General features: G+C 37.4%; 9 protein-coding genes across 18 annotated transcripts in view; 4 read left to right on the top strand and 5 right to left on the bottom strand.

Moving 5' to 3' along the window:
- The window catches only part of LOC141906825 (roundabout homolog 2-like), a 64,901-nt gene extending 54,072 nt beyond the window's left edge, over positions 1 to 10,829 (top strand). For 3 of the 7 annotated variants that reach the window (XM_074796233.1, XM_074796229.1, XM_074796230.1), the window contains 12 exons: positions 464 to 634; positions 795 to 857; positions 1,421 to 1,638; positions 1,917 to 2,082; positions 3,040 to 3,096; positions 3,180 to 3,840; positions 4,168 to 4,328; positions 4,701 to 4,907; positions 5,467 to 5,601; positions 6,059 to 6,247; positions 7,023 to 7,261; positions 7,572 to 10,829. In XM_074796233.1, coding sequence (XP_074652334.1) covers positions 464 to 634; positions 795 to 857; positions 1,421 to 1,638; positions 1,917 to 2,082; positions 3,040 to 3,096; positions 3,180 to 3,840; positions 4,168 to 4,328; positions 4,701 to 4,907; positions 5,467 to 5,601; positions 6,059 to 6,247; positions 7,023 to 7,261; positions 7,572 to 7,586 — 2,282 coding nt within the window. In that variant the 3' untranslated portion in view covers positions 7,587 to 10,829. The remainder of the gene's footprint in view (positions 1 to 463; positions 635 to 794; positions 858 to 1,420; positions 1,639 to 1,916; positions 2,083 to 3,039; positions 3,097 to 3,179; positions 3,841 to 4,167; positions 4,329 to 4,700; positions 4,908 to 5,466; positions 5,602 to 6,058; positions 6,248 to 7,022; positions 7,262 to 7,571) is intronic. The other 4 variants (XM_074796232.1, XM_074796231.1, XM_074796234.1 and 1 more) reach the window with 4 other exon arrangements.
- A 4,149-nt stretch (positions 10,830 to 14,978) lies between these two features.
- On the bottom strand, positions 14,979 to 15,704 carry LOC141907243 (release factor glutamine methyltransferase-like). The gene has a single exon (XM_074796828.1). It carries the CDS (start codon positions 15,702 to 15,704, stop codon positions 14,979 to 14,981), a length of 726 nt encoding a protein of 241 aa, XP_074652929.1.
- A 17,398-nt stretch (positions 15,705 to 33,102) lies between these two features.
- Positions 33,103 to 35,783, top strand: LOC141907241 (carbohydrate sulfotransferase 10-like). Its single transcript, XM_074796826.1, has 3 exons — positions 33,103 to 33,201; positions 33,604 to 33,718; positions 35,050 to 35,783. Exons 1-3 carry the CDS (start codon positions 33,103 to 33,105, stop codon positions 35,781 to 35,783), a joined length of 948 nt encoding a protein of 315 aa, XP_074652927.1.
- A 201-nt stretch (positions 35,784 to 35,984) lies between these two features.
- LOC141907876 (uncharacterized) lies at positions 35,985 to 37,474 on the top strand. The gene is made up of 2 exons (XM_074797631.1): positions 35,985 to 36,357; positions 36,453 to 37,474. Exons 1-2 carry the CDS (start codon positions 36,058 to 36,060, stop codon positions 37,002 to 37,004), a joined length of 852 nt encoding a protein of 283 aa, XP_074653732.1. The 5' UTR covers positions 35,985 to 36,057; the 3' UTR covers positions 37,005 to 37,474.
- Positions 37,475 to 40,994: 3,520 nt separating this feature from the next.
- Positions 40,995 to 45,976, bottom strand: LOC141907877 (tetraspanin-13-like). 2 transcript variants are annotated; one of them, XM_074797632.1, is made up of 6 exons: positions 45,841 to 45,976; positions 45,014 to 45,181; positions 44,438 to 44,659; positions 43,937 to 44,104; positions 42,723 to 42,842; positions 40,995 to 41,128 (listed from the first exon to the last, which is right to left on the bottom strand). In XM_074797632.1, the coding sequence occupies exons 1-5, from the start codon at positions 45,901 to 45,903 to the stop codon at positions 42,768 to 42,770; spliced, it is 696 nt and encodes a 231-aa protein (XP_074653733.1). In that variant the 5' UTR covers positions 45,904 to 45,976; the 3' UTR covers positions 40,995 to 41,128; positions 42,723 to 42,767. The 2 variants fall into 2 exon arrangements, with proteins under 2 accessions (XP_074653733.1, XP_074653734.1); XM_074797633.1 differs by lacking the exon at positions 42,723 to 42,842 and having other exon boundaries at positions 40,997 to 41,128.
- A 269-nt stretch (positions 45,977 to 46,245) lies between these two features.
- LOC141907435 (S-acyl fatty acid synthase thioesterase, medium chain-like) lies at positions 46,246 to 47,954 on the top strand. Of its 2 annotated transcripts, none has more exons than XM_074797076.1 (7): positions 46,246 to 46,389; positions 46,563 to 46,701; positions 46,797 to 46,896; positions 46,984 to 47,062; positions 47,149 to 47,242; positions 47,318 to 47,403; positions 47,732 to 47,954. In XM_074797076.1, exons 1-7 carry the CDS (start codon positions 46,263 to 46,265, stop codon positions 47,854 to 47,856), a joined length of 750 nt encoding a protein of 249 aa, XP_074653177.1. In that variant the 5' UTR covers positions 46,246 to 46,262; the 3' UTR covers positions 47,857 to 47,954. The 2 variants fall into 2 exon arrangements, with proteins under 2 accessions (XP_074653177.1, XP_074653178.1); XM_074797077.1 differs by having other exon boundaries at positions 47,599 to 47,735.
- Positions 47,955 to 48,302: 348 nt separating this feature from the next.
- Positions 48,303 to 56,544, bottom strand: LOC141907535 (uncharacterized). 2 transcript variants are annotated; one of them, XM_074797210.1, is made up of 18 exons: positions 56,442 to 56,544; positions 55,449 to 55,619; positions 54,816 to 54,913; positions 54,630 to 54,725; positions 54,015 to 54,263; positions 53,706 to 53,821; positions 53,402 to 53,563; positions 53,202 to 53,313; positions 52,870 to 52,914; positions 50,878 to 52,649; positions 50,701 to 50,777; positions 50,528 to 50,607; positions 50,244 to 50,382; positions 49,874 to 50,056; positions 49,444 to 49,577; positions 49,281 to 49,355; positions 49,132 to 49,196; positions 48,303 to 48,777 (listed from the first exon to the last, which is right to left on the bottom strand). In XM_074797210.1, exons 2-18 carry the CDS (start codon positions 55,549 to 55,551, stop codon positions 48,642 to 48,644), a joined length of 3,642 nt encoding a protein of 1,213 aa, XP_074653311.1. In that variant the 5' UTR covers positions 55,552 to 55,619; positions 56,442 to 56,544; the 3' UTR covers positions 48,303 to 48,641. The 2 variants fall into 2 exon arrangements, with proteins under 2 accessions (XP_074653311.1, XP_074653312.1); XM_074797211.1 differs by lacking the exon at positions 56,442 to 56,544 and adding an exon at positions 56,270 to 56,299.
- Positions 56,545 to 57,335: 791 nt separating this feature from the next.
- On the bottom strand, positions 57,336 to 59,159 carry LOC141907519 (uncharacterized). Its single transcript, XM_074797184.1, has 3 exons — positions 59,083 to 59,159; positions 57,750 to 58,960; positions 57,336 to 57,661 (listed from the first exon to the last, which is right to left on the bottom strand). Exons 2-3 carry the CDS (start codon positions 58,951 to 58,953, stop codon positions 57,576 to 57,578), a joined length of 1,290 nt encoding a protein of 429 aa, XP_074653285.1. The 5' UTR covers positions 58,954 to 58,960; positions 59,083 to 59,159; the 3' UTR covers positions 57,336 to 57,575.
- A 612-nt stretch (positions 59,160 to 59,771) lies between these two features.
- On the bottom strand, positions 59,772 to 60,815 carry LOC141907238 (uncharacterized). Its single transcript, XM_074796820.1, has 2 exons — positions 59,921 to 60,815; positions 59,772 to 59,845 (listed from the first exon to the last, which is right to left on the bottom strand). The coding sequence occupies exons 1-2, from the start codon at positions 60,813 to 60,815 to the stop codon at positions 59,772 to 59,774; spliced, it is 969 nt and encodes a 322-aa protein (XP_074652921.1).
- Between the last annotated feature and the right edge of the window lie 9,716 nt (positions 60,816 to 70,531).

Raw genomic sequence — 70,531 nt, 5'->3', positions numbered from 1 at the left:
GACGCTACAAATACTTTTTTGAACTGGTGATATCAATTCAGGCAGAAAGCCTTCTTTATCCTGTAGTAGTCTTTAAATCAACCAGGCTGCCACATTCCATAGATGCCCTTTATATAATTATGATATGACCCTCACACAGTTCCAAATAGTACCAATGCTAAGGTTGACCAGTGTTCAGTAACTTGCTAACTCAAGAGAATGGTGCAGGCTTCCTTCACAACTATGGCATGTTTGCATGACTCTTTATTTTCAAAAATATGTATTTCATATACACATGTGTAAAATGTGTCATTTTTCATGCTGGTTTTTCTGTTTAAATGTGATCTATTTCACAACATATTCCATGTTATGCACTTGTTAATTCACCCGCTGCTTCAGGCACTTCAATTGATAATGTCACTAAAGGCCTACGCATCAATTCATATCTTGCATCAACTTATTTGACGAATGTATGCATTTACAGGTGGTTCTGAGTCTCAAAGCCTCGTACAGGGATTTGTGAAAGAGCCCTGGTTCATCGCGACTCTTATCGGAACAATCGGAGGTACTCTGTGGTTTGCGCTGTGCGTGTTTAGTATCTGGCTCTACAAAAAACGACAAGCCAGACGTAAGATGATCAAAGGTGCCATGACAAGTAAGCTTTTAGACGTTCTTAACAAATCGTTTTCTAGATCGTATTTCCTCCTGAAAACAGGAAATTTCAAGAGCTACGAATGAATCGGGATTTACTTCGCTCGTTGTTCTTCATTCGTTATCTTGCATCTTGTAACTGAATCTCTCTCAATCTTTTCTAGTGCATAAAGTGGATGAAACACATCATCATTTAGTGGATGGTTACGGGCGAAAAGACGATCAAAGTATGTATTAGAAAAGAATCTATTCCAGAGTAAACTGAGTTATTCATACCAGTAAACAGGGTGGCCACTGACCTTGTCATACCAGTAAACAGGGTGGCCACTGACCTTGTCATACCAGTAAATGGTGGCCACTGACCTTGTCATACCAGTAAACAGGGTGGCCACTGACCTTGGCATACCAGTAAACAGGGTGGCCACTGACCTTGTCATACCAGTAAATGGTGGCCACTGACCTTGTCATACCAGTAAACAGGGTGGCCACTGACCTTGTCATACCAGTAAACAGGGTGGCCACTAACCTTAGGAAAATGGAAAAAGTCGGAAAACTCAGGGAATTTGACAAATTTTAACAAAAACTGGAAACCTCGGGGAATTCAGATATTGTATTGACCACGCATTTTTTTTATGAAAAATGAATAAATGATAACATTTTAAACCATTTAAACCAAAAAAAATCAGGGAAAATTCAGGGACTTCATAGATAGGTGGGAAGTGGCCGCCCTGGTAAAGAGGACTGGTTTATTAGTATGGAGTTACATTATGAATTGTTTTTCTTCTTACAGCGACGATACCTCGACCGATAGCCGTACAACAACCGGACATAACGAACATACTCGATAAACGTATGAATCAGAACATGGAGGATAACATGTATAATCAAAACTGTGGCACGTTGACCCATATGAAAACATTCTACAATAAAAACAACGCGATATTGCCTCCGGTCGCACCATACGCGACAACTACTCTCGTCAACAGCAATAATATTATCAATAAACAGGTACATATTTTGTGGCAGTCCATTTCATCTATTACTACAATTACGCTCAGCTGAGTTCTAACATCATTTTTTGGCATTTGAAGTACTCGGACAGTCTCCTTGTCAGCATGGTCCATTACGTCTAACATCGCTACTGTACTCAGCTGAATTCATACTCCTGGGGAGTCACACTTCCCGGACATTCTTAGATGCTCCCTCAGATTGTAATAGATGAAATGAATATCTTTTATGATTTTTTTTCGATTCTAATATTCAAATATTTCGTTATCTTTTTTCAGAATTCTGGCTCGGCATTTACACCTATACAGAAAGGTTATATTCAACAGAAGAGTAATTCGAGTGACAGCTGCGTGAAACAGGATATGGGCGATTCTAATTCCGATAATAGCCGGCCAAATACTGGTACGGGTATGCTCATCATGCCTGAGAATGTTTATTACGCAGGTAACACAATAACCCAGCTGCTTCAAGCCTTTATTAACCTATTAAACTGAACATTGTATAAAAACATGCTTAAAACAAAAGCTTTCGCACGCTTCATTCTGTTTGAAAAAGCAATGATCATCATCAAAAACTACGCTCATCTGTCTCCTACAATCATCTAAAATTTCGGCATTCATTAAGCTATCGGGATGTGTGATTAATGGATGCTCCAGTTCACCTGAAAAATTACCAAAAGTTTGAAGTGCATTTTTTCATCAGCTTCCTGTGTAACCAAAATTGCTTTGCTTACCCTGACGAACTGAATCAGTGAATGCTTCCACTTCATAGTACAGATTTTCACTATTAATGTATGATAGTTGGTGCCTTGGTTCTGGCAGCTGGTAAATTCCAGTTCCAGTCGCATTTCTTTGTGAAGTGGTGCTGCTTTTTGATCTCCTGTGAAGATACAGCAATCCCCTGAGCAACAATAGCGTTACATATAGAATATGTGACGCTTTGAAAGAAAAATGTTTGATAATCTTACCGAAAGACTTTCATCATCCGGTTGAATGGCAGCTATAAAATCATGGGTAGATTGATGTTATGATTGATTTAGAAATAAAAAAATTCACAAAGATATCCTTTTCCTCAACAACACATTCTAATCACGTTTTAACCAGTTCATTTGCTTGCAGATAATTCTGTAATAGTGCTTATAGCCACGACATCATCATTATTTTCCATTGATATAAATAACATTATTCAATGCTGGTGCGCTATTAGTGTGTTGAAATTAGTATTGATGAGGACCTGGTTCCATGGTTCTCTGGTACCTGATAACTGGATGGTTTAATTAGTTCATTATTAGATCACTCTTAGTCAAATCTTTACTCATGACCGTGGAACTGGGTTGTGGCATTATGACCATTAACATAAAACCATGTGTTTTGACAAACTTACAACGTTTTTTCGTTTCAGAGCACATGCCAATGGATGCCAACAGTCCGATCAGTGATAATGGAAGTTACATAATAGGTTTGTATTATTGAGTACTGTCAAATGAAATTGTACTTCAGGTAATAACGTGTATGTACATATGTATGTTTTGAACATTTTAGATGAAAATGGAATTCCTATAAAACGTAAAATGCCTCCTCAATACGCGCAGCCACCGAAAAATCCCGTTCTAAATTTCGCCGATTTCTTGCCGCCTCCGCCGGAGCACCCTCCTCCGAGCGACGTAGGAACGCCTCCGGATTCACCGACGCATCAACGCTGCGAATCGCCGGCGACGCGGTTCAACGATCGTAACCGCGCGATGCAACGCAGTCCGATTTCGTCGCAGTCGCGTACCGGCTCGTATCGATGCCCGCAGGATCGACTGCCGACGCCGCCGAGAAACATGTCCGAAAACGATCGGCGTTCCCTGTCGCCGAAAGGTCGTAACTGGCCTCAAGATTATAACGACCCGCGTCGGACTCAGTCACCGCGTAATTACAACGACGGAACTGCGAATCGCGTTCAGTCGCCGCGAAACCCGAATAATTATATGAACTGTGAAAATGGCGGCACTTGTAATTCTGGTCCGTATCGCGGGTATAAAGTTTTACCGACGGACGAGTGCCCGCGTCGTATGAGTGATACGGAGAGAGGCCCGTCACGTGGAATGTATGCAGCAATACCTCAGCATGTTTCACCTGAAGGAGCTCTGATGGATCGAGGTATACAGTCTTCACTACCCAGTATAGCTAGTGAATGTATGCATTCACCTCAGGCTAGGTAAGATATAGTTTAGTTGAATCAAAATGCGTGAAATGCAGCCACATCCATACTATTGCCAGTTAGTCCATTCTGATTACGCCAGTACCTGGACCATTAGAATGGACCAAATTAATGCTGTCCATTCATACATGTTTTAAAATCCGCTGTTTTTCACTGGTCCAACTAAATGCACCGTCGATTGAAAGGCAATTAACGCAAATTTTCTTTTCACACACAGAGAAATGGTCCATTCTATAGTTTAGAACGGACCTATTCTAAAAAATATGGTATAATAATGGCTAACATCATGTAACGTAATGTATTTCATGTTTTGTTTGTTTATAGGTTAGAATGTACACCGAATGGACCACATTTATGCGTCGATGTTGGTTATAATGGACGGGAATCACCTGTATCGGAGGGAATGCCGGAGTATGTCGGAGAATCTGATGTCGAGCAACAACACCGCTCACCCGAGTCAAGTATAGGGGGCGATATTGTTGATGGTGAGTAGGCTGAATCATCCAGGTGTTTTTCTATGCTGTGAAAGCTTTCTTTGCGAGTTGGCCATACATATTAGAATGGTCGATATGAACTCATTGCTACGATTGGATATTAAACAACTTTGATTTCTGCATGGCAAAAGATTAGCATGTTCAGTTAATCGCTTAAATACTGTATGTAATATCTAAGGAGGAGTACTGTACCTTTTATAATGAATGGTGTGGGGGAATAATCATATAATGTATTACTGGGAGAAATATTACTTGTTTGTACGGGGTCTGTTTGGGAATCAGTGACAGGGTGTGTGCTGTACTATAGTATACTGTCGTCTATATAAAGTAGTTGTTAGGCATCGAGTGATTATTGTTTTGCAGGGTCTATGATGGCATCTTGGGCTAGCGTGACTGACAATAGTAACTCTGATGTACCTAGTGCACGCTCAAGTTTGGCTAGCTCGAGTGACGGATCATTCCTAACCGAGGCAGACTTTGCCACTGCCGTCGCCAAGGCCGCGGAGCTCTCTGGTCTAACTGTTGTTGGTTCGACGGTGACACCTGCCGAGAATCAACAAAATAATAAACGTAAGTAACCAGCCCTCCCCTTCATTCCCAAACCATCCCCTGCGTTGGATCCGATTTCGAAACCACCATATAGGAATACCCTGAATTGATGCCGAAGTGATAATTACCGGTATTCATTTCTTTGTGAGAGGGGTTAGGCATTAGCGTTATTTGTAGATATCTGTGTGCTGGCTTTGCTTGAATAGTTCCTCTCAAGTGCATGGTGTTAATATCGACCTGACTTGCATGCGAACAATTTATCATTAGTTCCATTTTATGTCTATCAAATCTATTTCAAATTTGCAACTTGTTGATGATTATTTTCTACTTACGAATGGCTTAATTCATTGACAAAATGTTTGTTTTTAAGTATATAACATCAGAAACGTTGTCTACTTGTATCGGTTGTTTCCATCGACAATATTTTATCTCATCGGAATTTTTGATTTCTCGATTTGAACTCGGTTGAGGAATTTATCATTAGATATTGGAGAATTGAAGCTCGAATGGTTTCTAGAATACTTTTTTCTTTTAAGTCACCGGGTTTTATTTGCACGTTTATTTTTCTGTTTGGTTTCAGCACGTCGTCAGCATCGACATCGTGAACGCGCCAAACGACCGCAATCACCTTACAGCACGGACAGTAACTATAGCGCCGTGCCACCTCATAAACCTTACCCTAAATCTCAACGAAAAAAACAATTGCAGGAACAAGGTACGCCAATAGCTAGAATAGACCGGGGTGGCTACTTACTTGGAAAACTCAGGGAATCAGAAAAATTTAGAAAAAATCTGCGAAACTCAAGGAATTTGACAAATTTTACCAAAAACCTGAAAAACTCAGTGAATTTGGATAATTTCATTGATCACGTGTTTCTTTATCAATACTTGATTCAGAACAAATGAATGAATTTTAACATTCAAATCCAAGACATTTTTCTGGTTCACTCAGGGTATTTTGTACCATAACATGAAAAGTCATGGAAAACTCTGGGAATTAGTAAAGAGATGGAAAGTGGCCGCCCTGTAGAGGGTAGCCAGACACAATAAGTCAAGTCTCTCAAGTAGTTTGTCTAAAGCCCAGGAGTTGGCTTCTGTTAGTCATTATCAGTGAGCATTTCTGAATTTGTTTCGAAAATGCTTAAGGAATCTTATTTGTCAATTATTTACAGCAATGAAGTACGGTCCACGACGCGGTAGTGATCAGGGTAGTGGCAGTGATACACATCGAATGCCTCCGATGCCTCCAGAACGTAACGGCAGTCATCCATCTCCGCGCGAGTTAAACGACATGAATAAACCACCATCGTCACTGCAACAACATCCTGCCCACGCTCAGGGTAAGATACACCCCTATCAACGTAGGTCACATTTCAAACTGCTCAGCATGTGTGTCCTCTATATTACGTTTTTGCATGATTGTGTTAATTTCTATTGATACATTACATCGAAGAAGTACCGTAAGAGAAAGTTTAGCCGAATTCGTTTAATCTATAAAACAGAATTGAAAAAAGAATATTTTTGTGTGCGTCTGTTTTTATATATACATATATGCCTGTATTATTATTACCTTTTGTTTTGATAAAGATATAATTTAAAGTTCAATAGGATAATGACAGATGAGCTTTAAAACATAGGTGATTAGTTGATTTAGTTTCCAATTATCTGTGTTATTCAGTTAGGCGTTACTCAGTTTGTGAATGATAAAATTTTTTAATTTCTACTATATTGACTGGTAGACTGAGGGTTTCTCAGTTTTAGGAGTTGATAAATCATACCACAATCGATGGCACCGGTATATAAAAAAGACTTTTCATATACCAGGTACAGTAAACCTCGCCTAGCTCGGACAAACTGGGACCTGCAAAATTGGTCTGAGCTAAGGGCTAAGTCCAATATGTTAGGAAGTCAGAAAAATGATTTCTGTTTTCTTTTTTTTTGTCCGAGTTAGTCAAAAGTCTGAGTTGATCAAATCCAAGTAAGAAGAGGTTTACTGTGTTATCAATTGTGGAATTATTTTATACTGAATCGTTTATTTCAATTTATCCGTGATTTATTTAGTTCCACAATTGATATCAATTCCGGTTACGCTATATCGATGATAAGCTGTAATGTTGATATTTTCGTATATTGCAGGCGATCTCCCTACTTATCACCGGCCAAACTTTCCCATGAACAACATGAACATGAACCAGCGTATGTGCGCGACAACCGGCCGACCTAAGAAAAATCAGCGTAATCATCACGTCGGCAGTAATCCGAATTATCTGAGCGATAGTGAGACTCGTACGCACCCCGAAGAGCATATTTATGACACATTCGATCCGCAAAGAGATCCACATCATCCATATAATACATTGGATCCATTGGGCGATGTAAGTTATATGTGAATCTGGTCGGTGTGGTATATGATATCATTTGTACTGGGCCAAAATCCTCTGGTTGTTCATTTTAGGATGACTGAACCTTTTAGCTCGATTTCTAATACCTTAATTATCGGATGAAATTCTTCTATAGTGGAACAGAACGTGACCTATTTGAGCCTTCGGCTGAAATACAGCCCCTGTTTTACAAATCCTTAAGATTTCTTCATAGTCCTAATGGTAGACGTTTAGAAAAAGTTCATATGAATCAAAAATCTTCTAGAAGAATATTCCTAAAACTAGCTCTGATTTTTTTTTGCAGACGCCGATAGTATGAGAGATGGAATCTGGATGAATAGCTGTGTACACGAGTGTGGATATATAATACGTATACGAAGGTGACCAAGTCACCGAGAATCTTTAATGTGCAATTCTGGTCTAAACACCGTGACAATGTGATAGAAAAACATAAACGCTCCGAGATACGAAGCAATGACAATTTCAACCGTACGCACTGGAAACGGGCAACGACAAATCATCGCACGACCGAAGAAACCGAAGTGCTACCTACGTTCAAAATGTGCTGCGCGACGTGAAGCACGTTGAAACTTTATCGCGTCATTCGTAATACAATAACCTAAGGAAATGACAAAAAAAGCCTCAAAAACGCGGAGCTCTTCAGCTTCTACAACAGATCTCATCATGACTTTTTGCTAGAATCGATATTCTCATTGTCAAATTTTCGATGTGTATTTAAATGAAAGAAACGGGAACTTATAATTGTACTGTATATATACATATATGTATACGCAAAAAATATATGAAAATATGGGAAAGGATAAGCGATAAGTTTGTCTGTTCTTAGCAACAGTTTTACATAATTATTATAGCTCTATAAGTTGTTGTTTCGTGGTGTGGATTATTTTCTGCCGGATGAAGGGCACGCGTGCGATGATGAACTTTGTTGTAACCATTTCCGTAGGTAAATAAATGCGAATAAGTGCGTAGACCAACGATTGTGGACTGATTGTCTCAGTAACAACTGAATATGTGAAAAAGCAGTTTTTTCCGGTGGCCATAGCACCTGTATTGTGTAGATTATTCCGAAGTTCATTCGAGATGAATTTTTTTTGAACTTTCGAACGAGAAACGAAAATAGCTGCAAAGCGTCATAGAACTGTGAAAATAACTAAAAGGAAGAAATACTCAGAATGACGGGGCCTGTTGCTTATAAGATGTTTTAGGTTGTATAAAGATAAAATGTTAAATGATAATTCTTCAATTTAGAGTGCCCCTGGTTCCCGGGTTGCTATGGCTACCAGTGGCAGCGCTATGCTATTGATTTCGCGCTAAGTTGTATGTATTCTTGTTTAATTCGTCGCTATGACAATATATAGATTGTATATAGTTTAAAAAACTGCTATTGAATAAATTACAGTTGATACTCTTTCCATCTATGAATGATGGGGGATGATTATAGACGCATGTTTTACTGTCTATAGATGCTAAGAGGTGTAAGAATGATGTTCACGTGAAACAACAATTTATTTGACACTCTGCAAGTTGACGTTTTAGTCATAAACTTGTAGATTAAAAGTTGAAATTTCCAATCATGCACACGTAGTATGTCTGCTTTTGGCTTTCAGTCGCTTGAAGAAATATTTCAAAAAGTATTTCGGTATCATTGCCGTATTGCTCTGTTATTGTTGTTGTTTAGAATGTGAACTCACAACTTATGACACCTACATTCATTATTACGCCTGGCTCTCTTAGCAGTGCGAGCATTCAGATGTGCACAAAACATTGCAACTGTAATTAACAAATTGAAAACGAATGAAGCGAAGACAGGAACGAAATCTCATGAATTTCTCTATGAATATATCTTTGTACAGTTTGTGTGCGTGTGAAACTGGCATAATATACTTACGTACTTCAATGATAAAAAGATACTTCGAATTTACTATTGTGTTTAAATAAATGTATATCTTAATTTGAAACGTGCATAGATTTTTTTTACGCGCGGTACATGAAAATGTACAACGAAGGATTCGCTATTCTTCATTCTTCCGGTGCCAGTAATTGATTTCTGTATTGTATATTTTGGCAGATATCATGTTGAAAAAAAGATTAGAATATATTGTATTGCCATCTATGACCTACTTATTCAAATTCGAATCATCTGTGAAAATTCCTCAATTTGAAGTATTGAATGCGATTGAGGTAACAAATTTTATTCATCCGAGAATTCCTAATATAGAAGACTCGGTCAAACCCGGAGTTGATACCTCGCGAGAGAATTCCTTGATCCTGTGAGATCAGTGGCAAGCAGAGTCTACTGTTCATAGTTTATTTGAATACCACAACATGTTTCATACCTAAATACCAAACAAGTGAATGATCAAATTTGCAACATCAAACAAAATCAATGCTTTAAGGAAAGATTATGAGGAAAAACAAACATGAAAATCTTTCGCATTTTATGGTTTCATAGGATTGAAAGCAATTAGTTGAACTGGCACACACATAATAGCAACAGTCAAACGAAACTTAATTTTCATTCTCTACGAGAACAAACAGAATTCGATATTGCATTTTGAGATTTATTTTGTAATAGTAGTAATTGATTACATGTGTCAACTTTTGCATTTTGCTCAGTGTTAGATTTTACATAATGGTGGCTGTTTGAAAATAAGAAAATGATGAACATAATTTAAGTCGCGTAATTTTTGTACCGAATGATTTTCTAGACAGAAAATAATATCATAATGTATAATTCACTATTTATTTTGATTTTTCTTACGATGAAATTCTCGACTTTTTGATGAATGAAGCACTCTACTGTAATTTTATAGGAATATTTTTGGATGCGTGAACGATCAACCCTACATAAAAACTTGATACGTATATATGTTGAAATGCCTGAGCAACGTAATGATAATAGTGTTTCTACACCGTATATGTAAACTATATTATATCTTCTTATAAAGATTTGAAAAAATGAAGCGTAATCAAAAATGAAAAAAAAGAGATCTGGTTAAAAATCGAATTAGGTAATATTTTGATTACTAGTTAACTAACTGCGAACGGTTCTGATGAATAGATTATTAGATATAATGATGTATAGAGATTCTGTGAAAATTGCTCTTGGTGCTTTATGTAATACAACGGCATAAGATTATCGCGAGTGGACTACATTTCATTGAATGTAGTTTGAGTTTTGAATTGCGATGGATGTGTATATTTTTCTCAACATCGCTCTCACCCAATTTCCCGAACTGTGACTGATTTGGTAGTATTTAACTTATTTCTGAATTAGAATTTCGCTTTTGAAAGGTAATGTCTTATCCTGTGCTTCAAAGTAATTGAAAACTGTTTTGGCACGCATATATCAAAAGGATCAAGAAGTATTTGCGTACATTTTGAATGTGGTAAAACATATTCACTGATATTGCTAAGTGCATTTTAGATATTATGGGGAAATAACTTAATTTATTTGTAGAGATAAATTTTATTTTGCGAGTGTTGTAAGAAGTAGGTTTTTATTCGTAACATTTGTTGGTTACGTGCACTCATCATCTTTTTGTGAATTCTTTATTATTATTATCATTATTATTATTATTATTATATAATAATTATTATTATTAGATTTATTGGATTGTAAATTTATATTGTCGGGTGAATCTTGTACATATTAATATACGTATAAATACATTATGTTCTATCTCAGTCAACAAATAAACAAACGAACGATGTATCTCTAAAAAAGGTTTCCTTGTTGTTTCGGCGTTCAAGAAGTGAATGATGGTACACAGAGGTCTACGTCATCAGGACTGTTCATTGTCATGCACCATGGATCGTGACCCTCATTATAACGAGAAAACTGAATTGAAAGTTAATTGGCGCCTTGAAGAAAAATAACACATATATTGCCAATGAATAATATGATATATTATTAAGAATCAATAAGGTTAATTTGAATATTTCATCAGGAAACTAATAGGCCGCGAGACCACAAACCCTTGATTGTTTTTGTAAAATATACATAGGTACCGGTACGTAAGTCTCTCAGTTGCACAGTCATAACTTTAATCCAAAAGCGATGAAGCATAAATCCTAGACTGGTCTATTGTTAGTACAATGAAACCTATTCATGTGACTGTGTACCTTATTGGCCACGATGAAGTCATACAACAGTTTGAAATATTTCATATTCTATATTGCAACTAAATGTTGTTTTTCAAGCGGGTTATTTGGTACATTTTGACTTCGGTTTCTTATTCGGTATCAATCGGTAGAATTCGCCATAATTCCCAATCTACGACAAATGTTTCCACGACCAGTGTTTTATGCCAAAAACGTTCGAGGCGCATTTCTGCTTCTTTCGCCTTTTCTTCCAGGATGTCAATTTGACCACAAGCGCTACTGAAACAAAAAAACGCATTTCCACCGGGTCTCAGATATCTACGCGCACCTGCGATGAATCTACCGATGCCCTCGTAACCGGGATCGATGAATCCTCTTTCGACAATCTTCAGGTCACCGGTCTCGGTGGGGGTCTGGTTAAAGAATGGAACATTCCAGAAAACCAAATCGAACTTTTTATCTTCAGAAATCGACTGGAACACGTCTGAATAGCGCACCTCCCCCGAAACTCCGTAACGCTCGAAATTCGCTTTAGTATTTTCTAAAGCTTGTGGATTGATATCCACCGCTAGAATGAAACTGATCTTGGATTTGTTTTGCAGATAATGTATGGTGCTCACACAACCATTTCCGCATCCGATTTCTAGAACCCTCGCATCTTTGCGGGTTTCATCTGGTAGATTTAGCGCTACATCATCGTAACCTTCAGTAAAACATACATCGGTGAAAGTGACGAATTTCTTACCACAGAATGTTAACTCAGCCTGACCTCCCGATTCGATGATCGTGTTTTGATATTCACCAACAAGTTTTCGAACGGTTTCCAAAAGTTGTTTGCGTGTTGTGTCACTAGACATCTTGTCACGTCTGGCGTCCCACCCGGCTTTAATCGCAGTCAGAATTAAAAATTATCGTATTATTAGGAATTTTTATATTCATTCAATAATTTATGTGTAACAGCAGCTATAACTCCGACATCAGCCGATGATCTCACCGGCGAGAAGGGATTTCACGTTTCTCGAGTGTATCATTAATAAAAGAAATGAGGTCAATCAGAACTAGTTGGGGTGGTGGAAATATTGGCTTCACAAATCTCACACGTAGCAAAAACTTGCGTTGGTTCTTATCCTGTTGACATATTTCATTCATTCATTTTTTCCATTCTTTCCATTCCCGGCGGTAGGGACTTATGGAAAACATTTAGAAAAGTTGATGATGACTTGAAGCAAGGACTGAGGGTCGCCCACCCAGACAGGAAAGGAGGTGTATGGAAACCAACTCAGGGTAAAAACTAAGTGCTCTATTTTTGACATGCATATTTTGAAATAGTCAAATGGAAGCTTTAAATATTCGTTAATAAAAGTTGCTCGTGTACTAATACAAACGACTAACCCTTGGTAAATGAAAAAAACCGTGTTATTCTTGTTACGGATATCTTGTTCAGGACGAATTGTAACTGACGTTGTTTTGATGTATAAAAGAACACCTGTTGCCAGCGTTGCCATAGCACCAGTCAGGGCCGTCGGAACAGGGGCGGCAGGGGCGGCCAAAGCCGCCCCACTTTTTTGCTTAACAAATTTTTTTTTCAAAAGCACGCTGTACCGCGTAGCAGCTCGTCGTTCTCTGACTAGGTGGTTGGCTCGCGGCTTCTCATGCTTCTGTGAATGAGACCGTGAAATGGCCCCAAAACGCATCTCCGGCGATTGAATTTTCAAAATCATTCTAGGGGAGGGCCCCCAGACCCCCTTCAGAAATAAGCCTCGCCACGTGGGAGTTTATATTTAGTATACGCAGCTCTTGAAAATATTTTTGGAATATAATTTTCGATTTCATTTCTTGATGGATGTTTATTTAAAAATTCTCTTAAATCATCATATTTAAGTTCAAATAAGTTCATTGCATAAGTTATTTTTGGTTTAAAGTTATCTAACTTTTTCAATATGTCCCCTTTATCATGACTCGAGAAATAATCTATAAATGTTTTTCTATACCACCGATAATCTAATATATTCATTTCATTAAATTTCGGGTTTATTATTAATGGATTTTCTATTACATTTTCTAATAATTCACTATTCACAATTCACTATTAATTTTGATTTTTCTTACGATGAAATTCTCGACTTTTTGATGAATGGAGTACTCTACTGTAATTTTATAGGAATATTTTTGGATGCGTGAACGATCAACCCTACATAAAAACTTGATACGTATATATGTTGAAATGCCTGAGCAACGTAATGATAATAGTGTTTCTACACCGTATATGTAAACTATATTATATCTTCTTATAAAGATTTGAAAAAATGAAGCGTAATCAAAAATGAAAAAAAAGAGATCTGGTTTAATATCGAATTAGGTAATATTTTGATTACTAGTTAACTAACTGCGAACGGTTCTGACGAATAGATTATTAGATATAATGATGTATAGAGATTCTGTGAAAATTGCTCTTGGTGCTTTATGTAATACAACGGCATAAGATTATCGCGAGTGGACTACATTTCATTGAATGTAGTTTGAGTTCAGAATTGCGATGGATGTGTATATTTTTCTCAACATCGCTCTCAACCCATTTCCCGAACTGTGGCTGATTTGGTAGTATTTAACTTATTTCTGAATTAGAATTTCGCTTTTGAAAGGTAATGTCTTATCCTGTGCTTCAAAGTAATTGAAAACTGTTTTGGCACGCATATATCAAAAGGATCAAGAAGTATTTGCGTACATTTTGAATGTGGTAAAACATATTCACTGATATTGCTAAGTGCATTTTAGATATTATGGGGAAATAACTTAATTTATTTGTAGAGATAAATTTTATTTTGCGAGTGTTGTAAGAAGTAGGTTTTTATTCGTAACATTTGTTGGTTACGTGCACTCATCATCTTTTTGTGAATTCTTTATTATTATTATCATTATTATTATTATTATTATATAATAATTATTATTATTAGATTTATTGGATTGTAAATTTATATTGTCGGGTGAATCTTGTACATATTAATATACGTATAAATACATTATGTTCTATCTCAGTCAACAAATAAACAAACGAACGATGTATCTCTAAAAAAGGTTTCCTTGTTGTTTCGGCGGTCAAGTAGTGAATGATGGTACACAGAGGTCGACATCATCAGGACTGTTCATTGTCATGCACCATGGATCGTGACCCTCATTATAACGAGAAAACTGAATTGAAAGTTAATTGGCGCCTTGAAGAAAAATAACACATATATTGCCAATGAATAATATGATATATTATTAAGAATCAATAAGGTTAATTTGAATATTTCATCAGGAAACTAATAGGCCGCGAGACCACAAACCCTTGATTGTTTTTGTAAAATATACATAGGTACCGGTACGTAAGTCTCTCAGTTGCACAGTCATAACTTTAATCCAAAAGCGATCATAAATCCTAGACTGGACTATTGTTAGTACAATGAAACCTATTCATGTGACTATGTACCTTATTGGCCACGATGCAGTCATACAACAGTTTGAAATATTTCATATTCTATATTGCAACTAAATAGCTTTTTCAAGCGGGTTATTTGACTAAATGGTACATTTACACTTCGGTTTCTTACTCGGTATCAATCGGTAGAATTCGCCATAATTCCCAATCTACGACAAATGCTTCCACGACCAGTGTTTTATGCCAAAAACGTTCGAGGCACATTTCTGCTTCTTTCGCCTTTTCTTCCAGGATGTCAATTTGACCACAAGTGCTACTAAAACCAAAAAGCGCATTTCCACCGGGTCTCAGATATTTACGCGCACCTGCGATGAATCTACCGATGCCCTCATAACCGGGATCGATGAATCCTCTTTCGACAATCTTCAGGTCACCGGTCTCGGTGGGGGTATGGTTGAAGAATGGAGCATTCCAAAAAACCAAATCGAACTTTTCATCTTCAGAAATCGCCTGGAACACGTCTGAATAGCGCACCTCCCCCGGAACTCCGTAACGCTCGAAATTCGCTTTAGTATTTTCTAAAGCTTGTGGATTGATATCCACCGCTAGAATGAAACTGATCTTGGATTTGTTTTGCAGATAATGCATGGTGCTCACACAACCATTTCCGCATCCGATTTCTAGAACCCTCGCATCTTTGCGTGTTTCATCTGGTAAATTTAGCGCTATGTCATCGTAACCTTCAGTAAAACATACATCGTTGAAAGTGACGAATTTCTTACCACAGAATGTGAACTCAGCCTGACCTCCCGATTCGATGATCGTGTTTTGATATTCACCAACAAGTTTTCGAGCGGTTTCCAAAAGTTCTTTGCGTATTGTGTCACTAGACATCTTGTCACGTCTGGCGTCCCGCCCGGCTTTAATCGCAGTGAGAAAAAATGTATCGTATATATGCTTCTGGTTATTTCATTGCCAAGTTAATTTTTTATGAAAATATGGTGAACTTTAATGTTTGATTTGGGCGATAAGAACCCGGTAAATATACTTTTGGTTATGATGTTATCGCCAATTTCAATAGGGTCTGTCAGTCTGGAAGAGAGCACAGCTTTACTAATTTTTAACGCCAATAAAATAGAGAAATATGGTGACCTTAATCACTCCATTCAGAATTTTCATAATAAGGTCACCATATCTTTATTCTATTGACATTGAAAATTTGTGAAATTGTGCTCTGCCTTTCTTCCAGACGATACTGAATATGCTTTCGGTATGGTAAAAATATGGTGACCCGAATCACTTAAAAACACAGCCCCCAGCCCAACTCCCGAGTTCAGAGATAACTCTAACTCACGGCTGTGGAATTTGGTTTCTGAATATGAGTATTTGGTTCTTCGGTCAGTCCACTCCTGTCTAATTAGCACATATAGATTATAGCTACTTTCTTCTTTCGTATACGTTCTTCATCTTGATGTTCCTTCTTATTTATTTGATTGGCGAATTTAATTTGATTTGACTTAATTTGGTGTCCCTTCCAAACCCAACAGTCATGTATTATATAGTCGTCAGGAAGCAAAACATTTTTGAATATGAATTCAGCAACCTGATGATTCACTCAGATATTGAACGATATTTCCCGGAACTTGATTTCTACTTGGTCTACTACACTGCCCCATGATGTGATTAAAGCAGCTATAAGTCGTGCATTGTCTTCGTTATCAAATGATGAATTATGATATGTTTTCAATTATTTTCGAAAATCATAAAAGGTGCGTCTTAGTATTGTGCGAGGTGTACAACAATATTTTCATTAAACTGACTAAAGGTTGATTAACTTCCAAAAAGTATTGACTATTAGTTCGACATCCATCATGAATCATACGCAGTATTTTTTTTTTAAATCTTGCAATCTTAAAACTTAAAATGCGTCTGTTTCTAATGGATTTATATTGATACACAATACTTGTATTCCAGCTGCAGGCTGTTATTATGTGCTTGGTACATGTATTAGGTTTTAGCAAATGCTTTTATCAGCCATTATAATACATGTATAATATGTGTGATTAGATGGGGTACTATTCATGATCGAAAACACTGTTTCAGCGTTTTCCTGAATTCGGCTCCCGTCAAACAATATATGTAAAAATTCACGGCACAATTTATGCTAAAGATGAATTGCGCCGTATCTAACCAGTTTGCAAAGTCTGGTGTATTCGGTAAAGCCGCCACAAGAATACAAAGACTGGCCGATGGAGTGAGCAGAATTATAAACGTTATCGACACAATGAGAACGGTGAAAGTTATTTTCCTGGTATTATTCGAGTGAAGTTTTGTTTTATTACTTTGTATTAACGACGGCGACGTCGTTAAAGATCTGATTATGATGATGTTCAGTAAGGCTATGATACATATCGGTGAATAGATGAAACTGGACGGGGCGATCGCGTAGTGCGCCTTCATTCCGCGTAATGATGATATGAAGCAACCGAATTCACTGTCGTACGAGGTAATTGCGGCCGCGTAAGAAGTGAATGCGAATGAAAATGATACAACCGAAGCCGTAATAATCCATGCTACTTTTCGAGAACAGAATATTCTGGCAGTGAAGGGACTGACAACGGCGAAGCATCTTTCTAGTGTTATCGAAACGATAATCCAAGAACTTATTAAATTAGATGCATAGAATACATGTTCGGGTAAACGGCATTTGTTGACATCTGTAAATCGTATAATAACGTCACCAGTTAAAGAGTAGGCAATTAGATTTATTGAAGCCATGAAAGTACCGACCAAACAGACAGTGTCACTTATAGCCAAAACCGCCATATACGCACTGTAAGAATGACGGCGAAATCGATGATCGAACATTAAGACCAGCGACAGCGAGTTTCCAGTCAGTCCGCAAATGAAAACAATCGGATAAATGTAAAGAAACAGAAACCGATTCAATTCGCTCGACGGATTGCGTGAAAAATACTCGATGAAATTCACCCAATGGGGACGTATAAAGCTTATATTTGGCTGCATTACTATCTATTTTAAAATCTTTTGTTAACTTGGTCCATGTATACTACAAGTCTAACCACCGACATCCTCCCCGGCAGCGATTCGAACTTCGATGGCGTCGCTACACTCAGCCACGGCGCAAGACCCTGCCACACTAGACTGGGTGCGCAGGTTTAACCGGCACCAATCAGATTGCCCGTTGTATGATCTTTGAGGCAAATTTCACGGATAAACTAAAATAGAACAAAGTATACTCTAGGAAATATACTGCGACAGTATATTTGCAAAGTTATTGGGGAATAATATTAAAGATAAGTCAAGACAGCTCCCAAATTGCCATAAGTTAATAGTATTGGTATAAATAGGTTTTCACGCCAGATGTAGAAAGGTTGAAGGAAATAGTAAAGAATTGAAAAAAACCTTTAAAAAGTGCTAAAATGTTAGATTATGTACATTTTTTTAAGTAAGCAAGGTGTCAAGAAAAAAGAATCATTCAATACCAAAATTTCTATAGGAGTAGGTAAAAATTTGATAATTACTGGAGAAATGCAACAAATTATAGATTAAAAAAAAATTCGATAAAGCAATTTTTATTCATAATAGCTATGATCCCCAGAGAGAATGTTATAGAATTATTTTTGAAGTTTATATGAAACAATTCGATATAAATGCTTCTACTCATTCAAATAAAAAATATAATCCTGGGGCCAGTGCTCAAAAGTTGGTTAGAGTTTACCATGTGGATAGTTGACATAGTGACAATTAAAAGTTCATTGTTCTGTGAAAGTTTTATGTATCTGAGGCAGATATTATACAAGAAAAAATAAAGCACATCATCTTCAATCTAAATATGATAATTAGGTTAGATATTAACTCAGATTTACTAAAAGTTTGCCCAATAAATGAATGATTTCAGCATACCTATAGGAAAATCAGATATAAAACGTCATTTATTTGCAGGAGGAATAATGAAATGGTCAACAAAACATAATTTGTCATCCAAATGTCACACGAAATGTCGACTTGTCGAGCTGGCTCGCGACAACTGGAGGCCCCTTATCGATAATCGCTTCCGTATCTTCGATATCAAATGACGAGTTATGATCTATTTTTCAATTGTTTTTGAGAATCGTAAAATGTGCATCTTATCAATGTGCGAGGTACAACACTATTTCCATTAAACTGACTACTAAAGTTTGATGAACTGTCCAAAAGTAGTGACTATTTCATACCACAATGACATCAAATGGACGCAGTATTTATTTTTAAATCTTGCAATCTTAAAACCTAAAACGTGTCCGTTGCTAATGGGTTTTGTTGATACATGGTACTCTAAAATGTATTCTAGCTGCAGGCTGTATTTTTGTGATTGGTTTTAGGTTTTAGCAATAGGTTTTTATCGACCATTATATTACGTGTATGTGCAATGCGATGAGATATTTTTCATGATCGAAAACACTGTTTCAAGACCAACGACAGCGAGTTTCCAGTCAGTCCGCAAATAAAAACAATCGGATAAATATAAAGAAACAAAAACCGATTCAATTCGCTCGACGGATTGCGTGAAAAATACTCGATGAAATTCACCCAATAGGGTCGTATAAAGCTAATATTTGGCTGCATTACTATCTGTTTTAAAATCTTTTGTTAACTTGGTCCATGTATACTACAAGTCTAACCACCGACATCCTCCTCGGCAGCGATTCGAACTTCGATGGCATCGCTACACTCAGCCACGGCGCAAGACCCTGCCACACTAGACTGGGTGCGCAGGTTTAACCGGCACCAATCAGATTTCCTGTTGTATGATCTCTGAGGCAAGTTTCGATATCAAATGACGAGTTATGATCTATTTTTCAATTGTTTTTGAGAATCGTAAAATGTGCATCTTATCAATGTGCGAGGTACAACACTATTTCCATTGAACTGACTACTAAAGTTTGATGAACTGTCCATAAGTAGTGACTATTTCATACCACAATGACATCATGATGATCAAATGAACGCAGTATTCATTTTTAAATCTTGCAATCTTAAAATCTAAAACGTCTCCGTTGCTTTCGGGTTTTGTTGATACACTTTTGCATTTTGCTCAAAGTTAGATTTTACATAATGGTGGCTGTTTAAAAATAAGAAAATGATGAACATAATTTAAGTCGCGTAATTTTTGTACCGAATAATTTTCTAGACAGAAAATAATATCATAATGTATAATTCACTATTTATTTTGATTTTTCTTACGATGAAATTCTCGACTTTTTGATGAATGAAGTACTCTACTGTAATTTTATAGGAATATTTTTGGATGCGTGAACGATCAACCCTACATAAAAACTTGATACGTATATATGTTGAAATGCCTGAGCAACGTAATGATAATAGTGTTTCTACACCGTATATGTAAACTATATTATATCTTCTTATAAAGATTTGAAAAAATGAAGCGTAATCAAAAATGAAAAAAAAGAGATCTGGTTTAAAATCGAATTAGGTAATATTTTGATTACTAGTTAACTAAGTGCAAACGGTTCTGATGAATAGATTATTAGATATAATGATGTATAGAGATTCTGTGAAAATTGCTCTTGGTGCTTTATGTAATACAACGGCATAAGATTATCGCGAGTGGACTACATTTCATTGAATGTAGTTTGAGTTCAGAATTGCGATGGATGTGTATATTTTTCTCAACATCGCTCTCACCCCATTTCCCGAACTGTGGCTGATTTGGTAGTATTTAACTTATTTCTGAATTAGAATTTCGCTTTTGAAAGGTAATGTCTTATCCTGTGCTTCAAAGTAATTGAAAACTATTTTGGCACGCATATATCAAAAGGATCAAGAAGTATTTGCGTACATTTTGAATGTGGTAAAACATATTCACTGATATGGCTAAGTGCATTTTAGATATTATGGGGAAATAACTTAATTTATTTGTAGAGATAAATTTTATTTTGCGAGTGTTGTAAGAAGTAGGTTTTTATTCGTAACATTTGTTGGTTACGTGCACTCATCATCTTTTTGTGAATTCTTTATTATTATTATCATTATTATTATTATTATATAATAATTATTATTATTAGATTTATTTGATTGTAAATTTATATTGTCGGGTGAATCTTGTACATATTAATATACGTATAAATACATTATGTTCTATCTCAGTCAACAAATAAACAAACGAACGATGTATCTCTAAAAAAGGTTTCCTTGTTGTTTCGGCGGTCAAGTAGTGAATGATGGTACACAGAGGTCGACGTCATCAGGACTGTTCATTGTCATGCACCATGGATCGTGACCCTCATTATAACGAGAAAACTAAATCGAAAGTTAATTGGCGCCTTGTAAAAAATAACACATATATTGCCAATGAATAATATGATATATTATTAAGAATCAATAAAAATAATTTGAATATTTCATCAGGAAACTAATAGGCCGCGAGACCACAAACCCTTGATTGTTTTTGTAAAATATACATAGGTACCGGTACGTAAGTCTCTCAGTTGCACAGTCATAACTTTAATCCAAAAGCGATCACAAATCCTAGACTGGACTATTGTTAGTACAATGAAACCTATTCATGTGACTGTGTGCCTTATTGGCCACGATGAAGTCATACAACAGTTTAAATATTTCATATTCTATATTGCAACTAGATGTTGTTTTTCATGCGGGTTATTTGGTACATTTTGACTTCGGTTTCTTATTCGGTATCAATCTTTAGAATTAGCCATAATTCCCAATCTACGACAAATGTTTCCACGACCAGTGTTTTATGCCAAAAACGTTCGAGGCGCATTTCTGCTTCTTTCGCCTTTTCTTCCAGGATGTCAATTTGACCACAAGCGCTACTAAAACCAAAAAACGCATTTCCACCGGGTCTCAGATATCTACGCGCACCTGCGATGAATCTACCGATGCCCTCGTAACCGGGATCGATGAATCCTCTTTCGACAATCTTCAGGTCACCGGTCTCGGTGGGGGTCTGGTTAAAGAATGGAACATTCCAGAAAATCAAATCGAACTTTTCATCTTCAGAAATCGACTGGAACACGTCTGAATAGCGCACCTCCCCTGGAACTCCGTAACGCTCGAAATTCGCTTTAGTATTTTCTAAAGCTTGTGGATTGATATCCATCGCTAGAATGAAACTGATCTTGGATTTGTTTTGCAGATAATGTATGGTGCTCACACAACCATTTCCGCATCCGATTTCTAGAACCCTCGCATCTTTGCGTGTTTCATCTGGTAAATTTAGCGCTATGTCATCGTAACCTTCAGTAAAACATACATCGGTGAAAGTGACGAATTTCTTACCACAGAATGTGAACTCAGCCTGACCTCCCGATTCGATGATCGTGTTTTGATATTCACCAACAAGTTTTCGAACGGTTTCCAAAAGTTGTTTGCGTGTTGTATCACTAGACATCTTGTCACGTCTGGCGTCCCGCCCGGCTTTAATCGCAGTCAGAATTAAAAATTATCGTATTATTAGGAATTTTTATATTCATTCAATAATTTATGTGTAACAGCAGCTATAACTCCGACATCAGCCGATGATCTCACCGGCGAGAAGGGATTTCACGTTTCTCGAGTGTATCATTAATAAAAGAAATGAGGTCAATCAGAACTAGTTGGGGTGGTGGAAATATTGGCTTCACAAATCTCACACGTAGCAAAAACTTGCGTTGGTTCTTATCCTGTTGACATATTTCATTCATTCATTTTTTCCATTCTTTCCATTCCAGGCGGTAGGGACTTATGGAAAACATTTAGAAAAGCTGATGATGACTTGGAGCAAGGACTGAGGGTCGCCCATCCAGACAGGAAAGGAGGTGTATGGAAACCAACTCAGGGTAAAAACTAAGTGCTCTATTTTTGACATGCATATTTTGAAATAGTCAAATGGAAGCTTTAAATATTCGTTAATAAAAGTTGCTCGTGTACTAATACAAACGACTAACCCTTGGTAAATGAAAAAAACCGTGTTATTCTTGTTACGTATATCTTGTTCAGGACGAATTGTAACTGACGTTTTTTGATGTATAAAAGAACACCTGTTGCCAGCGTTGCCATAGCACCAGTCAGGGCCGTCGGAACAGGGGCGGCAGGGGCGGCCAAAGCCGCCCCACTTTTTTGCTTAACAAATTTTTTTTCAAAAGCACGCTGTACCGCGTAGCAGCTCGTCGTTCTCTGACTAGGTGGTTGGCTCGCGGCTTCTCATGCTTCTGTGAATGAGACCGTGAAATGGCCCCAAAACGCATCTCCGGCGATTGAATTTTCAAAATCTTTCTAGGGGAGGGCCCCCAGACCCCCTTCAGAAATAAGCCTCGCCACGTGGGAGTTTATATTTAGTATTCGCAGCTCTTGAAAATATTTTTGGAATATAATTTTCGATTTCATTTCTTGATGGATGTTTATTTAAAAATTCTCTTAAATCATCATATTTAAGTTCAAATAAGTTCATTGCATAAGTTATTTTTGGTTTAAAGTTATCTAACTTTTTCAATATGTCCTCTTTATCATGACTCGAGAAATAATCTATAAATGTTTTTCTGTACCACCGATAATCTAATATATTCATTTCATTAAATTTCGGGTTTATTATTAATGGATTTTCTATTACATTTTCTAATAATTCACTATTCATAATTCACTATTAATTTTGATTTTTCTTACGATGAAATTCTCGACTTTTTGATGAATGGAGTACTCTACTGTAATTTTATAGGAATATTTTTAGATGCGTGAACGATCAACCCTACATAAAAACTTGATACGTATATATGTTGAAATGCCTGAGCAACGTAATGATAATAGTGTTTCTACACCGTTTATGTAAATTATATTATATCTTCTTATAAAGATTTGAAAAAATGAAGCGTAATCAAAAATAAAAAAAAGAGATCTGGTTTAATATCGAATTAGGTAATATTTTGATTACTAGTTAACTAAGTGCGAACGGTTCTGACGAATAGATTATTAGATATAATGATGTATAGAGATTCTGTGAAAATTGCTCTTGGTGCTTTATGTAATACAACGGCATAAGATTATCGCGAGTGGACTACATTTCATTGAATGTAGTTTGAGTTCAGAATTGCGATGGATGTGTATATTTTTCTCAACATCGCTCTCACCCCATTTCCCGAACTGTGGCTGATTTGGTAGTATTTAACTTATTTCTGAATTAGAATTTCGCTTTTGAAAGGTAATGTCTTATCCTGTGCTTCAAAGTAATTGAAAACTGTTTTGGCACGCATATATCAAAAGGATCAAGAAGTATTTGCGTACATTTTGAATGTGGTAAAACATATTCACTGATATGGCTAAGTGCATTTTAGATATTATGGGGAAATAACTTAATTTATTTGTAGAGATAAATTTTATTTTACGAGTGTTGTAAGAAGTAGGTTTTTTTTCGTAACATTTGTTGGTTACGTGCACTCATCATCTTTTTGTGAATTCTTTATTATTATAATCATTATTATTATCATATAATGATTATTATTATTAGATTTATTGGATTGTAAATTTATATTGTCGGGGGAATCTTGTACATATGAATATACGTATAAATACATTATGTTCTATCTCAGTCAACAAATAAACAAACGAACGATGTATCTCTAAAAAAGGTTTCCTTGTTGTTTCGGCGGTCAAGTAGTGAATGATGGTACACAGAGGTCGACATCATCAGGACTGTTCATTGTCATGCACCATGGATCGTGACCCTCATTATAACGAGAAAACTGAATTGAAAGTTAATTGGCGCCTTGCAGAAAAATAACACATATATTGCCAATGAATAATATGATATATTATTAAGAATAAATAAGGTTAATTTGAATATCTCATCAGGAAACTAATAGGCCGCGAGACCACAAACCCTTGATTGTTTTTGTAAAATATACATAGGTACCGGTACGTAAGTCTCTCAGTTGCACAGTCATAACTTTAATCCAAAAGCGATCATAAATCCTAGACTGGACTATTGTTAGTACAATGAAACCTATTCATGTGACTATGTACCTTATTGGCCACGATGCAGTCATACAACAGTTTGAAATATTTCATATTCTATATTGCAACTAAATAGCTTTTTCAAGCGGGTTATTTGACTAAATGGTACATTTACACTTCGGTTTCTTACTCGGTATCAATCGGTAGAATTCGCCATAATTCCCAATCTACGACAAATGCTTCCACGACCAGTGTTTTATGCCAAAAACGTTCGAGGCGCATTTCTGCTTCTTTCGCCTTTTCTTCCAGGATGTCAATTTGACCACAAGTGCTACTAAAACCAAAAAGCGCATTTCCACCGGGTCTCAGATATTTACGCGCACCTGCGATGAATCTACCGATGCCCTCGTAACCGGGATCCATGAATCCTCTTTCGACAATCTTCAGGTCACCGGTCTCGGTGGGGGTATGGTTGAAGAATGGAGCATTCCAAAAAACCAAATCGAACTTTTCATCTTCAGAAATCGCCTGGAACACGTCTGAATAGCGCACCTCCCCCGGAACTCCGTAACGCTCGAAATTCGCTTTAGTATTTTCTAGAGCTTGTGGATTAATATCCACCGCTAGAATGAAACTGATCTTGGATTTGTTTTGCAGATAATGCATGGTGCTCACACAACCATTTCCGCATCCGATTTCTAGAACCCTCGCATCTTTGCATGTTTCATCTGGTAAATTTAGCGCTATGTCATCGTAACCTTCAGTAAAACATACATCGTTGAAAGTGACGAATTTCTTACCACAGAATGTTAACTCAGCCTGACCTCCCGATTCGATGATGGTGTTTTGATATTCACCAACAAGTTTTCGAACGGTTTCCAAAAGTTCTTTGCGTATTGTGTCACTAGACATCTTGTCATGTCTGGCGTCCCGCCCGGCTTTAATCGCAGTGAGAAAAAATGTATCGTATATATGCTTCTGGTTATTTCATTGCCAAGTTAATTTTTTATTAAAATATGGTGAACTTTATTGTTTGATTTGGGCGATAAGAACCCGGTAAATATACTTTTGGTTATGATGTTATCGCCAATTTCAATAGGGTCTGTCAGTCTTGAAGAGAGCAAAGCTTTACTAATTTTTAACGCCAATAAAATAGAGAAATATGGTGACCTTAATCACTCCATTTAGAATTTTCATAATAAGGTCACCATATCTTTATTCTATTGACATTGAAAATTTGTGAAATTGTGCTCTGCCTTTCTTCCAGACGATACTGAATATGCTTTCGGTATGGTAAAAATATGGTGACCCATATCACTTAAAAACACAGCCCCCAGCCCAACTCCCGAGTTCAGAGATAACTCTAACTCACGGCTGTGGAATTTGGTTTCTGAATATGAGTATTTGGTTCTTCGGTCAGTCCACTCCTGTCTAATTAGCACATATAGATTATAGCTACTTTCTTCTTTCGTATACGTTCTTCATCTTGATGTTCCTTCTTATTTATTTGATTGGCGAATTTAATTTGATTTGACTTAATTTGGTGTCCCTTCCAAACCCAACAGTCATGTATTATATAGTCTTCAGGAAGCAAAACATTTTTGAATATGAATTCAGCAACCTGATGATTCACTCAGATATTGAACGATATTTCCCGGAACTTGATTTCTACTTGGTCTACTACACTGCCCCATGATGTGATTAAAGCAGCTATAAGTCGTGCATTGTCTTCGTTATCAAATGATGAATTATGATATGTTTTCAATTATTTTCGAAAATCATAAAAGGTGCGTCTTAGTATTGTGCGAGGTGTACAACAATATTTTCATTAAACTGACTAAAGGTTGATGAACTTCCAAAAAGTATTGACTATTAGTTCGACATCCATCATGAATCATACGCAGTATTTTTTTTTAAATCTTGCAATCTTAAAACTTAAAATGCGTCTGTTTCTAATGGATTTATATTGATACACAATACTTGTATTCCAGCTGCAGGCTGTTATTATGTGCTTGGTACATGTATTAGGTTTTAGCAAATGCTTTTATCAGCCATTATAATACATGTATAATATGTGTGATTAGATGGGGTACTTTTCATGATCGAAAACACCGTTTCAGCGTTTTCCTGAATTCGGCTCCCGTCAAACAATATATGTAAAAATTCACGGCACAATTTATGCTAAAGATGAATTGCGCCGTATCTAACCAGTTTGCAAAGTCTGGTGTATTCGGTAAAGCCGCCACAAGAATACAAAGACTGGCCGATGGAGTGAGCAGAATTATAAACGTTATCGACACAATGAGAACGGTGAAAGTTATTTTCCTGGTATTATTCGAGTGAATTTTTGTTTTATTACTTTGTATTAACGACGGCGACGTCGTTAAAGATCTGATTATGATGATGTTTAGTAAGGCTATGATACATATCGGTGAATAGATGAAACTGGACGGGGCGATCGCGTAGTGCGCCTTCATTCCGCGTAATGATGATATGAAGCAACCGAATTCACTGTCGTACGAGGTAATTGCGGCCGCGTAAGAAGTGAACGCGAATGAAAGTGATACAACCGAAGCCGTTATAATCCATGCTACTTTTCGAGAACAGAATATTCTGGCAGTGAAGGGACTGACAACGGCGAAGCATCTTTCTAGTGTTATCGAAACGATAATCCAAGAACTTATTAAATTAGATGCGTAGAATACATGTTCGGGTAAACGGCATATGTTGACATTTGTAAATCGTATAATAACGTTACCAGTTAAAGAGTAGGCAATTAGATTTATTGAAGCCATGAAAGTACCGACCAAACAGACAGTGTCACTTATAGCCAAAACCGCCATATACGCGCTGTAAGAATGACGGCGAAATCGATGATCGAACATTAAGACCAGCGACAGCGAGTTTCCAGTCAGTCCGCAAATGAAAACAATCGGATAAATGTAAAGAAACAGAAACCGATTCAATTCGCTCGACGGATTGCGTGAAAAATACTCGATGAAATTCACCCAATGGGGACGTATAAAGCTTATATTTGGCTGCATTACTATCTATTTTAAAATCTTTTGTTAACTTGGTCCATGTATACTACAAGTCTAACCACCGACATCCTCCCCGGCAGCGATTCGAACTTCGATGGCGTCGCTACACTCAGCCACGGCGCAAGACCCTGCCACACTAGACTGGGTGCGCAGGTTTAACCGGCACCAATCAGATTGCCCGTTGTATGATCTTTGAGGCAAATTTCACGGATAAACTAAAATAGAACAAAGTATACTCTAGGAAATATACTGCGACAGTATATTTGCAAAGTTATTGGGGAATAATATTAAAGATAAGTCAAGACAGCTCCCAAATTGCCATAAGTTAATAGTATTGGTATAAATAGGTTTTCACGCCAGATGTAGAAAGGTTGAAGGAAATAGTAAAGAATTGAAAAAAACCTTTAAAAAGTGCTAAAATGTTAGATTATGTAAATTTTTTAAAGTAAGCAAGGTGTCAAGAAAAAAGAATCATTCCATACCAGAACTTCTATAGGAGTGGGTAAAAATTTGATAATTACTGGAGAAATGCAACAAATTATAGATTAAAAAATTTCGATAAAGCAATTTTTATTCATAATAGCTATGATCCCCAGAGAGAATGTTATAGAATTATTTTTGAAGTTTATATGAAACAATTCGATATAAATGCTTCTTCTCATTTAAATAAAAAATATAAACCTGGGGCCAGTGCTGAAAAGTTAGTTAGAGTTAACAATGTGGATAGTTGACATAGTGACAATTAAAAGTTCATTGTTCTGTGAAAGTTTTATGTATCTGAGGCAGATATTATACAAGAAAAAATAAAGCACATCATCTTCAATCTAAATATGATAATTAGGTTAGATATTAACTCAGATTTACTAAAAGTTTGCCCAATAAATGAATGATTTTAGCATACCTATAGGAAAATCAGATATAAAACGTCATTTATTTGCAGGAGGAATAAGGAAATGGTCAACAAAACATAATTTGTCATCGAAATGTCACACGAAATGTCGACTTGTCGAGCTGGCTCGCGACAACTGGAGGCCCCTTATCGCTTATCGCTTCCGTATCTGCGATATCAAATGACGAGTTATGATCTATTTTTCAATTGTTTTTGAGAATCGTAAAATGTGCATCTTATCAATGTGCGAGGTACAACACTATTTCCATTAAACTGACTACTAAAGTTTGATGAACTGTCCAAAAGTAGTGACTATCTATACCACAATGACATCATGATGATCAAATGGACGCAGTATTCATTTTTAAAACTTGCAATCTTGCTAATGGGTTTTGTTGATACATGGTACTCTAAAATGTATTCTAGCTGCAGGCTGCATTTTTGTGTTTGGTTTTAGGTTTTAGCAATAGCTTTTATCGGCCATTATAATACGTGTATGTGCAATGCGATGAGATATTTTTCATGATCGAAAACACTGTTTCAGCGTTTTCCTGAATTCGGCTCCCATCAAACAATATATGTAGAACTTTACGGCATAATTCATGCTTACAACGGCGAAGCATCTTTCTAGTGTTTTCGAAATGATAATCCAAGAACTTATTAAATTAGATGCATAGAATACATGATCGGGTAAACGGCATTTGTTGACATCTGTAAATCGTATAAAAACGCCACCATTTAAAGTGTAGGAATTAGATTTATTGAAGCCATGAAAGAACCGACCAAACAGACAGTGTCACTTATAGCCAAAACCGCCATATACGCGCTGTAAGAATGACGGCGAAATCGATGATCGAACATTAAGACCAGCGACAGCGAGTTTCCAGTCAGTCCGCAAATGAAAACAATCGGATAAATGTAAAGAAACAGAAACCGATTCAATTCGCTCGACGGATTGCGTGAAAAATACTCGATGAAATTCACCCAATAGGGTCGTATAAAGCTTATATTTGGCTGCATTACTATCTGTTTTAAAATGTTTGATTAACACAAGTTTGATAAGTCTAACCACCGAACACTAGGTCACTCGAAAGTTGAGTTATATGTTTCAATAAGAAAAATCTCATTTAAATAGGCTCGGGTAATTGATTTTGAAAAGATCTCCAGAAGCAAATGTATTTTGCTTCGAAAATATAGGAGTTACCGAAAGTCGAAATGGTTTCCTAGAGCTTGGTCCAGTTTATGATTTCATCATCATAGTTTAAAATTTGACGGAGTGCTATTTTGTCGATACTTATTGAAATTTCAATGATTATTGTGAATTTTTGTAGTAAGGCCTACATTCTGAGAGAATTATAATTACTTAACAGTGTTTTTGTTTCAATCACTCAGTATGATGAACAATATAGTTTTCAGAATTTCATTCATACTTGGACTTGGTCTATCTACATGCTGCTCCCATGTTGCTTTCATAGCGAAAATATATTCTGTATTTTTTTGTAATTTGTCATCGTGTCAGAATGATCGGTCTGTGTCTTTGATTCGTTTCAAGATTTATGAAAAAGTGTATCTTAATGAGCAGCAATTTTTCGATTCTTTTACTAAATTTTCTAAATGGTCTTGTTGAAAACTCATATGAACGATATCTTTCTCGATGCATAACATTATACACATTATACACATTATTGCGTTGAAAGCCCTCTGAGACATTTTCAACCTCAAATTGAAACTCGATTTGAAATTGCCACTGATGACCGAATGAAGCTTCCTTGGTTTGAAAGTTTGAATGAATGGAGTAATTTTCCGTTTCTTTATTCGTATCTATATATTTATTTCAAAGTTTCTGATGTCATGATTATATGGTTCTGTCGTACAGAAATTACAGTGTGCTGACATGTGAAACACCTTTCATACCGCAGCAGATTCCTGGTCGATACTAGAATAACATCAAATTCTGCGGCTAAACGTTTAAGCGAAAATTCACATTCAGCTCTTTTTCGCTCGCCAATGTTTTCTGAAGGTTTTGGACGAGAACGCTACAATCGAAACTAGCATATTTGTGTACATGCGATATCACAGCTTCTTGTGTTTCGAATAACTCGTTCACTATCTATCGGAGTATTAGACATATTTTCCAGTCGACCCAAACAACGTTTGCTACATATGGCTGGATATGATTCGAATGAATCGGAGGTGTCCACCATCGTGGAAGGCGGATTTAAACCACATCCCCGGTGTAAATACATCCACCATTCCGATTACAAGCCGTTTCATTTGAACATGCTACTGCAAGTGGTGAATTTCGTCGTTTTCAGCGTTGCCATATTTGGGGTGTGCGCAAATTCGTTGTCCTTCGTGATTCTGAAAAAAGAACGCTCTACTAACACGAGTATATTCTATTTGACATGTTTAGCTGTCACCGATCTGCTATACTGTCTATCGTATATTGTATTTGACTTCCAGGCCCAACTCTACGGTCACACCATGTTGTTGGATATGACCAATAATATAAACCAGGTCTTGAAGCGTCTTCATGCTCAGACGAAAAATTTTCGGTTGCTTTTTTCAGGAATTGGAGATTACATAACTCTGTTGATTGCTGTAGACAGATATATCGTTGTATGTTGGCCTCTCAAAGCGGCCAGAGTAATAACCATGAGGAAAGGTTATATCTACGTTATGGTGGGTGCACTAATTTCCATATCTGATCAGGTTAGGAATTTCTTGAAGTATACAAACCGTCGATCCCGCAATCCGTGCACCGGACACGAAAGGTGGACGCAAAAATTAACTCCATTAGTAAAAAACATTCATCTGAGATATTACGAAGTTTTCGTCCGCGCTCCAATTTTTGCTTTTATTCCCACTTTAATGGTGATCGTGATAACTATCCGATTGATATTCACATTGAGGTCTGCAAGAAAAGTGAGAAAAAACATGTCCGCAAACCAGAACAGTAACGACCGTAGTTTAACTCTGACGTTAGTTCTCATTTCGTGTTTGTATTTAATGAAAAATGTCTTAGTTCTGAAAGCTAACATTACGAATCTGATGCTCACTATAAACGGGAAAATTGGAAAATCGACCACATTCGTATATTTCAATGCATTTCAAACTGTAATAAGAATGACTGTATCATCGGTTAATTTCTTTATTTATTGCGCGTCGAGACGTCGCTTTCGAGATCAACTGAAAGCTACATTCAATTGTCGACGTAAAGACAAGATCGTATCGACGTGAAGAAAAAAATGTATTCGGAAAAGAATCTTGCCTTCTCTTGACCTCTCTTGCCCCGTCCAAATCTATCAAACAAATCATGTGAGGCATAGCAGCCATATTGAACGGTTGACTTGACCATCTTAGCTCATCAACAAAGTTAGCCATCCACCCATTTGAAACTGAATCGCCCTAACGAGAATTGTTGAAGTCATTAATACTGTCTTTCTAGTGGCCTTATTAAGTACTGGTCATACCTATCGCATTGACAGAAAAAGAGGGGAGAATTCCAATATCGCATGGACAGGAAAAAAGAGGCCAGCACACAGGCCTCCACCATTGTATTGAAGATTTTCATTTCTAGCTAGAAATTTTTTTTTGTGGTGAGAGAATAAACACAGTACAACCCGCTTAGTCTGGATCAGTTGAATCTGGATTTTGAGCTAATCCGTATTATATTGTTTATCATCCGGATGAAGTGGGTCTTGAATTAGATCGAGAAAAAACAATCAAGCGGTTGCAGATTCTTGGGGGAAATCTCAGGAAACTAAGTTTGTTTACACATATATTGTCTAATATTATCGGCAATGAATGAAGGATCAATAAAGTTATTTTGAATTTGAATATATCGACGATGGAATTGAATTGACTGGTAACCAGCTAACCAGGCTAGCCGATATTGATGACGTGACGTAGAGTACATAGCTCAATATTCATTATCAAAAATACATGAGAATTTTTCAAATATAAAATATGAGTTATGAAGTATATTTGATTACAAAATGAACGCCAAAATTCATAATTGTAATTGTTATTTTGAAACGTCAATATTGATGATAGTGCACATCGATTAACACGGAACTCCCTGTCACACTAACAACGCATGGTAATTATCAATGTGTAAAAACATTATTGCAACAGTTTTAACGGCGTCAAAAAATCCCTTACCCTGACCGGTACACGAAACAAATCATCATCATTACATTATGAATTACGTCATTATCAACCATCGCATTTTCGATGTTGAAATGAATGTGATATAGACGTGTATTAGATTGGGCTTGTTGAACTTAATGAAGTAGAAGACACCGAGGTGTAACAGTTGTGGTGACTCTGTATTGCCGACATACAAGTTGCTGACGTATAACCTCAGAATTAGGTTCAGTATTATAAGATGATCCGCAAAGTGGTAGCGACGGCAATTTCAGTAACATTGATGTTGAAAATCCTTAGTCTTTTTAAAGATACAAGCGATGTAGCAGTGAAAATAGAGGTAAGAATTCATGTGGTAGTCTAAAACGAATAGATATAATTATAGAGATAAAAGACAATTCTCGAAGGTAAATACGCTTCTCATCTTCCTTTTAGAGAGCTTTCCTTGCATAATGACTTCATCAACAACTTTTTAAAAGTATTCATTTTATTGGCGAATCAAAGGTTTATAATGGTATACTCCGCAGTATAATCACCACAAAGATATATACAACTATAGAAACATTTGATTTCGATAGGCAAGTTTCTATGTTTGAATTGGAAAAAGCCACAATAAAAAGAATAACAATGCGAGTAGTTGGGCGTTTCGAATCCTCCATCATTTTCAAAAAGCTTCGAAAACGGTAGTTCTTTCGATTGTGTTTTTTTTTCGATTGATTTGCTGATGAAACTTATATTTCAGATACCGCAGGATCGTACAATTTCCCCATCAGTCGGTGACTTGAGAACTATATATCAGCAAAGACTCGCTCACGTGAAAGCAGGATGTGAAAAGCTACCAAGTGACAATTCGACAGGTAGATACGTCAGAGAAAAATCATTCACCCGCAGATCTTATTTCTTTTGACCGACGAGCAATCATCTCAAGTTGAGATGATTGCTCGTAGCTTTGGCGAACTATCAACCTTACCCGACAGTGCCTAATCAATTTTGAAACAAATCTCACTAAAAATCTTAATCAAAATATACGATTAGGTAACCCCACAAATACGAATACGAATCTTTAACCGTCAAGTGCTGTCGCTATATATTCTATTAGCGGTAAACATGGGAACTAACTCCACGGGTAATAGTCTTGCTGTGGCAAGCGAGTAATAAGTTAGTTCGAATATTCACCGTGAACCGTGAATATCGTGTATAATGGCAGCACTTGACGGTTAAGTTTTTATTCAGCTAGGTACTCCTACTGTGGCATGCGAGTTTTACACTCGAATGTTTCTAGTCGCCTTTGAATGATTGTATCTTATGGCTCTTATCCATTTATACCAACAACAATGTACCCAGTCACCAGATCCTCTACAGACAGTAGCAAATATCATATATAAAAACTAAAACTTCTTTAAATCACATAAGATAAAAACCCACTATGTACAAATTAAAAGAATTTTAAAATCGAGAATTTATTTATTCGAAAAAATCTGAAATATGAAATGCACGACGTTTCGATCTGTAGAGATCCGTAGAGATCATCGTCAAGTGTGGAACATTGAATCATTCTTTCATTAAAAGCAGTTTTGAAAAGGTACACCATCAACAGATTAGATCATCTAAAAATCCATAAATTGACTTCATAATAAGCGATGCGCGCAATCAATGCAACGAAACAACGTAAATCCCGCACTAGCCGTAAAACGTAGGTTAGTACTGGGTTCGAAACCTAGCCAATGATATTTAAGCACCACTGCACTATACTTGTATTTCACCAGAGATTAGTGGCCCTACTCGATCATGTTCAACAGAACAGCTAATTGGATGAATATTTTAGAATAAAATGCACGATAATTAGCGAAGAACACATAACCTATAATCATATCTAGTTTGAAGTTTTAAATATGCCAATTACGTATTTACAATAACATAGAGGCAGCTAACTATAGTCAGAGACATCTGGCAACTCTGCATCTATTTCTAAGAAGCTAAAAAGTGATAATTCGACACGTATCTGTAGATAAGTCAGAGAAAAATCGGGTTCCTTAGACGAATTACAATTTAACCTGGGAGTACCCATCGTAAAACAAACATTTTGACAAATTAAACTATGATGCAACGAAATGTTTGCGGTACGCCTCGTTAATCCGCCAGACCTCAGGTGTTTAATTTTGACATAAAATCTCACTATTTTTTCTAGATTCACATACGTATAACAGCTTTACGGTTGATGACGTACACAAGATCCTTTATTGCGAAATTCCCAAAGTGGGCACGTCGATATGGAGATATACGTTACTACACACGACAGGGAAACTACTCACGACAAACCTATCCGTCATTAACAATTTTGCAATTAAAAAGAAAATCTACGTTAGATCATTAAGTTTGATCAGATCACTGTCGAGTTATTCTCGAGAAGAAACGGCCAAACGCTTGAAATCCTACTTCAAATTTATGTTCGTACGACATCCATTTGAGAGACTGTTATCCGCATACTTGGATAAAGTTGTTAAAAAACATGATAGAAACTACGCGAACCTCGAGACGATAATTCTCCAATCAGCCCGAAATGACGTCAAACCTGGAGACAGAGCAACATTTAAAGAATTCGCCGAGTTCATCCTTCGTCGCAGTCACGATGATATACATTGGGCAATATACAACAAGCTTTGTCGTCCATGCGAAGTCCAGTACAGCTTCATCGGGAAATACGGAGATACAGTCCACGATGATTTTAAACTCGTTCAAAGTCGTTTCCAGCTTGAACCTGAACTGGCAAAAACGGCCACACTCCCTCATACGTATTCCATAGAAAAACTACACAAATATTACAAAGACTTGCCAAAAGAGTTGATTGATAAATTATACGCGAAATATAGAGCTGATTTCATATTGTTTGATTACGACTTAGATTTTTTGAGGAATCAGTGATTTCTATCTTATTACGTTGCGTTATAGAGGTGGGATATGAAATTTACCAACCAAATAAATAACGGGGTCAATCCCTTTTTTTAATATAAAAATGTCCGTGTCATTTTATTTTTACTTTCGATTTTCGATTTTTAACGCTGTGACTCACCCGTAAAAAGTCATGTGCGGTGTATATTTCATTTTTTTTTCGTGAGAGATAAAACAAATGCCCCGTATATATTAAAGGTATTATATGTAGAGATAGGAATATGCTTTGCAGATAGTTGATTCGAATATGGGTTCAAGCGTGGCAACTGCTAATGGTTATAAACATGAAATTTCGGTGTCTTACAATGGTCGAAAGGTAAATGTTTGGTCAGAGGATTCGCAGAATCAAGAAGTTGGAGCAATACGAAAATATTTCTACGATCCGTTATTCGATTTCAATTGCGGTCTACTCGTCACACATGGTGATCTACTGGAAATGGTTTTGACATTGTGGACGGATGAACTGGAAACGATGATAGTTAAGAAACTGAAAGAGTACTGCGGTGAGACAATCCGATTCACTGTTCAAATGATACCGATTGATGAGGTAGGTTTAACTGTAAATAAAGATCACTTATTACAATTTCGCACGGTCACGTATAAAACATATCTTTAAATGAACGTGTTCTTTTTCAATCTTAGGTGAATTTAGATTGGAGAGAAATTCCCCCGGGAATCACAGTACCGTACAAACCTATGGCAATAAGCCATAGCCCAATGAAGCAAAGGTTTGTAGTTAAATGTAAAGATCAAGATATGGCGTCGGAGTACAAAGCAAACCCGTATCCATTCATGTGGGGGCTTCATGTGATGTGCACACGACAAAAGATCTACCAGTCGTTTAAAGTCAATTTACCAATCCGTGATACCGAAAGTCATACTGAATTGCAAAGGTTACACGTTGAATTACCTTCATTGAAGCGAGAACTTAATGACACAAAAATCCGTTGCGACGACCTGGAAGACCGCACTAAACGAGCCATTGGAATAGAAAATGCATTCAATCAACTGACACTTGACGTCAAGAAAAATTCGATGCGGGTAGAAAAATTGGAAGAAAAAGTAAGGGTGCTAGCGTCGCAAAGGCAATATCAACCCGCCCATCCTTCAGGGGGGAACGTTCCAAAACGGCGACAGAAGAATCGAGAACAACGCGACAAAAAACCAAGCGGCAACTACGAAAGCGGATATTAGGCTAAACAAAAATGATACATTGTTTCTCCGCAGCGGCCGGGTCATTTTTGTAAAATATGATAAAATTTATAAACAGTTCATTTCTATAGCGGCCGGGTCTGTTATGGTGAAATTGATCACGATTTTAAAAAAGTAATGTATAGGGTAGATAGGCGGCCGACCGGGTCAGCATTTAAGCTCAGCAGAGCGGAGAAACAAGGTATCAATTTTTTTTGGCCTTATCAGAAGTAAATTTCACTTTTGCGTAATTGCAAAATATGGATTAAGCCTCCTGATGCAAGTGATAAGTGTGGGTATCACAGAAACTCTAAGGTTCTTATGTTTAGAGGGGTCTTAAGGTTTGGTATCACCATGGACGTATAAACTAGATTTATTCCATGGTATCACTGAAGCTATGGCCCTGCACGTATGATCGAAGACAATTCAGGCGATAGTTCTATTTTTCTAACAGAATACTATAAGATTCCTTAAATCATTCTTTTATTAAAAGCAGTTTTGAAAGGGTACATCATCAATATATAATACACAAAAATCATCCCAAAATCCATAAATTGATAAACAAAGAAAATAAAACTTCTGATACACACACATCTGACTTCATAATATGTGTGCAATCAATGAAACGAAACATACATCCGAGGTTAGTGCTGGCTTCGAAACCTAGCCATAAGGGCAAGCATCACTACCTGTATTCACCAGGGACATCTATTATTATTATTGGCCCTGATATTACTCATAACCGCAGCACAGTTACAGAGCAGTTGCCAACAATGTATTTTAGAATCAAGGACACGATAATTAGAGAATAAGACATAATCTAATCATATTGGGTTTGAAGTTTCAAATATGCTGATAAGTTACAATAATAATGTCTGGGTTAATACTAAAATCCAGATCTATAAACAGACAGCAAACGGCTCTGTATCTATAGACAGACAGCTAACAGCTCTGTTTCTATAAACAGACAACTAACAGCTCTGTATCTATAGACAGACAGCAAACAGCTCTGTATCTATAGACAGACAGCTAACAGCTCTGTATCTATAGACAGACAGCTAACAGCTCTGTATCTATAGACAGACAGCTAACAGCTCTGTATCTATAGACAGACAGCTCTGTATCTATAGACAGTCAGCTAACAGCTCTGTATCTATAGACAGACTGCTAACAGCTCTGTATCTATAAACAGACAGCTAACAGCTCTGTATCTATAGACAGACAGCTAACAGCTCTGTATCTATAGACAGACAGCTAACAGCTCTGTATCTATAGACAGACAGCTAACAGCTCTGTATCTATAGACAGACAGCTTACAGCTATGTATCTATAAACAGACAGCTAAGCTCTGTATCTATAGACAGTAGACAGCTAACAGCTCTTTATCATTGTAAAAAGGGTGTTAATGCAACTTAAACTCAGATTAATGACAATTGGTGATATAAAAAATATTTGATACTTAATCCAGCATGTTCATTTGTGCAGTGTGCAATCATGGGGTCAGTTTCTGCAAATACTCAATAAATTTGATGATGGACATTTGATGAAAAAATTAAATCGCAATCAATTCAGAATCAGTAGCGAAACCGACGGCTTAATGAATAATAGGATTCAGTGCAGGTGATATTCCTTTCTAGTTCTTACTGCTGTTTGATGAAAATATTTACAAGAGATCCAATACACATACTCTAAACAATCATTATCCCTATTATATACATACTAAATATACATACATTTACATAGATAGGTACGTTATTACTTGTATGTAATGCATATAAATGTAAATAAGTTAAACAATAACCTTTGAAATCCATAACAGTGGCAGAAGCGAAATAATGATATTCAGTCAATTTTCTGTCTGAAAGTCAAATAAATGCTCATCTATGGCCGCGAATAATGAAATTTTGCAAAATGAATTGAATTATTTGTAACAGGCTCAAGGCTCAAGTTTCTGCAGCTGTTTCGGGTTTCAGTGATAGTGGAGACTCTGGATATATATATATATAAGTTCATAGATTATCTTCGATACATTGAAAACATGTATTAACACGTGTATGAACACGCCGACTCTGTACTCAAAACTCTGATAAGGTATTTCCTTCTTTGAGGTACTAGACAAACAAAACAGTTTATACGGTTGACTCAAACTTACTCTGAATACTTAGTAAAATTCACCGACTTGAGCAGTTTTTCAGAGGTGACAGTAAAGGTTGGAATCTACTGTGTTATCGGTATCTTCAACATTTGACGGGTCATATACACTATCCTTACAACTCAGTGTTTATGGAAGGTTACAAAAATCTTATCATAAGAAGCCAGACTAACTTTAAATATGGAATGTTCCACAAAGACATATATGCAATGTATACAAATCATGAATACTGATTTTTTATCTTTGTTTTAGTTTTCATACGAATGAACTACGGATATATATAATATACGTCATATTGATATAAATATATTTAGGTATGCAAATTATTCTGAAGTCATGACAGTTAAAGAGAATAAATGACTCAGACTAGAAAATAAGAGCAATTCTCATGTATCTTTATATCCTTAACATGGCTATGAATTTTTAAGTCCTCAAGGAATCATAGCCAAGCCATCAGAAACGTAATCGGTTTTTGACAATTGATAAAATTCTTGACTCGACCAGGAAGAAACATATACCAGCACGCGTTTTGTTCTTTGAAGTTATTTTTCATTCTAATGGGGTCCGAGAAGGTGAGTGTATCTACGCATTCTAGGTCTAAACAAATAGGCACAGCGCAGGATATGATGAGTGGTAAGCGTGCAAACGATAAACCATACTGTGCATCATAGGTCAGTTAAACAGTTCTACAGCTAAACTCTAACCACGTGTGACAAAGTTACAGACAGTCAAACATCTTACTTTTTTCACTTCCATTGTAAAACATTGTGTTTGCATATCATTAACAGTTTTTTTTTTACTTTGGAAATATTTCGAAACAACAAGAGGCGAATTATATCATACGAATTAGCACAAGTAAATATGGCCCCCACAGAGGCCAGCTACATGTCAACTTTTCAACAAACTTACTACATTTAATTCAAATATGTATACAAGTACATGTATATAAACAAAACTTTGAACCTGGGCTCATAGACTGGTAATAAACCTGGGAATCAATGCAATTCATCCTCAATTGAATTGAAAATTCAAGACAATATACCAGTCTATGAAACCATTCCTCGGTGATGTCAATTACAGTAAACAAATAAGCACAAATAATTCACCTAGCGAACTTTCATATTATGACTAACTTTTTTAATTCGATTTCCAAAATGCCATTGAAAAGAAGACAACTTTTACAAAAACTTTTATCGATATGGTCGTAACACAGCTAGAATAAAGCCGGGCGCACACCTTTGCGATCATTGTCATCGTATCATCGCATGCAATGAAACCGCATCATCCCCGCATACCTCTGTGATACCCGCCATTTGCAGCATCATGTGACTGCTTCATCCTTTATTCTGATTGGCCAATAAAAACTTTCGTTCAGAACATCGGCAGTGTAGCCCGCACACCTTGACGATTTTTATCGCGCCGAAAAAATCGCATGCGAAATATTCAACATGTGATGCAATCGGCCCCGGATGCCACCGCATACCTTTACGATGATGCGATACAACCATGCGATGAAGCAATCAAACGATCAATCGCAAAGGTGTGCGCCGCGCTTAACACTACTACACGTCACTCAAGAAACGAAAGATTCATCAATTAACACAAGCACTGGTGAAAAAACTTCTCCCCTGATCAATTATAAATATATCAAATGAAACGAATACAAACCCCTTTTCGGGTCAAACACACGAAATGAAAGGAAATTCACTTTTCATCATCATCATCATCATTATCAAAAACAAAATTTCGCCAAAAACCAGATCTGCAAATGTCACTACGCCTTGACTGATCCGAGAAAGGGTTTGATATTGTTCGTATATCATTGTTGCTCTCGTATCATCCATGGCAACTGTTGCTAGGCGTTTGTTGTCAGTTTAATAATCATTTATATCCGTAATCATTATAGAAATGCGCTCGGGTTCGCGCGCGGGTCTTTCTGGTTTCGGTATCTTAATGCTAACCATACTCCGATTATCTGTCGAAAAAAATAAATAAAAAGAAAGGTATTAATTATCGGATTTCAACCTACTATGTGGTACTCTAACTAATGAAGATCTTTTTCTCTTTATAATTCCGAGGCTTGGTTGAGCAGGTCCGTTGAATCTGCTTAGTGAATTCACGACTGTTAGATTCATTCTTTCTTTATATCTGCCATTTGTACTCAAATCAGGGACTGATTATCAACTCAGAATATAGCAACGAATTGTCGATGATAAAAATCATTACTTTTCATTCAAGGATTTATAAAAACAATCATGCACATGCATAATCTCATTACATATCATAGAACCTCATTATAGTTTAATGAAAAACGGTTGGACAGAATTGGAATGAAAATATCAAAACTTAAGAACAGAATCAAACAATAAACTTATCACTATATAAAAGACCTGCAATATTGAATATTAAGAGTCGAGAAGTTACACACAATATCCGTGTAAGATGGATGACGAGAGAAATCCGACAATGATTCAGTCTGAGATGAAAAATTCTTGAATAGAAGAGAGCGACCTTTCGGCTAAACACTATTACAATAATAGTGTTTAGCCGAAAGGTCGCTCTTAATAAATTCTCTTCCATTCAAGAATTTTTCATCTCGGACTGAATCGTTGTGGGATTTCTCTCGTCATTGAATATTAAATCTGTCAGTGTGTCAATTTGTCAACAAATTTTATTATAGTATGATAAAATTTGTTACACTGACAGATTTTTCGATGTTTATTCTCAATATAAGCGGGTCTTTCATATACTATGGACTGCAACTACCATAGTTTAAATTGATTTCAACTCATCATTCATCCGAGATTCTAATGGTGAAATCAAATATCACAATGAAACAATTACTGTTACACGGAAATAAAGAATTCTTTCATTGCTTTCACGCAATCGTTCGATCAAAACAAAAACCGGTGATTTTTGTTAAGTGTGTGTTTCGTTAGAAGGTACTAGCACCGCCACCTATGACACACTTCATGCATTAAAACAATTACAACATATTCTTTCTCGTGCCTCTGAAACCGCGATCAAAATTCAACGGACTAGTTTTTCTCCTTTATAAACTATTTACGGCGGAACCTCAATACAGCAAACTCTAGCAAACCAGTATCCGTTTATACGAGGGAAATGCATCCGAGTCCACTATAACAAGATTCCACTTAACTGTATCAAATACACTGAGAAACACATAAAAACACAGCTTTCAAAATAGTAAGTATTCATGTGTCATGAAGCTCTATGAAGGGCCAAAATCAAAAGCAGAGCTAATTTGTCATTCGAATCATCGCAGATCTTAATCGATAATAACTTGAGGATGATCGAAATTTCTAATCTAGTAATGATAGAAGATAGTCCGTTTAAACAATGGAAACCTCGTAGAACCCATTCTGAAGAATAAGTCAATAATCGAGTCAATAAATGTGAGCTCGAGTTCAATTTGACCCCTAAAATGGTTTCACCGAGGTTTCAATTGATCTACGCTGTATAATCACAATCATAGAAGGTGCTGATATGATTAGCACTATGCAGTAATAAAATATACAACAAATGTATAATAGATGATAAATAAATACCACTATAAAAAGGTTTTCGTGTTTTATGTATACGTGGCTAATGTGTTATAGGAATGCGCTAGGATTCGCTCGCGGATCCTTTTGATTTCGGTAACGAATTGTGAGCCAAACGCCTAAAATCTGCAACAAAAACAATCCACAAAATCAAGAAAATGGCAACTACATTTCATAATAAAAAGATTTCTAGCCAGTTCGATATGGGTGTTGTTTGCTCCTTAACTAGTGTATATGGCGACTTCAGTTTCAGAATTGACAGATGCTTCCATGGCAATAGTCTCTTCATTAGGATATGAACAGATTAATCAATGAATTTGATTAATAAATAGTGAATTACATCAAAATAATACTTGAGTTTGCATTGAAGTCCATCTTGGATTCATGGCCAAAATCTGAAGACTTAAAACTAAGCCACATCTCATGGATTTAGCCTGGGTCAAACTGATCTGCACCAGACCCCAAATTAAACTTGGCCCATGCTTGATTGGACACGTAAATCATTCACTTGTAACTAAAACTGCTATCATTGGGTGAGTCACTTTGAGAACCAGTTAACGTTCACACGCAATCATGACTTGCCCTTAAAATTTGGCACAAGTCTTGGTCAGACGTTTTTGGCCAGGCTAAATTTGGCTAAATTTTGTGAACAATTAGCCCTGGCCTAATCGGTAACAGGCCAAATTTGGCCCAGTTCAAAAACACATGTGAACGTAGCTTTAGTCCTAAGAATGAAGATGAAGTTTTTAACATATGTCAGGAATTGTTCAACTGGAGCCCGATATATAAACGTAATTACGTGTGTTTGTGTGTCACAACATAACATTTCCTTATAATTCCTGAGGGTAGGCTAAATAACATATCGAATTCATTCCTGTGTTAGTTAATGTTGGAGCACATATTTTGGCAGGTAGCAGGCCAAGACGAGGATGGTAGGGTCGGGGTTCAAACCATGCTATTCAGTGATCAGGATGCGTGTGCTATTAACAATATTACAGTGAGCGATACAACTTCAATATAAACTCTCAAATGAACAACTCTCAAAATACAAACCTAAACTCATAACACAAAACAAACAAACAAACATACAGTTAAAACCTCGTAACAAAATCTACCAACTTTCACATTTGACGTTTCTTCAAATCTTCTTTTTGTTCAGATACGAAATGGAATTGAAATTCTTTTAGAATGCGAAAGAAATGTCCGGGATTTATAAATACCTCAGTGAAACTGAAGAATAATCCCACACCACCGGTCGTCTTCAGTACTTTGTTTATATTTGGCTTAATCACATCGAGACAGTTTTTACACGGACATGGCGTCTGCGTTGTATTAGTCGTCGATGCAATGCCGGTACAGCATTGAGCGTCGCTGCCTACGCAACATTTCTGAATAAAACATAGAAAATGATATATTCTAAGTATCCGAGATTTCAATTCCTCACATTTTCGATGGTTAATTCTTCACATGCTAATTCAGTATTTCGATTCAGACTTAAGACATATCATCAACGCATTTTCAGAAAGTGATCATCCAGAGTTCACAAGTGTTCGGGGCGGATTTATAAGAAAATGAACTCAAATCAAATTAAATCATATCGACTACATTAGACATAAGGCACTCATAACAAGGATCTTCAAGACTATAATCATAATGATGAATATGTGAAAGGGTGCTTCCAGGCTATAGATTGATTAAGGTCTGCTAGTGTATCAACCTACATTGTGTCCAGCGCATTTCGGATGACCTAAGTTACTAGTCATATCACTTTGGTCCATGAATCCGCAGCAGTTGAAAGCGTTCTGGACTTCGTTTTTCGTAGTATCCGTTGAGATCTTCCATCCCTGCTGGAGGAATTTTTGCTGTTGGCTCGGGCTGAACGCGATACAAGCGCAGGCGATCGCGAATTGTATCAGGAACAACAAAAACAGAATGATCATATACTATAGAGGGATTTCGTTAAGATTCAAAAACAGTACTGTAGGACCAAAAAATGAATACAGTCAGAAATACTGGTAAATATCTCTGTAAGTTGTGGAGCATCGATGCAATGCGAAAAATCATGAAAATTTAATCATCGTTGTTGTCTTGATTTACCAATAAGGATTCTAGGCTTTGTCAATTTGTATTGAATTGAAAATAACTCTAGAGCTTATAGCCTGGGGCCCAGTTCCACAGCTCATGGACGGTTACAAATATAAATTGGTCAAGTGAGAATTAAACATATTGTAAATGAACTATTTCAAGCTTAAAATTCTAATCCAGATTTAATACTGCCATATCAATAAAAAGGATACAAAGAAGAGAAGAACTTGGTGATGTTTGATGGCTCCGAACAGACCGATAAGAGCTATAAATAGTAAAAATACTCCGCATGCGATTATACCACCAACAATCGCTAAACTTGTTACTATGGCGATAGCGCGACCATACGCTGCGACTCCGATCAAAATGAACGCTACTACCTGAAAAACAAAAACGTAAACCAAGAATGTAATCGCTGAATCAGAAAAAAAACATGACTATTATTGAACTTAACAATTCAATGTTTTAAGTAATCAAAAATATACCAATTATTCGTAATGAAATTAATATCAATCTGAGTGAGAAAACATCTTATTAGAAACCCTGTCACCTAAACCGATATTAACTACCAAATGTGCCGGACACCAATAGGCCTCTACCTGGCCTCCATCCGTATTGATGATGAAGACAGAACTGGCTGCCATTTCCTCCTGGACTTATTAGTGGATATGGTGCCGTGAAGTTGGCGATCGATGATGCCGGTTCAGTATTTTGACTTTCAGTTTTGACACGATCAATGTCAGGCCCCTCTCTCCGCCATATTAATTTATTATATTAGTTAAACCTGCTAATTTCATTGTACCCCGAGTTGTGGAATTAGCGGTTGAAGTTTCGAAGTTTCAATAGGCCTATTAATAGTTCTCTCGTAATTTCAACGTGAGTCGAGAGAGGTCGTAGTGGACGTAGTGCTAGAAATTTCTTGATTTTTGATTGATTGAATTGAAATCATGAAAATGATGAATCTCATCCATCGTTGTCGTCATATGAGGCGAGCTATACTCAAGGTTCGGAAACAAAAGTCTACGATATGAACACTTACTATGTAGAGCACGTTCAGCGCAGTTAATGCATTTTTCGAGCACGTAAAACCACCACAAACCATGTTTTAGGCCGCCGATGATATGAGAATTACTGCAGCAGCTTCCAACTCATCGACTGAATAAGGTCAAGGTCGAGACGCCGATGACATCAACCCGGAAGTCAATTCAATTCAATGTCAATATATTGCACAGGCGCTTCGCTTCCCTTGTTATCATCGCGTGGGTGTTAGCGATTTGTGAAAAAAAACATTTGACTATTGATCTACCCGTACAAAAGATTTGGGCCTAGATTTGTTTTTTGATCGGATGGAAATTAGCGATGGTTATACGATCAGGGATTTCAAATACGGAGAATCGAACGTAGAGCCAGCCGTGCTAATTACCACCCAACAAATTCAAAACTGTCATTAACCGCTACGATATGGACCGGCTCGTCAGCTGTCATCATATCAACCCGAATTCTGCTATTCGTTTATTTTGTCTACCGTGGGCAGGAGGTGGAACATATTACTTTCGATCATGGGCTAATCACCTACCAGAAACTGAAGGCGAGTTCTTCTTCATATTTATATTTTTATTGTATCTTTTTTCAAACACCAAACAGCGCAACAAGAAACCTGTTGCTAAATCCCACCAACCAGTGCCAGTGGAGCAAGCAAATAAGGGATTCTTTTATATGGTCATTGAGTGTAAAATCAAAAGTTGTTTTTTTTTCTTGTAGTTAACGCTATACGTTTACCGGGACGTGAAAACAGATTTGTTGAGAAGAACCACACGAGCCACGAAACTCTGATCAAAGAAATCGTTGATACCATAGGCGAATCGTTTAAAGAGAAAAAATTTGCATTATTTGGACACAGGTATTTGAACCCACACATCACCGAGCTACTGGACAATCTTCTTAAATAGTTTTAAATTTTGATGTATGAAATTCCCTTCTATTTCTTGTTTACAGTTTTGGCGGGTTGATGTGCTATGAACTGGCGAAAGCATTGAAGAAAGAATATGACATAGAACCGCAGCATATATTCGTGTCAGGTGCAAGTGGCCCTCAGGTACACAATTTAAACTGTAAGAGAGAGTATTCAAAGTTTGCACCACTCTGAGCGTGTTTATTTATTGGCCGACTGGTTATCTTTCAGTCCAGCTCTTGGAGGAAAATTGGGACGACCATCTCAAATTATAATGATAAAGAGTTAATTGATTATCTAATTCAGGTTGGTAGGTATTTGTGTACATTTGAAATGTGAATCTATTCTTAGAAAAGTTAACCAGAGATTTTTTATGAGTGATTATTCCATTTAAAGGTGGAACTCCTAAAGAAATCATAGAAAATAGTGAAATGTTGCGATTGTTTCTGCCAAGTTTAAAAGCTGATTACAAAGTTATCTCAAAGTACAGGTACTGCATGAACTGGATGTGATACTGAGAAAGCTAAGTTAGTTAACTACAGTAATTGTGATTTTCTCTTTATAGCTGTGAGGAGGCGATAGTTCAACCAGTATTACGGTGCCCAATTAGTGTAATCATGGGTATAGATGATGAACGTACAAATACCGATAGTAAGTAGAACTAGAAGCGGAAAATTGATGATCTGAACACAGTCTGAAAAATCTGCTTTTATGTACCGGTAAAGCATAGATGCAGTTTTTCACAACACTTGAGTGCTGGCAAACATATCTTAAAATGAAACAAATATGAATTCACAGAGTATTATTACTATCAACTACCTTTCACACCAATCCTGCTGATTTCAGGGATTGGGACCCCACCCAATGCCATCATGACTCAACCATTTCAAGGGGAGATCGTAATATGTTGTAATATCAACTGTTAGTACCATGTTTCATGATTAAACGATGTATTTATTAAACTTTATTGTCATTTCAGGTTGGTCAGATATTACTTCCGGTCCTGTGACTTACACAAACTTTCCTGGCGGTCATTTCTACCTATTTGATCCAGATAATCAAAAACAATTGCTCAATTTAATTGCTTTGAATGTGAAAAGCTAGAATCCATCCGAATGTACATATGAACCATCCAAATGCACATATGAATCATGTATATAAGTTTCCTGGGGTATTGCAAATAAAGTGATTTTAGTGATTTTTTTTTTTGGTTTCTGTATTTTGTACTGTCTACCATCATCTAGATGAGGGTCTGCCGTTCATCATCTTCCCTCTTCACTGAAATAACTCCTCCATTCCTACAACCGCCATCGAGACACTATCACCTTTTGGCAATTCTTGAGTTCAAAAACTTTTATAGAAAATGAAAGGGTTCCAGGCTGTAGAGATTGATAATTCTCCATTTTCTCAAAAAACCTAATCCGAAAATCTTGTTGCTCATCAGCAATGATCAATGAGTAAAGAAATCGAATAAACAAATAAATGGCTTCAGTTTCTTATTAAACTATGAAATATTATTATTTTAGTCAATTTCATTAAATCTTCTTTGTATAGAAAATGTTTGTATTTACACAGGAGGACAGGTACGAGTGAGCAAGAAATTAATCAAAAAAAGAGACTGACATTTAAACAACACTTAACTTTTAAATTACCGAGATGTAAATTAGATTGACTAGCTGTTTTATATAGCCTATATCGATCATATAGCTCGAATGGCATTACAGAAGCTTTTCGGCCTTAGGAAATAAATGCATAAATTTGCATGGTGGGATCAACAGGTATATTGAGCCATGAAAACATTACTGGTACTCTGATTGAATTGATGCTGTTAGGACAGTTAGTTTACTCAAACACCAGATCATTCAGATTTCTCTAATACGACCCTGACATCAGCGTTTAGTCGTATCTAAATTGATGGCGAGATCATCGAGAGGTTTACCGAGACTACGATTTGTAATGAAGTCGAATTGTTTATATTTGCCGATTGATTTGTAAAGGTCGATTGCGGTGATTTCATCGCAGAAACTGAAACGATAAATAAATCGAACGTTAGTGATAACGACCAAATTTACCAAGGATTCCTTGCTGCTTGCTATTACAGCAACTAACTGGTGAGCTCGAGTGGATGTGGTCTACATGTGGTGTATGGTGGAGTTTTTACTTTTGCCTCTAAAAACATGTTCCGATTGGATTTTCCACGCTAAATTTTCAGAACATCAAGATCCTTAGATAATTGTGAGAAAAAGCAGAAAATGGCAAGAGTGCTTAGTTGCTGTCCATGACTAAAAGCAAAGGCATCACAGTCTATCAATCATTCAGTATATTTTGCTTTTCTCTTTTTAAAGGGCTTTGAAAAATCAACAGGTAGTTCATAAATACCTCTTTTCTTGAGAAACACTGTTCGCAGTATGTCGCAGCAAATCACTCATGAACTCTGTCATTGCCTGAAAAAAGAATGTTAGAAACTATTGAATCATTTCAATTTTCATTCCAAAGTGGAGATTCGTTATTTCACAGTAAATACTTACAGTCGCTATCATTTTCTCCACTAAATGCCCTCGAACTCCGTAGTCTATATCAACTGCGTCGGTTTGAATACCAATCTATATTCAACATAAAATCGATACAAATTAAGCTTTAACATTTTGTTAGACACATTCACACAAAGTGTTAATGTCTAGAAATTCTTACCTTTTTCAAATGATCTTCGATGAATATTTCCTCCGATGTTGGTGAAATGTAAATCATATCCGGATTGACTTGTGGATCATCTGCAGATTCTTCTTTTTCGATTTTAATTTCTTGAACGCATTGTTTCGGATTGTCTGAAATGAACAACCGCGAAACTCTGCATGAATTAGGGGATGACCAATGACTGGAGGGTCTTAACTTCGAGCTAAATCTTAATGGCTAAATCTTAAAGGGTCAATTTCATGCTTCAATCTATTCTACAATCTATTCATTTTCATGAATCATGTATTGATAAAGAAATGCGTGGTCAATAGCATATTCAAATTCCCTGAGTTATCACGCATTTTGTCTAATTCTTAGAATTTCCCTGATTTTTTCTAGATTTTTTAGTTTTCCTGTTGCCATCTTGTAAATGCATTTTCACACCTACCCATGCCAATAATATCTATTATTTCGACATCATCGTTGCAATTTGATAGCGTAGAATTCACGACTGAAGATTCAATCCTCGTCACAATTGGAGTCGAATCTGTACAACTGCTTATCTGGTACTTATCATTACCGCTAGTCTGGGGTTCCTTTTCATTAGGTTTATTGCCGGATGTCTTCGCAACTGAAAAAATATCATGATGAAAGGATGAACATTCCAGGTGGCAACTTGAACAAAAATTGCCTGAGTTTTCCATGTTTACAGTTAATGTTATAACACAAATTCTCTTTTCGAGGTCAGTGGCCACCCTGCATTCTTACCCCCCCTGGATAAGACATAGTTAATAGTATAGGAAATCTTTTAAACGCACCCGGTTCAAGCGGAGTATACAAATAATTGCGACACCAAGCGACTAATGCTTTCGTTGTCCAGATCTTTTGACCCTTCCACTTTTTAGAATTGTTCAATAGTTGTTCAATTCTCTGACGCACGTCACAAGCTCGCTGCCACTGGAATAAAAAGCATGATCATCTAATGTAATCAGACAATAGGTGTTTGAAGAAGATTTCTTGAATAATCGTCTATCCGCTGGTAGTCTATATCATGTTTGATGATTCGGGAAAGATAGGAAAACATTTGGGAATTATTCATTACCTCAGCTGCTCGCCGCTTTCCGATGTTCCACGATAAAAATTCTTCTCGCGACGGAGCGCAGTACGGGTAGTGAGATCGGGCTGCAGAAAATAATTCAACAAAAACACGTTGTTCAGTACCGGTACATACAGTTCATCGATAGGAGCAACGAGATATTTGTTTAAAGTACTTACATGGCTGCTCAGCTACAAGGGGATACTGCTTGACGACTGCTTTCAACAATGACACTACATCAGTCATATTTTCCAATCTTAGAAATAAAAAAACACAAAAGAATTCTTAAGATTTGAATCTTCCTTGGAATATTTGCAACATTTTGGGCAAAGAATATCGACTTCGAGAAAACTTACCGAATATCACGCCACAGCGGAGGTCTATTTCCATCAGTCAGAGTCTTGTGAATGACCGCTAATCGTTTAGCCTTCCAGCCAGTAATCGATTTATCCGCTTGCTGCTGCTGCTGCTGCTGCTGCTGCTGTTTATTCTTAACGAGGCTCGATTTCAATTTATTATTCGATAAATTCGCAGTTGGGATGAGTTTGCTTCCTTGAAATGTTAGATGCGTATTATTAGCTATCGTCGGTTGAGCCGATTTCATCAATTGCTCGAGTTTCATCGGGCCGGCGCCTTTGTTTGAATTCATGTTCACCACTGATTGATTAAGCGTCTGCTGCGCTCGAAGCGTCGAATTACCGAGTTGCTGGTGAATGAGAAGAGAACTCGCGGCTGTTGTTTGAGTAATAACAGGCTGTTGAGCCGATAGAAATGCGGCGTTAGTCGTCGTCATTTCGGGCGCCGTTTTCGCCGAGGTGCTGTTCATCGCTGGATGTCGTTGCAATTGATTGTTGGTCGTGTTCATTTGTAACCAGACTAATTTACCGCCGATGTTCGCGCGTATCACCTGCTGACCGGCGCCCTCTATACGCGGCGGAGTCGCGTTGTTCGGTTGTCCGGGAACCGCTACGGGAACGGTGAGGGTTATATTAGACGCCGCAGCAGCTGATTGCGGTAGTGATAGCGTAATGCTGTTATTAGTCGGTGATTGGACGAGTAAAGTCTTCGTCGGTTCTGATTTCGCTGCGTTATTTGCCATTTTATTATTCGAACCGACCAACGAAATGGTCGGACTGGTTTTCGGCGACGCGACGGGCGGCGTATTTTTTGCCGAGTCCGTCGCGACGAATAATTGCGACACGCTGTTCAATAACGACACGGCGCCGGGCGGACGTATTCGATTCGAAACTAACGGCTTTAAACTCGTCATTTTCGGTTGGAAGACTTTTTGTTGTTTGTTGACGACCGTATTTGGGATTACTGTTTTGTTGCCGGTCGGAATCTGAACTGTCGGAATGTTCGAATGTGAACCCGCTGCTAGCGCTGCCGGAGACAGAAACTGCTGCGGCAGTAGAATCATTTTTCCTTGCGGATCGATACATTTCACGTAAACCATTTTCGGAGGCTGCGCGGGGATCGACGACGGTTCCTGTTTGATAGCGTTAACTGTAGACGGCGCTGTTGAACTGATGTAAGACGAGGTCGCCACGGCCTCAGTTGAATCAACCTCAGTTTTGATTCGAGTAAAACTAACTGAATCATTATTCAATGGAATCGATTGCTTACATAAATTCCCAACAGATGGCGCATCACCTGCTCCGCTATTCGAATTCGTCCAATCAACCGGTTCCTGTTTAATTGTGGTAAACTCTGTTTTAATTTCAGTAGCTCCATTTTGTACGATCATTCCGTTTGTTTCAGCTATTTCAGTTTTAATCCTCGTATTTCTAGTCGGACTCTTGCCGGCGCGTTTCGGGCTCGCTTTACGCGGGCTTCGAGCGCGTTTCGGAGACGCTGCTACTTTAGCGTTATGTTTCACTGTTAAACTGCCGTGTTTGGCCACGTATTCCTGCACGCTTAACCCGTCTGCTAACGTCGTATTCATAGTAACTGTATCATTGTCTTCTACGTTGTTCAAGTCAAGGAGTTTTTTCGCGGGTGTCTGGCTGTTCCCGGCGGCGGCGGTAGTTGAATTATCGGTTTTAATAGGTGTCCCAGTGGAAGAAGTGGTGGCACTTAGAACCGGAATGTCTTCAATCGCATCACGTTCAAGTTCAATATCGACGACCTATAAATGAAAACATTACCCCTTGAAATTATACCATTACCCCTTATTATTGTTCAGAACAGGGCGGCGACTTTATTTGACTAACTTCCCTGAATATTCCCTGACATGCAATTGTCCCAAGATTTTTTTAGCTTATTTACAAAATTCCCTGACATCCAGGTGAGGAGCTCCCCGTAAAATCTTCTACAGAATGTTTTGAAATAGGAATTTCAAGGTTTACCGTTTCAGCGCCGAGTGTTTGAAGCCCTGTGTATGTTTTGTCCAACTGAAACAAGTAAAAAAGACACGGATTGAATTCATGTTAAGGTTGTTGTAGTTCGAACAATCCATATCTTAATAGACTTATCACTGATGACTCACACTTAAGTCAATTGAATTGGAAATACAAATTGGGACTCAAAAATAGTGATGACTTTAGTGAGGGGACTTAGACCAGTCTAAGATCATACTAGTTCTACAGCCAACTAACAATTTAAGACAGTGACTGTTTTAAGATTTTAAGACCATTCTTGGTCTCAAGTTTCGACTATGGAACTTGCCCTAGAGGCTTACTTTGATATTGTGAATAAGGTCGATCTTTTTATTGCGAGGATCGCGAAAATGAAGTTGCACGCGGATCGGAAACTCTCCCCAGCCACGACGTGTCAAATGAAATGGATAACATCTGAAACATAGGAAAATTGATCATCAGTATAACATTCAAAACAGTTCACTGAAGAAAAGCGATACCGGTATTAAAAGCAGTTACATACGCGACTTCCACTAAATCATTCGGTTTATAACTCGGATGCAAAAAGAACCAGATTTTCTTGACGAATCCTTCGATATTAGGCTGGTCGCTCGGTCCGCGTACGTAGACCATCCACTTATGAGTGGAACGATCATTCTTATCTCGTTTCTCGATCGGAATATATCTATATACGGAAATGAACATTTCAGAACTTTCCACCGAATGAAATCATGTCAGGACAATTAATAGCCATATCTCATCTTTGAAAATAGGTTTGGAACACATCTGAGATGTCTCTAAATGTCGCTAATCAAGCCCTCCGTTACCTTGACACATTTCCAACAATAATTCTCTTCTTGATTTTGAACCTTCCTCCACGAGCGGCTATTGCTTCCGGTTTCACAGACTTCTTCACTTCTGGCTTAATTTCTTCAGCAATTTTCTGATATATGTGTGTACAAAATTACAATTATGAACAGTCCTCAAACCCACTCAATTCAGATCATGTATCATAAATTAATAGAATTTTATTGGTCTCAATTGATCAGAATTAAGCAGGTTCTACTGTATTACGTTTCAGGTAATTGCAACGATGTCCCAGCAACCAATTCGACTCAGAATAAACAAAATTTTACCTTTTCGGAAGGTTTTTCGTGCTCGATAGCCTCAGCCGCTGTCGCCAAGGTTGCGGTAGCCGTTTTCCGTAGGTTGCTAGATCTACTCGAAGTTGTGACGTCAAGAGCCGGAGAGTTACTGCGACTGACATCTGGACTATCGGACATCGCGGGCTGTGATAGTCGCAGTAAGTCAGACGGGTATTTACCAATAGTTTTTTTCACCGCGGGGTGTATAGACGGTTGGGGGTTGCTGCTGGTTGCTTTTTTCTGAAATATAACACGTGATAGATATTTCATCCTGAGACAATGGTATTGTAAAATCATTCCTTTCAATTCTGCAAATACAACAAGGAAAAGACAAGGGCATATTTAGGGGGTGTACTAAAATAGACGAGATATCAAATCAAATGGGATCTGGTTAGGCCTAGAAAAGCCCCTTTCTGTCATTAATTTTCTGTGGGAGGGCAACAGGATAACCATCTATGTTTGCAGCCCTCCCATTGCCGGATCTACCATTTTCAAATTAAGTGCCCATATTCCAATTTTCAGGTCAACCCCTTCAAATAATCCTAGATCGGCCCTTGAAAGAAAGTGGAAAATATCTATCACGTCTATAAGCCTACAACAACATACCAGATTTACCGTGTTCGCAGTCGAGCTCGAACTGTAATACTTCGCTGCTAAACACGCTCTTAATTTGTCTAACATCGACCGCGTTTGATGGATTTTCTACAAAAAAAAGGGACCGAAATCTCAGAAAGATTAGGATAAATTGAATTGTTTTTAGATTGCTAGCCGGAATGATGATCGATAAATCACCTCATCGAGAACCATGATTTCCTTATCTTTGTTCGAGATTTCTTCTGAAAACTGTCGTTTTATAATCGTTTCGATTTTCTTAATCGTCGCTTTCTTCGCTGAAAATAAAACATGATACAAAACAACCGCAAAATTAGGTTGGTAAAACAGGATTTTTGTTTCAAAATCTCATAAACGTCGCTCAAGTGCCTGAAAATATTGGATTGCATCGAATGAAATTCTTAAGTTTTGCAGACTCTCCCAACAACAACAGGTTTTAGAGTGGTGACCCTTTCATTTCTACATCCACCCCTCTAAAAATCAGCCACCCATAATATATCTGGTGCCCCTACCAAAAATAGAAGATCTAACACCGCAATTAAGCTTAAGTTACTGTGTGTTTGGGTATTGAAAGCCTTGCTACTTCAGCAGCCACGATGTCATAGGCCTACACTTTCTTAACAACAAATGCAGCACCTAAATTCCAGCACATGGAGAACACTGCCTCTGTTTTGGTTTTACTTTCGCTCTGTGTCGAAGCTTAACAGCAGGCCCTTAGTGCCCTTTTCATTTTTTTTTGTGTTCCCAGGATCCAACCCAATTGAATACAAGCCCAGAGGGTGACAAACAAATATTATAATAATTGTTACAAACCATCTTTTTCAAATGTCTTCTGTTTTTTGGTTTGATGCTGTGCAATATCGGCGTATTCTGGATCGACATCAATGGACGACTCAGCATTCCGTTTGCAAGCCATTCTGTTTATCACAGCTCAGCTTTGCCTCTCTTCTCTTGTTAGGCTAAGCGTAAGAGAGACTAATTTACCTACAAATAACGTAAGACTACAATTCATTTCAATCTAATTAAGGAAGTGGCTATTTTTATGACGTCGTAAAGCGGTAGTAAATTATATTTTTACGTTTATATTGAATTTAGGATTATGGTTTTGAGGGGATAGGATTAGTGTCAAAACGGTGAGAAGAGGTCCAGAGGGTTAGGATTAGGGTTCTGTTTCACACAACTAGGGATAGGGTTAGGGTAAGGTGAGGCTATATGTAGGCCTAGTTAAAACATCCGGTTGGTTTTCAGCGAGTTTGGCGGTCTAGTGGTATGATGCTGCGCTAGTAATTTACTGGCCCAGGTTAGAGTCTCGCTCGATCCGCTCTATTTTCTCTCACTCTGTTCTCCGAACTTTCTTCGAATTCGTGCACTCCAGTGCACATGCGCAAAGTGAATTAGCCAATCAGAATGAAACATCGTAAATATAGCTGGTGTCGTTCATCTATGTCATAAAAATAGGCTGAGCGTCTAAATAAACGTTATCTAGGCCCTAGTTCAGTGATAAATAGTTTACCCTAAATATATCTATGATGCCACTCTCTTACTCTTAGACCATTAGTGTAAGTAATTAATTGCTGCTTGGTTAAATGTTTAATAATAATGAAGGACAATAATAGAACATTGAACTAACGAACCTTCATCACTCGGCGTAGATAGAGGTTTGGTAAAATAAATAATTTAAATTAAATTAGTCGTACTCGTAGGCGCCTTCCAACAAAAATTCAATTTCAACTTAAATATTGCATTCGTGTCAGTTTCAAACTTTTGAAAGAATCGAACTTTGTATGTTGTTTACTCAGTGTTTACCCTTCAGTTATCTTCAACGTAGGAACTATGCATGTAATGAGAACGTTTCGCCAAAACCCGAGGAAAATTTGTCATGGGGGCAGCCATTTTATTTGGGTTCGCTCGACCCGCCCGTACGATAGCGCCACTTCATCTTTGTTATCAACATTGATCATCAATTGTCATAGTTAACTAATTAAGGTGCTTCATTAAACCATAGAACTATTCTGTTATAGTTCTATGTTTAAACAGAACAAATACTTAATGGGACTATTATTCACGTGCCACAGTAGAAGCATCGAGATTTAACCCATCAAGTGCTGCCCCAAAATATATCGTTGACGGTGAATATGCGAACTAACTTTACTCACATTCCGCAGAAGGTATATTGCGGGCATAGTTCACATGATAACCGCTACTGTTATCTATAGGGGCAGCCTTTGACGGTCAAGTTTTGAGAACAGCCGGAATAGAATTACTCCTAGAAGAAGTTCACTGCCTTCCCAGGTAGAAATGTTCATTATAATGATCACACTGAAAATTCCCTGACCACTGAATCGCTGCAGAAATGCACATGCAAGGCATTTGTTCACCCAGTCCTGTAGTGTGGGTGTCCAGTCTCCACAGTGATCTCCGTCGCTCTACGATCCTAGTGTACCCAGACACTGTGGTACAACAGACACTAAGGTTCTTGGTGAAGGTGCCTCGTGGGATGAGACATGTGTCCACGAAAACGTTGAGATTTTATCTCAACGATTTATTGGAAGAATCACTTTATTCAGCACTTACATTTTTCATTTCATCTAAACTATCTTTAAGTGAAAAATAAATCATTATAAACATAATACGACGATTACATCATTTAAATATGTATATTTTTTGTGTTGACACAACGAATACAGGATGACACAACCAATTCTAATGTATTAATTGAGATATTATTTTACAGTATTGCTATCAAAAGTACAGTATCAAATCAGTAATTATACGAAACAAGATGAATTTAATTGACGGAAAGGCATCCGTAATGTATCTGTAAGATGTCTGGCATTTGTTTCGGCCAGAATCATAATGAACTATCTGCACGAAAAAATATGAAAAAAAGGACACTATCACAGTATTGAACGGAGGTCAATCCATGAGCGGCGGTGTGTATCAAAGGTCATCACCGAGCTGAGCGGGGCTGTTTTCCTGATGTTTCAGAATTCGTCTCGAAATGCGCAAAAATTCTTCTAATGTATCTGTAATGTAGATGAAATGAATAGAATTACATGAATCCGCATGTGAATACATCTTGATGTTGGATTAATAATACACATTATAGCCTACCTTCATGGTTGTCACCAACGACACAAACCGTACCAACGACACATCCACCATCGTCACCAGGATAAAATATATTTTCATTCGGCGATTTTATGATCACAACATCGGGAATCGACTTCGCGTATTCAAAGTCGATTAGATCTTTAGCTACCCCCGATTTAAACATAACCAGAAGTCCACCGAGACCACATTTCCCGTTCGGCCGCGGGTGTTTCGGAATTGTTCCTCGGTTCATTTCCATCAGAGCGACCCCTACGTTACCATCGTGAAGACACGCTCTGTAAAGTGGCGCTACGACTGTCGACAAACGATGGTTGATTTCGATTATTTTGATCGAATTATCGGCCATGATGAATATTTCAACGTGCACGAATTGGTTGTCGAATCCTAGTTCAATCATACGCCCGACAATATCATCAAATTCACGCCATAATTTATCTTGAAGATCTCGAGGGAATTTGGACGGGTAAGCGCATCCTAGAACAGCGCTTCTGCAAGGCCAAAACAACGTATCTGTTATTGACCAATGAATGATATTTCCGTTAGCGACACACCCTTCAACTGTAGCCATTGCTTCTGAATCGATATATTGTTCCAATATGGCCCCATCTTCATCAGGTATGATTTCGAAGACGCCGGTGACATCATTTTTCTGGTATAGAATATCCATTTCTTTAATGATGTGAAGACATGGTTTGATATCATTCTCGTTGTCAATTCTTTCCACTCCGATTGAATACTGCAAGGCCACAGGCTTAATGAACGCCGGTAAACCGACCAGTTTGACGGCATCTGATATATCTTGCGGACTAGCATTCAGGTCTAAGTGGGTATACCTCACGCCTCCACCATCTTTCATTAGGAATTTGCGTGCGTGAATCTTGTTAAACGCCGCCATTACCGAATCCAACGACGGACCGGGAATCTTTGGCAAAACGGACGAGATTTTAGCGTGTACTACCACTGTACTGTCGGTTAATGATATGACGAAGTCGAAGTTTTCTCGTTTTATTTGCTCTATACATCGTAGCGTAAATTCTAGCAGACTCTCCTCGGGTTTCAGCATGATGGTGACAAATATAACATTTTCCGTCTTCATTTCTTGAGGAATGTTACCAACTATATCTTCAGCAAATGCCTCTCCATCCCGTCCTGAACAGAGAAGTGCTATTCTTGCCAATGGTGCCGCCATAATTCTTTCTGCCATATGTTATCTAAAACAAACAAATTAGAGTATCATTTGAAGCTTTGATAAAAGTGATAAATCAGCAATTGGTAGTAAAGTGATTTTGTTTATGTTTCTTGTTTTCGGATGTTTCACATAAGCTAAGCTTACCTGGTATATCAAATATTTGATGCACTAGACAATACCTTTGTGACAATTTTTTTTACACGTTTTCACATGCGCACTGGTGAATGCATTATGCATTATGCATTATGCATTATATACGGCATGTTGCGCAGTATATTCAGAATAACAAACCGGTTTAAAAAAAGATTGCCACGACGTCAGGGCGAAAGCACTTCAAATACGCTGGCATCATATACAAGCCTATACTTAATTGCTATCAATTATGGTACTCGTAAACAAAAAAGCTAACTAGAAGCCTTAAAGAATAACACATTGGGTTATAGTGAAATATTTCTGAAAAGGCATGAACATCATTGATTAGAAAATAAGACTTATGAAATATATCTAATTAAAAGTTAACTTCAAAAATCATACTAGTAATTGTTATTTTGAAATGCTAATATTAATGACGTTGTGCACATCGACTGACACCAGCACCCCTCGAAGCTTAATCCGAGTCCACAATCTGTAACGTATTTGAGCTAGGCTTGTATCGTCGAGATTTGGGAGTGGATAATGAGTACCATACACATAATTCTGAAGTCGATTCTAACGTCTTTTCCTGGTTCAAAGCGAGGCAACAGTTTACAATGTACAGCCATACGCAAAATAAGTTGAAAGGCCAACCACAGTATTGAGTGGAGGTCGATCACACGCGATGGTGTGTATAATCACTACCAGTGAGCGGGGCTGTATTCCGGATGTTTCAAAATTCGTCTCGAAATGCGCAAAAATTTGTTGAATGTATCTGCAATAACCAGAAATAGATAGAATTATCCGCGTCTTGATGTTTGTCTGATATAACAACATAACATATATTTACCTTCATGGTTTTCTCCAAATACACCAACTGTACCTACGACACATCCACCATCATCACCAGGATAAAATATATTTTCATTCGGTGATTTTATGATCACAACATCGGGAATAGACTTAGCGTATTCAAAGTCGATTAGATCTTTAGCTACCCCTGATTTGAATATAACCAGAGGTCCACCGAGACCACACTTCCCGTTCGGCCGCGGGTGTTTCGGAATTATTCCTCGGTTCATTTCCATCAGAGCGACCCCTACGTTACCATCGTGAAGACACGCCCTGTAAAGAGGCGCTACGATCGTTGACAAACGATGGTTGATTTCGATTATTTTGATCGAATTATCGGCCATGATAAACATTTCAACGTGGACGAATTGGTTGTCGAATCCTAGTTCAATCATACGCCCGACAATATCATCAAATTCGCGCCATAATTTATCTTGAAGATCTCGAGGGAATTTGGACGGGTAAGCGCATCCTAGAACAGCACTAGGTCTGCTGGGCCAAAACAATGTGTCTGTTATTGACCAATGAATGATATTTCCGTTCGCGACGCACCCTTCAACTGAAGCTGTTGCTTCTGAATCGATATATTCTTCCAATATGGCCCCATCTTCATCAGGTATGATTTCGAAGACGCCGGTGACATCATTCTGGTATAGAATATCCATTTCTTTAATAATGTGAAGACATGGTTTGATATCATTCTCGTCGTCAATTCTTTCCACTCCGATTGAATACTGCAAGGCCACTGGCTTAATGAACGCCGGTAAACCGACCAGTTTGACGGCATCTGATATATCTTGCGGACTAGCATTCAGGTCTAAGTGGGTATACCTCACGCCTCCACCATCTTTCATCAGGTATTTGCGTGCGTGAATCTTGTTAAACGCCGCCATTACCGAATCCAACGACGGACCGGGAATCTTTGGCAAAACGGACGAGATTTTAGCGTGTACTACCGCTGTACTGTCGGTTAATGATATGACAAAGTCGAAGTTTTCCCGTTTTATTTGCTCTATACATCGAAGCGTAAATTCTAGCAGACTCTCCTCGGGTTTCAGCAGGATATTGACAAATGTGGCATTTTCCGTCTTCATTTCTTGTGGAATATTTCCGAATATACCCTCGGCAAACGCCTCGCCCTCCCTTCCTGAGCACAGGATCGCTACTTTTATCGATGCTGCCATGATAATCTATATCGTACGATATCTGAAACCGGTAAATAACCGACTTAGAAAGTGATTACACAGTGCACCTTTTTGTAATTGACAGTTGATCAGATTTTTTCTACAAATAACGATATGAATTTATAGGTAAGAAGGCGATATAACAACGTTTGCGTTCGTCCTTGTACTTAAGGAATATAAATCTTTCATAAGTTACGGTATTAAATCATCTAGGTTTCCAACGAACTAGAAATATCTTCCTTAGAGCAAGAAAACAACAATTCAAGAGTGAAACAATCGGTAATAAACGTTAAACTTACTTCTTGACTTGAAGATACCACCAATGTCTAACATAGGTGCGGTATTATCTGAATTTATTGTAGGTTAAATAAACCTTGAATTTACTATGACCTGTGCAAAGAAAGCCTTATAATCAATACATTAAAAACTATGCCAAGAAAGAGTAATTTTCATTTATTACGGTTCGGTTTGTTATCTGGGCGATGGTTTGATAGTCACAATGTAACTCGAACTCGGTTTCATATATTTTTGTGCATACATATTAAGCTCTTAAATGAGGTCAGCGCGGCTCACGAGCGTTATGACATAGTCAGAATTAATGCAACATAAAACATAGCGCTTTATTCAACGAAACCATCAAGTTTAACACAGCAACGAAATGATGAATAGATCAGAGAGATTCAATAATTTAAACTTAGAGAATTCATTGATTCGATCACATGTATTTACTTATTTACCAAAAAAAAAACATCATAGATATTTCCAATAAAATGTTAATAAATTAGCTGCTACATGTAGTAGAAATGCAATGTAGAGCGGGTGATCGAAGGACAATCGTGTAGTACAGTTTGGGTCAATCAGAAGTGCCTTCACCATCAGTGATCTCAGCAGGGCTGTATTCAGGTTGTTTCAAAATCATTCTAGAAATGCGCAAAAACTCTCTGAATGCAACTGAAATGTGGAAGAAAAACGTAGAATTATTCATGGCATACGTAAATGCATTCTTGATATTTGGTACATGATATATTTCAGATACATTGGTTTACCTTGATGGTTGTCACCAAAGGCGCTAACGACACCTATAAAACATCCACCATCATCACGAGGATAAACTACATTTTCATTTGGTGATTTTATGATAACAACATCAGGAATCGACTTCGCGTACTTAAAGTCGATAAGATCTTTAGCTAAGTCGGATTTGAACGTTACCACTTGTCCACCGATGCCACACTTAGCGTTCGGCCGCGGGTGTGTCGGAATTATTCCTCGGTTCATTTCCATCAGAGCGACCACTACGTTACCATCGTGAAGACACGCTCTGTAAAGTGGTGCTACGACCGTCGACAAACGATGGTTGATTTCGATTATTTTGATCGAATTATCGGCCATGATGAAAATTTCAACGTGGACGAATTGGTTGTCGAATCCTAGTTCATTCATACGCCCGACAATATCATCAAATTCACGCCATAATTTATCTTGAAGATCTCGAGGGAATTTGGACGGGTAAGCGCATCCTAGAACAGCACTTCTGCAAGGCCAAAACAACTGTTACTGACCAATGAATGATATGTTATCTAAAACAAAAAAAATTAAAGTATCATTTGAAGCTTTGATAAAATTGATAAATCAGCAATTGGTAGTAAACTGATTTTGTTTATGTTTCTTGTTTTCGGATGTTTCACATAAGCTAAGCTTACTGGTATATCAAATATTTGATGCACTAGACATTACCTTTGTCACAAATATTTTTACACGTTTTCACATGCGCACTGGTGAATGCATTATGCATTTTATACGGCATATCGCGCAGTATATTCAGAATAACAAACCGGTTTAAAATAATTGCCATGACGTCAGGGCGAGAGCACTTCAAATGCGCTGGCATCATATACAAGCCGATCTTAAAACTTCCTCTGAGTTCGCCAGCGCAAAACTAGATGATATAGCCGAAGAAAATGCCGCCCTCACCGCGAAACTTAAAAAAGCCAATACCACGATAGCAAAATGCAAAATTGAGTTAGCAGCATCAAAATCCGACATGAAAAAATTGGAAAATTTATGCATGGATTTGCAAATAGAAGTGAATTCCAATATAAAGCGAGATCCCCTAGACGACCCCGACAACTGTGTGATCATAGAACAAAAACATTAAAATCGAAATATTGCGAGCTAAGCGTAAACTGAAAAATAACAGGAAATTCGTAGCTGTATTGCTCAGAAGCAGAAAATTTCATATAGAGCGCCTTCATGAAATTAACACCCGTAAACTATTACACATGATACCTGGTGGAAAAAATCTAAAAATGGCTAGCAACGGTACATTGATCAACAACCAAGAGCCCGATAATAACTACACCGATACTAATCGTTATAACACCAAAGAACATAATACGAGCAGACACGTAGAAACAGCTAGAAGAAAAGACGACAAAAAATGCGAGAGACCCCCATCCGAAGATATCACGGAAGAAACCCCCACACAACAGCAGCAAAATAAGAGAGAGGGTGAAACAAGTACCTAAGAAAGCGAAAGCATCGACATCGACCGACAGCGTGATTACTGAAAACACTGGACCCGATAGCATTAGTGCCGCCTTAGAAAATGCACGGGCAATACTAGAGATGAACGCGGAATAGGATTGGGTGGATACGAAAAGTGGAAACACCCCTAGTATATCACTGTTGAACTTAAATGTTTGCGGGCTTAAATCGAAAAGTAAATACGATGAATTTATTGATCTTCTACTCTGTAACGATATAGTAATTCTCACCGAGACAAAACTAGACAGTTCAGACGAGTTTTGGCTGAATGACTTCTGTGAAAAGCTTGGATTTTTCCCATATGTGAACAACCGAACAAATCTATCAGTGAGACGGTCAGGTGGAATTGTCATTCTTATAAAAAAGGTACTGAAAAAATGTGTAACCATGGAGAAGAAAACGAGTAAACTAATTCACTGGCTTAAATTTGATTAAAAAAATGTTAAATGAAGATAAAGATTTACTTTTAGGTTCCGCGTATATCCCCCCTGAGAGTAGTATTTACGGAAGAGCCGAATTGTTCGACGATTTAGATTCTGAATTAATATCACTTTATAACTGTGACAACTAATACCTCTTATTGTGTGGCGATTTCAACGCTCACACTCGCAACCTTTTAGACTATACGCCCATTGATGACAGATATATAGAATATTCAGACCTTGGTGAAATTTTTCAAGACGACGTTTTAGCTGTTCGCTCGTTAACTGTAAATGATATGCTACAAAGAACCAATTCCGATAACGGCATCAACAATTATGGTTACAGATTAGTCGAATTTTGTAAATCACACTCTATATTTATATGTAATGGTCGTCTCGGTGAAGATAAAATTGTGGGCAAACACACATGCGTTAAGTCAGATAAGTCAGATAATTTTCCTGTGGTCGATTACGGCATAGCGAGTTATCCCCTATTTGAAAAAATCGTGCATTTTAAAGTGTTGTGTTTCGACCGACTATTTTCAGATGTTCATTGCCCTATCGAAATCAAAATTTCTAGCAAATCAACAATAATAAATGAAACCAACGAAGAACCTGTAAATAGATCACGAAAGATTAATTGGAACAAATCTAAAATAGTTGATTACATGGATAAAATCCATAATAGTACGGGCATTGATATTATCCAGCAAGATTTATTAAACCAGGCGGAACCTAACACTTGTAACAAACGTCTCTATGACACGTTAAAGCGAACGGCTCCAGATACAATGGGGGAAAGATTACTAGGTAAACGTACCAACAATGATAAAGCCTCACGTCACCATTCACGTAATGTCATAGAAAAGCGCCGGGCATATAGGCGTGCCAAAAGGCACTATAAGAGTACCAAAAATGAACAAACTAAACAATTTCTGAACAACGCATACACTAACTATAAACAATCGGTTAATCGTGAACGAAATGCGCGCACGACAGGAACTAATCAAGAAATTAGAATGTTAAAGAAGTCTGATCCTAAAAGTTTCTGGAAGTTTTTCCGCAAAAAGGCGAATGCACCACAATGTGAAGCAAATTTTGACGACTTGGTGAACCATTTTCATAAACTAAATAGAAAACCCAACTATGATAATACTGAGCCCCCATAGGGACATTTCGATTTCGATTTTGCAACGTTGAATTTTGATGCCCTTAATAGAGACCTAACTGAAGAAGAGGTTATAAATGCAATCAAAAAACTAAAAAATAACAAGTCACCCGGACCCGATGAGATAATCAACGAAATGCTTAAATCAGTTGCAAATGATTTATCACTTGTTCTCACTACCTTATTTAATCGTATCTTGGACTCAGGAATTTACCCACACGACTGGGGACTATCAACAATAATTCCACTTTTTAAAAACAAAGGGGATCCTAATTGCCCAGATAACTACCGGGGCATTTAACGAGCTGTCTAGGCAAACTATTTACTACTGTCTGTCACACCTGCTCTTCGTGCGACGTTTTGATCCGTAATTTCGTTAATAATCGGTTGATCTGTAAATATTATGCATCAATTTGTTCAGTAAGGAATTTGCATTCAGAAATAAATCATGAATTGGCATAAATTTGTTTGTGTTTTCATCTATCAGCGATAGTTTACCCAGCATACGCTCGCGTAATGCTGAAAAACGGCTTTTATGGCCCGTCACGTGGCGCCACCTACTGTATTTTGATATGCTAATGAGCAGGTGATGACGTCACTGTAACGTTTCCGAGCGTCCGCGGAGCGGGTTTTTCAGCATTACGCGAGCGTATGCTGAGTAAACTATCGCTGATAAATGAAAACAAAAACAACTTAAGTGAAAATTGTTGTTTATTTCTGAATGCAAATTCCTCACTGAACAAATTGATGCGTAATAAAGGTAGATAAACCGATTATTAACGACATTTAGGACCAAAACGTCGCACGGAGAGTAGGTGTGACAGACAGTAGTCTGGTTAACAGTCGATTATCTGAATTTCTAGAGTTCAACCAGTTGTTAAATCTTATACAAGCCGGCTTCCGTAAGAAACATGGGGTTACTGACCATATATTTACACTGAAATCAGTTGTTGACTTGTTTTTGGGTAAAAATCGCAAATTATACTGTGCATTTATTGATTATGAAAAAGCGTTCGATAAAATCTGGAGAAAAGCACTTTGGAAAAAATTAGATAACCACGGAATCACAGGTAAATTTTACAATATCGTAATAAATATGTATAAGTCCGTCAAATGTTGTGTTTCGACTAACGGAAGGAATTCCGAGTTTTTTCATAGTCATATTGGTCTCAAGCAGGGAGATAATCTATCCCCACTACTTTTTAGTCTACATGTGAACGACCTTGAAAACTTTCTATTGAGTAAAGGCTGTCAAAGTGTATGTATTGATAACAATGATGAAGTAAATTTCTGGTTGAGACTTTTAGTGCTTTTGTATGCAGACGATACCCTTATTTTATCTGACTCGACGGAAGGCCTACAATTAGCACTTGATTCTTTGTCTGAATATTGTGACCTATGGAAATTGAAAATTAACCCAGCAAAGACTAAAATACTAATATTCCAAAAAAGGAAAACAAGATTAAAACCAACTTTTTTTATACACCGACATGAAGTCGAAGTTGTTGACGAATTTGTCTACTTAGGAATATTATTTAATTACACTGGTACATTTGCAAAATGTCGAAAGAAAATTGGGGAAAGTGCAAATAAAGCTCTATTTTTTGTCTTGAAAAAGGTCCAACAGTACTCTTTAGATACAGACATAGGTTTAGAACTTTTTGATGCTATGGTCGAACCAATCCTTACGTATGCATGTGAAATATGGGGTTACGAATCAACTGCTATTTTAGAGAAATACCACCTGCGTTTTTGTAAATATTTACTACATCTAAACCGGTCTACCCCAAATTATATGGTCTATGGTGAATTAGGTAGAACCCCGCTTGCGATAATCATCAAGAGTAAAATGGTTAAGTTCTGGGCAAAGCTTTTATGTAATGATGTATCGACATTATCGGGTCAAATGTATGAAATTCTTTTTAATATGCACTTGCTCCATGGAAAAACAACCAAGTGGTTAAGTTATATAAAATGCACACTAGAAGAGTGTGGTTTAATGAACTACTGGGTAAATCACGAGCGAGTTAATCCTGAACTTATTGGTGAATTGATCAAACAGCGTCTTCAAGACCAATTTACTCAAAAATGGAGGGCCGATTGCCGTAACAGCTCAAAAGGACTAATGTATTCTATGATCAAAACTGAACTAAAGTTCGAACCATATTTGCATGACCTCCCTATTTCATTGCGACGCACATTGTGCCGGTTTAGATGTAGTAATCACAAACTACCGATTGAAACCGGTAGATATAGTAATACACCTGAAAACCAGAGATTTTGTTTAAAATGCAACCAAAATGTAATTGGAAATGAATATCACTTTTTATTTGAATGTCCAGAATATACAATTCTAAGATCACAGTGCTTACCACAATTCTGTTTAACAAGACCTAGTCATTATAAACTGACAACCCTTTTCAATTCCCCAAAAAATACTCTTGTCAAATTATGTAAGTTTCTGAAAGCACACAAGTGTGTGTGTGTGTGTGTGTGTGCGTGCGTGCGTGCGTGCGTGCGTGAGTGCGTGAGTGCGTGAGTGCGTGAGTGCGTGAGTGCGTGAGTGAGTGTGTGAGTGTGTATGTATGTATGTGTGTATGTGTGTATGTACGTGTGTGTGTGTATGTATGTATGTATGTATGTATGTACGTATGTACGTATGTATGTATGTATGTACGTATGTATGTACGTGTGTGTGTGTGTATGTGTGTATGTATGTGTGTATGTGTGTATGTATGTATGTATGTATGTATGTATGTGTGTATGTGTGTGTGTGTGTGTGTATGTGTGTATGTGTGTATGTGTGTGTGTGTGTGTGTGTGTGTGTGTGTGCGTGCGTGCGTGCGTGCGTGCGTGCGTGCGTGCGTGCGTGCGTGCGTGCGTGCGTGCGTGCGTGCGTGCGTGCGTGCGTGCGTGCGTGCATGCATGCATGTATTGCCATTATATTATATTATGTATTACATGAACGATATTTAAGTTAAATCAATAAACGAAATGAAATGAAAATGAAATGAAATTTAATTGTCACTATGTCAACTATCCACATGGTTAACTCTAACCAACTTTTGAGCACTGGCCCCAGGATTATATTTTTTATTTGAATGAGTAGAAGCATTTTTATCGAATTGTTTCATATAAACTTCAAAAATAATTCTATAACATTCTCTCTAGGGATCATAGCTTTTATGAATAAACATTGCCTTATCTAATTGTTTTTTTATCTATAATTTGTTGCATTTATCCAGTAATTATCAAATTTTTACCTACTCCTATAGAAATTCTGGTATGGAATGATTTTTTTCTTTACACCCTGCTTACTGGAAAGATTGACATAATCTAACGTTTTAGCACTTTTTTAATCTTTTCTCAATTCTTTACTTTTTTTCAACCTTTCTACCTTTGGCATGAAAACCTATTTATACCAACTCTATTAACCCGTGGCAATTTGGGGGCTGTCTTGACGAAATTTAGCTATTGGCCCTGGGTATATACAACATATCCGAAGTGCAATGTGAACTAACGCATGGAAATTTCGGGGTTGCCTAATGCATATACGTCAGTGACGACAGATTCAAGCCTGAGCCCGTTTCTTCTAATTTTTCATACTTTGTATATTCTACTTATTATGAATTATGGTTCATTCAATCTTTATGACTTCTAGCTCCATAACTGGAAGAACTAGATCTTTATCATTATTCCTCAATAACTTTGCAAACCACCTGTCGCAGTATATATCCTAGTGTATACTTCGTTCTATTTTAGTTTATCCGTGAAATTTGCCTCAGAGATCATACAACGGGCAATCTGATTGTGCCGGTTAAACCTGCGCACCCAGTCTAGTGTGGCAGGGTCTTGCGCCGTGGTTGAGTGTAGCGATGCCATCGAAGTTCGAATCGCTGCTGGGAAGGATGTTGGTGGTTAGACTTGTAGTATTCATGGACCAAGTTAACAAAAGATTTTAAAACAGATAGTAATGCAGCCAAATATTAGCTTTATACGTCCCCATTGGGTGAGTTTCATCGAGTATTTTTCTTTACATTTATCCGATTGTTTTCATTTGCGGACTGACTGGAAACTCGCTGTCGCTGGTCTTAATGTTCGATCATCGATTTCGCCGTCATTCTTACAGCGCGTATATGGCGGTTTTGGCTATAAGTGACACTGTCTGTTTGGTCGGTACTTTCATGGCTTCAATAAATCTAATTGCCTACTCTTTAACTGGTGACGTTATCATACGATTTACAGATGTCAACAAATGCCGTTTACACGAACATGTATTCTATGCGTCTAATTTAATAAGTTCTTGGATTATCGTTTCGATAACACTAGGAAGATGCTTCGCCGTTGTCAGTCCCTTCACTGCCAGAATATTCTGTTCTCGAAAAGTAGCATGGATTATTACGGCTTCGGTTGTATCATTTTCATTTGCATTCACTTCTTACGCGGCCGCAATTACCTCGTACGACAGTGAATTCGGTTGCTTCATATCATCATTACGCGGAATGAAGGCGCACTACGTGATCGCCCCGTCCAGTTTCATCTATTCACCGATATGTATCATAGCCTTACTAAACATCATCATAATCAGATCTTTAACGACGTCGCCGTCGTTAATACAAAGTAATAAAACAAAAATTCACTCGAATAATACCAGGAAAATAACTTTCACCGTTCTCATTGTGTCGATAACGTTTATAATTCTGCTCACTCCATCGGCCAGTCTTTGTATTCTTGTGGCGGCTTTACCGAATACACCAGACTTTGCAAACTGGTTAGATACGGCGCAATTCATCTTTAGCATAAATTGTGCCGTGAATTTTTACATATATTGTTTGACGGGAGCCGAATTCAGGAAAACGCTGAAACAGTGTTTTCGATCATGAAAACTACCCCATCTAATCACATATACATGTATCATAATGGCTGATAAAAGCATTTGCTAAAACCTAATACATGTACCAAGCACATAATAACAGCCTGCAGCTGGAATACAAGTATTGTGTATCAATATAAATCCATTAGAAACAGACGCATTTTAAGTTTTAAGATTGCAAGATTTAAAAATAAATACTGCGTCTATTCATGATGGATGGCATTGTAAGTATGAACTAATAGTCAATACTTTTTGGAAGTTCATCAACCTTTAATCAGTTTAATGGAAATATTGTTGTACACCCCCGCAAAGAACTAAGACGCACCTTTTATGATTTTCGAAAATAATTGAAAACAGATCATAATTCATCATTTGATAACGAAGACAATGCACGACTTCTAGCTGCTTTAATCAC

This window comes from Tubulanus polymorphus, chromosome 6, assembly GCF_964204645.1.
Source record: "Tubulanus polymorphus chromosome 6, tnTubPoly1.2, whole genome shotgun sequence".
Classification (NCBI taxonomy): Eukaryota; Metazoa; Nemertea; class Palaeonemertea; order Tubulaniformes; family Tubulanidae; genus Tubulanus; species Tubulanus polymorphus.
This window is presented reverse-complemented; position numbering and strand designations above follow the sequence as displayed.

Excerpts from the sequence above, each read along its gene's own strand:
- LOC141907243 (XM_074796828.1), bottom strand. The coding sequence starts at position 15,704 with ATGTCTAGTGACACAATACGCAAAGAACTTTTGGAAACCGCTCGAAAA.
- LOC141907241 (XM_074796826.1), top strand. The coding sequence starts at position 33,103 with ATGATCCGCAAAGTGGTAGCGACGGCAATTTCAGTAACATTGATGTTG. Across the intron at positions 33,202-33,603 it reads ATGTAGCAGTGAAAATAGAG|ATACCGCAGGATCGTACAAT; the intron begins GTAAGAATTCAT and ends CTTATATTTCAG. Across the intron at positions 33,719-35,049 it reads ACCAAGTGACAATTCGACAG|ATTCACATACGTATAACAGC; the intron begins GTAGATACGTCA and ends TATTTTTTCTAG.
- LOC141907876 (XM_074797631.1), top strand. The coding sequence starts at position 36,058 with ATGGGTTCAAGCGTGGCAACTGCTAATGGTTATAAACATGAAATTTCG. Across the intron at positions 36,358-36,452 it reads AAATGATACCGATTGATGAG|GTGAATTTAGATTGGAGAGA; the intron begins GTAGGTTTAACT and ends TTTCAATCTTAG.
- LOC141907877 (XM_074797632.1), bottom strand. The coding sequence starts at position 45,903 with ATGGTTTGTGGTGGTTTTACGTGCTCGAAAAATGCATTAACTGCGCTG. Across the intron at positions 44,105-44,437 it reads CGAAATGCGCTGGACACAAT|AAATGTTGCGTAGGCAGCGA; the intron begins GTAGGTTGATAC and ends TGTTTTATTCAG. Across the intron at positions 42,843-43,936 it reads TATTCTTCAGTTTCACTGAG|ATTTTAGGCGTTTGGCTCAC; the intron begins GTATTTATAAAT and ends TTTTTGTTGCAG.
- LOC141907435 (XM_074797076.1), top strand. The coding sequence starts at position 46,263 with ATGGACCGGCTCGTCAGCTGTCATCATATCAACCCGAATTCTGCTATT. Across the intron at positions 47,063-47,148 it reads TGATTATCTAATTCAGGTTG|GTGGAACTCCTAAAGAAATC; the intron begins GTAGGTATTTGT and ends TTCCATTTAAAG. Across the intron at positions 47,243-47,317 it reads AAAGTTATCTCAAAGTACAG|CTGTGAGGAGGCGATAGTTC; the intron begins GTACTGCATGAA and ends TTCTCTTTATAG.
- LOC141907535 (XM_074797210.1), bottom strand. The coding sequence starts at position 55,551 with ATGGCTTGCAAACGGAATGCTGAGTCGTCCATTGATGTCGATCCAGAA. Across the intron at positions 49,578-49,873 it reads AATAGATATTATTGGCATGG|ACAATCCGAAACAATGCGTT; the intron begins GTAGGTGTGAAA and ends TGTTCATTTCAG. Across the intron at positions 49,356-49,443 it reads TCGAAGATCATTTGAAAAAG|ATTGGTATTCAAACCGACGC; the intron begins GTAAGAATTTCT and ends TGTTGAATATAG.
- LOC141907519 (XM_074797184.1), bottom strand. The coding sequence starts at position 58,953 with ATGGCAGAAAGAATTATGGCGGCACCATTGGCAAGAATAGCACTTCTC. Across the intron at positions 57,662-57,749 it reads CGTTGGTGACAACCATGAAG|ATACATTAGAAGAATTTTTG; the intron begins GTAGGCTATAAT and ends TCTACATTACAG.
- LOC141907238 (XM_074796820.1), bottom strand. The coding sequence starts at position 60,815 with ATGGCGGCGTTTAACAAGATTCACGCACGCAAATACCTGATGAAAGAT. Across the intron at positions 59,846-59,920 it reads ATTTGGAGAAAACCATGAAG|ATACATTCAACAAATTTTTG; the intron begins GTAAATATATGT and ends TGGTTATTGCAG.